Genomic DNA, 72089 nt, shown 5'->3' with positions numbered 1-72089 from the left:
TTGAACATTTGCAGTGGCATACCGAGTTCCAATACGCAGGGCACCTCTTGGCCGGATTTTTGAAATTGGTCAAGGGGGCCATTCAAGACGCCATTTTGTTCTATAAATCTATTTTGCATCATGTGTTTCGATAGGATCATCATAGAAAAAAGGAGAGTAGTTTACAATAACAACCATAAAATTCTCTTTCTAATGATACCAAATACGGCCCATAAAGAGACATAAAGAGAGAGAGAGAAAAAACAATTTAACTCCGGTCATAATACAGATCATGTACGTTTTCCGCCCATGCATTACACGCATTGTCTATTGGGCATATCGGGTTCATGCTTTTGACCCCCATAACGATCTTTATTGCAATGACGAACATGCACCAAATCCCCTTGGTTTTTGCACGCAGTGCTTGCGAGCCCTTTCTACGTTCTTTCCCCTACCCCAATTTCTTTCAAATTTCGTAGGCATAGTCACTACCATCCCATCAACGTCACTGTTGAGGCCTTTCTTTCGCCCTACCTATATCAGAGAAGCTACATATTTCGTACAAATTGCTCTGGATATAGTCCGAGAGAAGCTCTTTCGTTTGACACGTAGAAACATGGCGTCATTGCACGCACATCGTTGTGACACGATTGCATTTCTAGTTGCATTGACGACCTTCGTCATTGCCTTGTTTTCGTTCACATTATTAATATTCTTACTTCTTTGCAATGACGAACCTTCGTCATTGCCTTGTTTTCGTTCACATTCTGCCCCATTAATATTCTCCTTAGTATATTCCTTATCGTCCGGAAATCACATTCGTTTTGCACGTAGTGCTTGTTATTCCCAGTTAGGTGCCTTCATCATATCCATTTCCTTCCAAATTTCGTAGGCATCATCTCTAGCATCTCATCAAGGTCACCTACTTTTTCGATTTTCGAAATCACTCATGCATGACCGTCCAGGCGCCATTTTGTCCGTTTCTGGTCCATTTTAAGGCCTTTATATCTTCCTTCCTATCTCCAATATCCTAGATCCTACAAACTTCTAACAAATTTCTCTAGATAGTCTGAGAGATGTTCTTTCATCTGCGACACATAACCTGCCCTTCAAAATGCCATCTTCATACTCGAAATTCAAATCTAAAACCGACTCCGTCAAAAATCTCTCAAGTTCTTGAAAAATGGACCCCTAAATAATCTAAAACTGCCATAACTTTCTCATATAAATTCCGTTTTGTATTTAAATCTCACAGTATCTTTATCTTATAATTGCACATAGCCATGCCAAATTTCACGCTTCAATGGCTTTGCACAACATAAATAGCGCCCTCTAAAGTTCTGGGAATTGGCTTTCTCTCTGTGGCCGTATCTCCATAATGGCTTGGCAAACCCGTACCCTTTTTTGGATTTAGATACTTGAAGATATGCCCTTTCCAGCCATATACAAAATTATATACCCTATCACTGACCAAATTTGAGAAAATTGCCCTCCAAATTCGCCATTTTCAAGAAAATTGAGAAATAACTTCAACTTGCTCCAAAATGGCGATCGTTATACTTACATCAATGAAACTTTGCAGACATATGTATCCATATACGTGACAACTGTTTAACAAGTTTGGTAAAATTCGAATATGTCAGCGCAAAGTTATCGCCAAAAATGATGAATTTACTATGGATTACGTAATAGCGCGTCCAATGCGCGCAATACATTGCGCGCAGTTAACAATGGTGTCAAAGTGACCGCAATGAAGTGCCCTTTCGGATGATACCAAGTATTATATATGTTCACACAGAAAATTGTGAGTAAATCGCATTTGAACAAAGATCACTACACGAATTCCGCCGAGGTCCCGCCCGAACCTAACACGTTTCGGCTATGACGTCATTTTTTCAGACTGCTTTTCGCCCCTTAAAAGTCCTTTTTTTTCCTTGAAATTTTGCAGTGACATGCCGAGTTCCAATACGCAGGGCACCACTTGGCCGGATTTTTGAAATTGGTCAAGGGGGCCATTTAAGACGCCATTTTGTCCTATACATCTATTTTACATCACGTGTTTCGATAGGATTATCATAGAAAAAAAGAGAGTGGTTTACAATAACAACCATGAAATTCTCTTTCTAATGATACCAAATACGGCCCATAAAGAGACGTAAAGAGAGAGAGAAAAAACAATTTAACTCCGGCCATAATACAGATCCTGCACGTTTTCCGCCCATTCATTACACGCATTGTCTATGGGGCATATCGGGTTCACGCTTTTGGCCCCCAGAACGAACTTGATTGCAATGTCAAACATGCACCAAATCCCATTGGTTTGTGCACGCAGTGCTGGCAAGCCCTTTCTAGGTTCTTTCCCCTATCCCAATTTCTTTCAAACTTCGTAGGCATAGTACCATCCCATCAAGGTCACTGTTGATGCCTTTCTTTCGCCCTACCTATCTCCAATATCACAGAAGCTACAGACTTCGTGCTAGTCCGAGAGAAGCTCTTTCGTTTGACACGTAGAAACACGGCGTCATTGCACGCACATCGTTCTGACACGATTGCATTTCTAGTCTTCCTCTTTGCAATGACGAACCTTCGTCATTGCCTTGTTTTCGTTCACATTCTGCCCCATTAATATTCTCCTTAGTATATTCCTTATCGTCCGGAAATCACATTCGTTTTGCACGTAGTGCTTGTTATTCCCAGTTAGGTGCCTTCATCATATCCATTTCCTTCCAAATTTCGTAGGCATCATCTCTAGCATCTCATCAAGGTCACCTACTTTTTCGATTTTCGAAATCACTCATGCATGACCGTCCTGGCGCCATTTTGTCCGTTTCTGGTCCATTTTAAGGCCTTTATATCTTCCTTCCTATCTCCAATATCCTAGATCCTACAAACTTCTAACAAATTCCTCTAGATAGTCTGAGAGATGTTCTTTCATCTGCGACACATAACCTGCCCTTCAAAATGCCATCTTCATACTCGAAATTCAAATCTAAAACCGACTCCGTCAAAAATCTCTCAAGTTCTTGAAAAATGGACCCCTAAATAATCTAAAACTGCCATAACTTTCTCATATAAATTCCGTTTTGTATTTAAATCTCACAGTATCTTTATCTCATAATTGCACATAGCCATGCCAAATTTCACGCTCCAATGGCTTTGCACAACATAAATAGCGCCCTCTAAAGTTCTGGGAATTGGCTTTCTCTCTGTGGCCGTATCTCCATAATGGCTTGGCAAACCCGTACCCTTTTTTGGGATTAGATACTTGAAGATATGCCCTTTCCAGCCATATACAAAATTATATACCCTATCACTGACCAAATTTGAGAAAATTGCCCTCCAAATTCGCCATTTTCAAGAAAATTGAGAAATAACTTCAACTTGCTCTAAAATGGCGATCATTATACCTACATCAATGAAACTTTGCAGACATATGTATCCATATACGTGACAACTGTTTACCATTTTGGTAAAATTCGAATATGTCAGCGCAAAGTAATCGCCAAAAATGATGAATTTGCTATGCATTACGTAATAGCGCCTATAATGCGTGCAGTACATTGCGCGCAGATGACAATGGTGTGAAATTGACCGCAATGAAGTGCCCTTTCGAATGATACCAAGTACTATGGTATATGTTCACACAGAAAATTTTGAGTAAATCACATTTGAATAAGGGTCACTATACGGTTTCCGCCGAGTTTCCGCCCAATATTATAACACGTATCGGCTAAGACGTCATTTCCCAGACTTTTTTTCGCCCCCTAAACATCCTTTTTTTCCCTTGAATTTTGCAGGGACATGCCGAGTTCCAATACGCAGGGCACCTCCTGGCCGGATTTTTGGAATTGGTCAAGGGGGCCATTAAAGACGCCATTTTGTACTATAAATCTATTTTACATCACGTGTTTCGATAGGATTATCATAGAAAAAAAGAGAGTGGTTTACAATAACAACCATGAAATTTTCTTTCTAATGATACCAAATACGGCCTATAAAGAGACATAAAGAGAGAGAGAAAAAACAATTTAACTCCGGTCGTAATACAGATCATGTACGTTTTCCGCCCATGCATTACACGGATTGTCTATGGGGCATATCGGGTTCACGCTGTTGGCCCCCAGAACGATCTATATTGCAATGAGGAACATGCACCAAATCCCAATGGTTTTTGCACGCAGTGCTTGCGAGCCCTTTCTACGTTCTTTCCCCTATCCCAATTTCTTTCAAACTTCGTAGGCATAGTCACTACCATCCCATCAAGGTCACTGTTGAGGCCTTTCTTTCGCCCTACCTATCTCCAATATCACAGAAGCTATAGACTTCGTACAAATTGCTCTGGATAGTCGGAGAGAAGCTCATTCGTTTGACAAGTAGAAACACGGCGTCATTGCACGCACATCGTTGTGACACGATTGCATTTCTAGTCTTCTTCTTCTTCTTGTCGTCCGGAATCCCATTCATTTTGCACGTAGTGCTTGTTATTCCTATCCAAGTCCTTTTCTCTTGCTCGATTTCTTTCAAACTTCGTAGGCGTAATTTCTGATATCCAATCTAGGTCACCCACTTTTTCGTTTTCTGAAATCATGCGTAATCGTCCAGGCGCCATTTTGTCCGTTTCTGGTCCATTTTAAGGCCTTTCTGTCTTCCTTCCTATCTCCACTATCCTAGATCCTACACACTTCTAACAAATTCCTCTAAATAGTCTAAGAGATGTTCTTTCATCTGCGACCTATAACTTGCCCTTCAAAATGCCATCTTCGTACTCAAAATTCAAATCTGAAACCGACTCCGTCAAAAATCTTTCAAATTCTTGAAAAATTGACCCCTAAATAATCTAAAACTGCCATAACTTTCTCATATAAATTCCGTTTTGTATTTAAATCTCACAGTATCTTTATCTCATAATTGCACATAGCCATGCCAAATTTCATGCTCCAATTAATGGCTCTGCAAAACATAAATAGCGCCCTCTAAAGTTCTGGGAATTGGCTTTCTTTCTGTGGCCGTATCTCCATTATGGCTTGGCAGACCTGTACCCTTTTTTGGATTTAAATACTTAAGGATATGCCCTTTCCAGCCATATACAAAATTATATACCCTATCACTGACCAAATTTGAGAAAATTGCCCTCCTAATTCGCCATTTTCAAGAAAATTCTGAAATAACTTCAACTTGCTCTAAAATGGCGATCTTTAGACCTACATCGATAAAACTTGACAGACACATGTATCCATATACGTGACAACTGTCTGCCAAGTTTGGTAAAATTCGATTATGTCAGCGCAAAGTCATCGCCAAAAATGATGTATTTACTATGCATTACATGATAGCGTGTTTTAATGCGTGCAATACATTGTGCGCAGATGACAATGGTGTCAAACTGACCGCCATGAAGTGCCCTTTCGAATGATTATCATAGAAAAAAAAGCGTGGTTCGGGGTGGGGAAAGGTGTGAGGCATCCGCCCCCTCTCTTTCGACCATATCCTTTAACTTTATTTTCAATTCTGAATACATAATAAAATCGGTATACATTAAAACATGCATGAAGAAATATAAACTTAGTTTAAACAGAACTGGTTCAGTTCTGATTACATAATAAAATCAGTAAACATTAAAACATTATATGGAAAAATATTAACCTATAAACTTCTAATAAACAGAACTGGCCAGGGCTCCAAGATAAGCGAGTGGGTTCCTAGTGATGCAAAAGTAGAACAAAGAGAAGAGAAGATGATAGGTAGAGACTGAAGAGTGATCGGGAGAGGGAAGGAGATATATAGAGAGAGGGGGTTGAAGTAAAGAGGAGTTACAGATGATTGCACATATCGTTGCTTACAAAGAGCACATAAGCATTTACGATTAACAACATATTGGGCCGAGAGCAGCAATCTTTTCACTGCTGCTTTGGAAGCAAAAGCTGAGTCAATATTCGTTTGATCTAAGAGTAGAGAATTCCTTATGTCCGGTCCGGGCCGCGACTATTTTTAACCTAACCTAGCCATCCTAGCGCTGCATTTGATTGGTTCAAAAGAAACCTATACTTCATGCGCTAGTCATAAATATTCATAGTACGCACGAACATAGAATCTGATGCGATAATTTATCAAATAATGAGATTTCATACACCAATTACAAGTTCAAAGCTTAAAATAAATAGCATCGCGAGAAAGTCGGGAGGCTTACCGTAAACAAATGACTACCTTGGTCGAAACATGTCCATAGTCATTTCGACATACTGCTTGGTCCAGGATCTGGCCGATTTAATTTTGATCTTCACCACACCGTACCAACGCATATATTCAAATTTTCAAAAGTAGCGTAGGTTGGCTAGGTTAGGTTTAAAAAAAGTCGCTTCCGGGCCGCCAATTTCTTTTTCCTACGAACGAGTTGAAATCGGCACATGCGCACATGGTCCTACGAACTAGCTTTACCTGCGCACGCGCACATGGTAACCGTTAGGGTTATAACCAACGAACTCAAACCGAGTTGTTTTCAAAGTTTTTATTTTTAATTTAAAAAAAAATTACGTGGAAATTGAATTATATACAGGATTCGTGTGTTGGGACACTGGTGTGTAAGTGATAGTGTGCTCCTTGTGAAATTACAGGGACACCCTTTTGACATCTCAATCATAGTGATTTATGCACCAACGGCCATATTGCTCCGTTTAGTCTCATTTCACAACGCCCCCTATCGTCAGAGCATCGTCAGAGTCAGCAGCCTAACATGTTAGCCTATGGACGTTTTTTTTTTTAAATTGTTAAAAATTCATTTTTTGTTTAAACGAAAAGCACATCCACCCCGACGTACGTTATCACTAGCTCTTTCATTGGAGCCCTCATGTCTCATTGACTTTTGAAAGTTCACCCACCGTAATTTTTCAAAATAGGTTGCAAGCTCGTCATTGCCTATAATACACATGTGAAACAAGTCTAACTTTGGACTCAGTTTTCCAAGCGATTTGAAGATTATAGGTCGAGCACACGAAACATAAAAAGCATGAATTATCATAGATCACTTCTGCCTATTTCATTTTGTCCATTTCATCCAACCCCCACCGTAATTTTTCAATTTAGTAAAAGCAAACATTTTGCCGAGGTAAGCAAAAACATGAATATCATGAACGGTCAGACAATACATCCTTTTAGTACGTAACGTATAGTGAATGGGAATGGGCGATGATCCGTGTAGGAGGTAGAGGTCAGTAGTTTGTGCTGGCAATGTTCACGCGAGCGAAAATGAGACAATCGGAGCAATATGAGATAGTGCTGACGAAGTTATTGACACCTTTTATGATTCCTTAGATAAAGCTAAATCTCAGTGCAAATCGAATGACATTGTCATTGTCATGGGAGACCTGAACGCTAGAGTCGGTCATGGTACAGAGGGCAAAGCAGTAGGTCCGCATGGAATTGGTGAACGAAATGAACGAGGGGACAGATGGGTTCAGTGGTGTGAGGGGGAGAACATGGTCATCACTAATACTTGGTTCAAAGAACACCCTAGACGAGTATACACTTGGAAGAGTCCTGGCGACACCGTCAGAAACCAGATAGACTATATTGCCATAAATAGTAGATTTAAAAGAGCAGTGAAACAATCAAAAACGTATCCAGGGGCTGACTGCGGGAGTGATCATGTGCCGGTGATATGTACACTTCAGTGCAAATTAAAGAAACTCAAGAGACCAAAAGTTGTGAAAATATTGGATTTTAAACAGTTGAATAAACCGGACATACGTCAAGAATTTACTGTACAAGTAAAGAATAGGTTTGAGTTGCTCATAGATGAAGGTGAAGAAAACACGTGGGAGACGATGTCAGAAATATTCTGGTAGAAACAGCGGAAGAGATTGTGCCGAAAAAAGAGAGAAAAAGAAGGAACAAATGGCTGACAGAGGAGATTCTTTTAATGATGAAAGATAGACAGAAAATTGGAAATAGACAATGCAAGAAATATAGGGACTTAGATAAACAAATTAAGCAAAAGTGTAATGAGGCAAAAGAGAGCTGGCTAAACGAACAATGTGTAGAAATTGAAAATCAATTCGATAAGAATAGTAATGTTTATCAAATAATAAATTAAATTTCAGGTAAAAAGTCTGGTTGTTCAAACCCTGGCTGTATCAAAGTTAAAGATGGGTCAATTCAAGTTTTGTAGATGAAGTCAAAGGGGAGAAAATTCTTAAATCTGAAGTCCGTTGGGCAATGTCAAAGATGAAGAAGAGCAAAGCAGCTGGACCAGATGGTGTAGTCACTGAAATGTTTGAAGCATTAGAGGAATATGGTGTTGATAGATTAACCGAAATTAGTAACAAAATATATGATGACGGAACAATCCCAGATGAATTGGGCAGATCCATTTTCATTACTCTCCCAAAGAAACCGGGGGCCGTGGATTGTGAGCAATATAGGACAATCAGCCTTATTTGCCATATCACTAAGATTATTTTGAGGATTTTGCTTTTGAGAGCAAGAAGTAGAATAACTCCAACTCCCGGGGGATGGGGGATATATCCCCCCAATATTTCGGGCGCCGCGTTAAAAAGCAACGAGCTAAATGTTAAGCGCGAAGCGCAAAAGTAGTAATCTGCAATGCACATCAGACAATCCTGGACAGTGTAAACATAGATGAACTCTGTTACGAATTCGTGATGAGATCGGAGACAAGGAGAAAGCTTCCGCGATTCGCGCGGGAGCGGAGAAACTGAATTCATACAAGGATTTAGAGTCGAGAATGATACAACGAATCGTTTTCTTTCTTTAATAATCTAATGAAACGTCAGAGCTTCCGCGCTACGCGCGGGAGCGGGGAAATTGTATTCACACAAGGATTTAGAGTCGAGAACGGTAAAACGAATCGTCTTATTTCTCTAATAATTTAATGAAACGTCAAAGCTTCCGCGCTTCGCGCGGGAGGGGGGGGGGGGGAAACTAAATTCAGACAAGGATTAAGAGTCGAGAACGGTCCAACGAATCGTCTTCATTCTCTAATAATTTAATGACACGTCAAAGCTTCCGCGCTTCGCAGGGGAGGGGGGGGGGGAAACTCCGCCTCCCTGCACCCAACCCCCTGGGAACGCGCTTCGCGTGCTCACTACCACCCCCTAAAATGAAATCCTGGCTACGCGCTTGGGGAGGGGGTGTAACCTGCCACACGCTTCTACCTCTTGGTTGCTTTGATCCATTGCCCAAAATATTTTGGCACCTATCATCCCCCCCCCCAACCACGGATACAAATCGACACCCTTGATCGCCAAAGTAAATCGATATGGCACTTAGAGAGAGAGACAGGATTCGTATAATAAATATTCTTAAATATTAAGTAACTCCAGATATTCACTATGACATTGCAAAAAACAGAGCGCAAAAAAGGGATAAAATGAAAGAGATATCGTCGTTTGAAAATGTGCCTTCTCGGAGAGCTGTACGGTACTGGGTCGAACCGATCCGAGTACGCCGTATTAATGAAATAGACGTGTTTTGCACGCCTGCCGTTAGGCTGTATAACAATCATGCAAACCCACTTCATCAACTCATTGGTAAGGGCAGTGTAATACAACGCGGGAGTTAAGGGTTCGAAGCTGAGCATTTATTTAGTCCTATTTTTGCCACTATAAATAGTGAGGCAAAGCAATAAATAATCAAAGTCCAATTGTCTGTGACCTCTTTCCAAGTTGCTAATGACGTAAAACATATCAGCCAATCAGAAGACCGGAAATAAACTAGTTCGTAGGAAAATGAATTTCGCAACCAGGCCACTATATATATTAATATTGATTAAGTTGCCGTAGCGGTTTTGGGATTGGATAGGTGAAATTCATTTGACTGTCTTGTTGGATAAGAATATACGTCTTCGTTTTTCTTTAAAAGGGCAGTTAGAGCAGGAAACAATTGGCCGAGGTAACCCTTATGGAACAATCACAGTGTTGCCACACTATGTTCACATAGTCAACTATGTGTAAACTGTGTGGAAATTATGTGTTCACGTTGTTGTCACAGTGTGGAGTTTCAGTCCATGTGGTTTATCAATGTATCAAAGTTTATCAAAGTGAAATGTAAAATGTTTTTAGATACAATTCAGTCTCAGTTGGATATACATGTTCCTACTAAGGAGATTCGTTTGCATTGTAGAGATAAGCCTTGGATAAATGCTGAAGTTAAAGATGTTATCCGCCAAAGACAGCAAGCTTTTAATAACAAATCAAAAAGTTTGTGGCATCATCTAAAAAACAAGGTTAAACGGTTGATAAAACGACAGAAGATTTCATATTATAACACCAGAGTTCGCAACTTAAAAAGTGACAGCCCAGCAGCTTGGTATAAGCAGATTCGGATTTTAACAAATACTGAAAAGAAACATACTCCAATTGTAGTACCAAATATTGACCCGAATGACCCCGACAAATTCAAATATATTGCTAATTATATAAACGAGCATTTTTTAGCGGTGGCATCCGATCTTCCAGGTCTTAGTAGGAATGATTTACCAGCTTACTTACCAGCTCAGGAAACATGTCCGATTGTACGACCTTATGAAGTTTTTAAACAATTGAGTTCGTTAAACCAACAAAAGTCTGTTATAAGTGGAGACTTACCAGTGCGAATTCTTAGAGAGTTTGCACTGGAATTTTGTACACCTCTTACTGATATCTTAAACACTTCTTTCCAGTTGTCAGTAGTACCATATCAGTGGAAACGATGTGAGATTACGCCAATTCCTAAATGTAAGCCTGTAATACCTCAGAATTTAAGACCTATAGCACTAACTAGTTATTTTGCGAAAATAGCTGAGTCTTATATATGTAAATGGTTACTCGAAGACATTTCAATTCAAATTGATATTAGTCAATACGGAAACCGCCAAGGTCTGTCAACTAATCATTACTTAATTCGTTTGCTTCACCAGATTTATAAAAATGCAGAAAATTCTCGGTCCATATCTTCACTTATATTCACAGACTTTTCAAAAGCTTTTGATCGTATAGACCATAATATACTTGCCAATAAGTTAATCCACCTTCATGTTCGGCCTTGTATTATTTCATGGATCTTAGATTTTATTGAACACCGTCAACAACGTGTGAAATATCTTGGTCATTTTTCAGACTGGTCAACGTCTCATGCCGGTATAGCACAGGGTACAAAATTAGGACCAATTATTTTCCTAATAATGATAAATGATGCTTGTTTTAACTCAGAAGTACCATACTTCAAGTATGTAGACGATCTGACATTAGTTGAAAGTCGTACATTATCACAACCATCTAAATTACCAAATACTTTATCTGATTTTTATCAATGGTCTCTTCATAATAACATGACTCTTAATCCATCGAAATGTCATTGTATGTTTATCTCTTTTTCTAAGAATATAGCTGATCAGAGACCTTTGTTTATTGGGGATGAGTGCTTAAACAGTGTACAAAAAGCAAAAATTTTAGGAATAACTGTGCAGTCCGATTTAAAATGGGACAGTCATATCTCAAACCTAATATGCCGTGCTAATAAAAAACTTTTCATGCTTCGTATTCTCAAAACATACAGATTGCCATTCTGTGATCTAGTAACAATTTACAAGGGATATATTCGCCCAATATTGGATTATGGAGTACCTGTTTTTAACGGAAACCTCACCCAAAGTCATATCTTAAGTTTGGAACGAATCCAGAAAAGAGCATGTAGGACCATATTAGGTGATCAATATATTGATTATGACAAAGCTCTTGAAGTGTGTTCTTTGCAGACCCTGTCAGATAGACGCAAACAATTACGCACTAATTTTGCTTCATCTCTTGTCAACAACCCACTTTGTAAACATTGGTTACCTGTTAACAATAATGTAGATTATTCACTGCGAAGAAGGACCAAGTATCGTCAATTTCATTGTAAAACGAACCGCTATAGAAATAGCTCAATTCCATACCTAATAGACCTGTTGAATGCATGAATGAATCTTAATTGTCTACCTGTTGAATGGTCCGGTGTCTCATTGTCTGCATACATTTTTACATTTTTACATTTTTACATTTTACATTCCGCATTTTAAATTTAAAATTCTATGCTTCCATAATTACTTGTAACATCTTTTTAAAATGTACATTGAATAGTGATAAGGTTTTGTAACAATCATGACATGGCAATTCAGATCAGATGGTGTTCAAGTTTTTAATTCATTTGCTTATTTCTCCCCAATTTACGAAAGTCGGGAAGGAGCTTACTTGTTTTGTTGTTTATTTTTTTGAAATACCCGACACTCCTTGACACAAGAGAGGTCCAAGGATGAGCGAGCAGACCGTTAGCTAGTGGAGTGTAAATGTGAGTGTTTATGAGAGTGTCCAAGGTACAGGAGTGAGAATAGGAGCGTGTATAGGAATGAGAGCGTGTATTGAAGAGCAAAGGGCCTGCTTGCTCATCCTTTGACCTACTCTTGTGTCACCTCACAAAATATATTTTAAACGTGAATTAATTTGCCTGTTATTGCCTTAGTCATATTAGTTATGAACTTTGTTATGAATTTTGTTATATACTGTATATTATACTTTGTGACAATGTCAACCACATTTGTATGTATTATAATTCATTGCCAATGTAAATTGTTCATAATTCAGCCATCTGGCTGCGAAGTGCAATTAATAAAACCTTTTCAATCAATCAATCAATATCCACATAAACTGACATACTTGACACAGAGTACCGCATATTACCACAGTGGTACATGTATTGAACTATGTGTTAACTCTGTGGTCACAGTATTGTCACAGTGTGGGGTTCAGATCATGTGGTTTACCACATAGCCGTACATATTTAACACAGAGTGACAAACATGTATCACAGTGTGGTATTTACTGAACTATGTGTAAACTGTGTGTTCACAGTATTGTCACAGTATGTGGTCTAAATCATGTGGTTTACCACATAGTCAACATAGTCGTACATATTTAACACAGAGTGATACATATGTACCACAGTGTGGTATGTACTGAACTATGTATAAACTCTGTGTTCACAGTATTGTCACAGTGTGGTGTTCAAATCATGTGTTTTACCACATAGTCGTACATATTTAACACAGAGTGAAACATATTTACCACAGTGTGGTATGTACTGAACTATGTGTAAATTCTCTGTTGTCACAGTGTGGTGTTCAAATCATGTGATATACCACATAGGCGTACATATTTAACACATAGGGACACATATTTACCACAGTGTGGTATGTACTGAACTATGTGTAAACTCTTTGATCACATTATTTGCACAGTGTGGGTTTCAAATCATGTTGTTTACCATATAGTCGTACATATTTAATACAGAGTGACATATTATTTACCACAGTGTGGTATGTAGTGAACTATGTGTAAACTCTGTGATCACAGTATAGTCACAGTGTTGGTTTCAAATCATGTGGTTTACCACATAGTCGTACATATTTAACACAGATTGACACATATTTACCACAGTGTGGGGTTTGATTTACCACATAATCGGTCATATTTCACACACAATGACACATATTTGCAACAGTGTGGTATGTATTTAACTACGTGCAAAATGTGCGATCACATGTGGTCTTCCCCCTTTATATATTGTTTTTCTTCTCTCTATTTTACTTTCTCTTGTCTTATAGATAGTTGAAGTGTTTATAATGTGCTTATAATATGTTATATTTCTTTTTTGTGTTGTTTTTCATTCTTTAATGGGCGATTCAACTTCACAGGTTTTCGCAACCTTCATGGAAAGCCCCGCATATAACCTTTGTAAACAATGTTAAAAATTTACTGTTACTTTGTATATTTTGATTTTTATATTGCGAAATAAAATTGAATTGAATTGAATTGAATTGAATTGTCTTCCACATAGTCGTACATATTTAACACAGTGTGCCACATATTTACCACAATGTGGTATGAATCACTATGTGTTAATTTGCATAATGAATATGGGGTGCGTGCAGATCTATGTTTTTTATACAATTTATCTTAATTTAAAGCATATTTCTTAATTTACTGATGATTTAGTTATATGCAATTCATTTCAAAAGTACTACAAAATATAAATTACCAATTGTTAGGACATTTTACTACTTTGTATAAATTACATTTAATTAAACATGAATTAGGGAAATATTAACTATGAACTAAAATATATTCAATAAATTACAAGTATATAGAAAGTTGTGGGACACATAAACAATCCTACTTATTACCAATGCCTTTACATTGGAAATTGTAGATGAACCAATGATGCTGTGTTATTTTTTGCCACTTGCCAAATTAATTAGTACAATTGCTTCTTATAGCGTAAAGTACTAATTAATTTTATCATCTGGTGTTGATGCCACAGTTTACCAGACTATGTGGGGCGTACCACAGTGTGGTAACGCTGTGGTATACTATGTGGTTGATACCACAGTGTGAGCCACATGTGATTTTGGGACATGTGGTAACGCTGTGGTGTACTATGTGGTTGATACCACAGTGTGGGCCACATGTGATTTTTGGACATGTGGTAACGCTGTGGTGTTCTATGTGGTGCAGTCGATACCACAGCGTTACCACACTGTGGTACGCACCACATAGTACACCACAGTGTTACCACGTGTCCCAAATCACATGTGGCCCACACTGTGGTAACACACTGTGTTTGACTATATGGTACACAGTGTGGTTCACTATGTGGTAACACTGTGATTGTTCTATAAGGGAAAGAAGAAACATAAAAAGTGAAGTTTGTAAAAAGTAAGTGTCCTGAATTTTTATGGTATTCAATTTAAAAGAACACATGGGCGCCGTGATCTCTGTAGCGAGATCCAATACAAATAGGCCTACCTATCGCCTTTTTTATATCTAAAAAAATGTAGTCGTTCAAACATTTGGAATTCAGATTCATGTCTCCACATATACTATAAGCCCATCCTCCCAGGGGGAAGGGGTGGGGGATTCAGATTCCTGCACGAGGCACTGAATGCGCATAAAGAAAAGCGCAATGCAATGGACATTAATAAATCAGATATCTAATATGTTACCTTTTGTGAAAATCAACCAATGAACCAGCATTCTGATAGATCTATAATTGATTGTAAATTGACATGATACTGCTGTGAGGATCATTTTTCGTGAGTAGTTGTAATGGGAGTATATTGGCCATTTCATTTGGGTGAAACGAGAGTAACCATTGCAACACATCCATTTTTCCCTCTTAAGAAGTGTACGGTAAGAGAAACTGTTATGTTATTTTGGTTTGTGATAATTATTGTTTTTATCAAATGTGTTTATTAACTCTTTTTAGTTTGAAGTTTCGTAAATCATGCGTGATATATAAGTTTTTATTAACTTTTGTAATAATTTCATCCCTCTTGTTTAGAATGAAAGTATACAAATTGTTAGTTTGAGTAAATAATCTGACAAACTTTAATCCTGTATTTTGCATTACGACAAGTTTACTTTTATTCCACGTTGTCATGCTGTTTATTAGCTTATTTGTTTTGTTTGTGTGGATTGTTTGCTTTTTTGTGATTTTGTAAATGCAAGAAAGGCATTCAAATAATCATTATTTATTTCCGGGGCGAAAAAAGAGTGATACAGTCCACAGAAAACGAAATTTCTAAATTGAAAAGGGTAAAACTGCTGTCACGACGATTCATTCAAAAATTAATTTGGAGTGATCGAGAGAGAGCAGAGAGAGAGAGAGATAGAGAGAGAGAGAGAGGTGGGGAGAGAGAGCTATGGATATAAAGGGAGAGTGAGAGAGAAGGGAAAGAGATGTAGATGGATATAAACAGGGAGAGAAAGAAAGAGAGAGACGGAGGAGAGAGAGAGAGAGAGAGAGAAAGAGCGGGTTACTCCATTACTTTAGCTTAAGACAACTCTTGTTTTTTTAAAATAAATTAAACATACTTTTATTAACATTTTTCGCTGTTCGCCATCATTTTCTGCCCTTTGTCATTATTTCCGCTGCTCACCATCATTGCTATATTCAAGATGCAACCCGATATTAGAAGAGACCCACTTTCAGCAATCAATTATTGAAGAGCCAATAAAATATTTGGATCGTTGAACAATGAATCTGAACGTAACGATATACAACAGTAGGAGCACTCTATTGTACGATAAATGAACTGCAAGCAAGCTCGATATTCCTGATTTGTCATGAAAGCAAATAGAAACTTTGAAGAGATCCCGACAATAACATTTTAAAATCAATTTGAAGGTTTTCTGTTTCTGCAGGATCAGAGAAAACGAAAAAGGTAGAATATAGTAGGGGGTCGGGTAGGTGAACAGTGACACAATTAATATCAAATATTAAATCACTTTGACGTAAATTCACATGTTTAAATGATCTTTTCAGGTTAAAAATGTCAGTTGTTACGCATGTTTGTAAAATGTATAAATGTATGAAATGTCGAATCACGATTTAAATACTGAATAATTAATTGTGATAAAAGCGATATGTGCACCGTTGTAACCATGTGATTGAGCTGTATGGGTAGCCCTTAACCCTAATAAGGCCGGGGGGGGCATTATGCCCCCCCCCTCCACGATTTTTCTGATTGTTCGGGAACGCATATGGATGCCGCCCCGCCGCTCGCTGACTTTTTTCTTTCGAGTCTTGCGCATCTTTTAATTACAAAAATTTTGAAAATCGGACCTACAGTTACAAGATCACGTGACCTTTTGTCTTTGCATGTCAGCCCGAAAATCGCAAATTGTTGTGATTTGTGTACAAAACATATAGAAATGTCATTTTTCCTAAAAATAGATCAAACATTGGTTATTGGGTCTTGTTTAAAGTTTAGGTGGTTGTTTTGGGGGTCAAAATAGTTGAATTGTACTAAGAAATGAAATAAAACAACAAAAACAATAAAATACATAAGTTAAAAAAACAATGAAAAGCATAAGAAATTATCAAAAAAAGAGATAACATAAGGAATAAGCTGGCTCTTCCACATTCTTTTGTCGTATTATTATTCCAAATGGTCTAATGATTATATATGTAGTGATAAAGAATGCTTAAATATGAATAATATATGATTTATGGGTAAAAATGTGATTTTATGACCTTATTGGCATAAATTACCATAAATATGCAAATGAGTGAATTAAAAAAAAAATTGAAACTACCATATTATTATTCAATACACTTCACTTGACATGCGTGCAAATTTTCGCGGAGATCGGCCAATTCGCGGCCGAGATCTTAAGGGGGGCCATAATGCCCCCCCCCCCGGCCGTACTAAGACCTCAAATAGCCCGGCCTTTTTAGGGTTAAATCGAACTCAACTCTAAATTGGACTTAACCATGATGGAGAGCCATTTGTAGGCTTATAATGAAATACATTCAAAAGCAATAATTCAAGTATTTTAGACTTTCTTAAATTCCACATCAAGAACATGAAATCTCCTTGATAATACAAAATATGAATAACTTGAAACAACATCTTATGCCTTTTAAAATAACTTTTACAAAATATTTTTAAAGGTGCTATAAAACGGCTTTCTATAATTGGTAAGTCCAATTTAACGTTCAGTTCAACTTAGGATCTTTGTAAAAAAAAAAAACAGGTATCATGATGGTGGAGGTGGTGGGTGGGGGAGGGGGTGTTCAGCACCAGACTTAATTGGTGGATGACAAGTGACTATCGATTTTTATACCATGTGATAGAACATGTGGAACGGGGTCGTATTATCTTCTTTTCGCGTTGCCTTCCCTTCTTTGTATCTATACCTTTCCACTGTTTTAGTGTCCATACGATGATATTGAGATTCGTCTTGTGTACATGCATTGCGAAAAAGGAAAAATACATTGATAATCAAAACAAACGGAAAACGTTGAAAATTAAAAGTAGTTAATTAAAATAAAAAATTATTGATATTTCGTAATTATTATTATCATCATTATTATTAACGCACACACACACACGAACACACACACACACGTCAACACAAACATAAATTAGTTTATATTAATTGTATTACTATATTTGGAGGGTGAGGTGCTCCCATGCCCCCTTGTAATTACGTCACTATCATTTAGTTCTCCTTTTTGTGAGCCCCAAATAAGTGATTAGAATTTAAGATATAGACACAAATCATGTAAACGGATGCGTAATCCCTCAAAGAATAATGCAAAGTTGGATGTTAATCAGGGAAAACGAGATTAATTGAATGTTGATAGGGGGAAATGAGGTTAAATTTTAAATATTCTTATTTTCTAGTTCTCTAATTTAATATTTTATAACTTACTTATATTCTAATTGTCAAAGTTTCTAATTTCATAGTTTTCTAACTTATACGTTTCTTGATATCTATTCTTATTATACCAGGTTACAAAGTTTCTTATTATCGTCCTTATTTTCCAATTGTCTAAGTCTCTAATTTTCAAATTTTGTTAAGACTCTACTTTTCTAAGGTTCTAACTTCTAAGGTTCTAAGTTTCTAACGTTCTAATTTTCTAGGTTTCTAAGTTTCTACGGGGTCTAACTTTCTGTGGTTCTACGTTTCTAGGTTTGTTAAGGCTCTACTTTTCTAAGGCTCTAAGGTTCCAATTTCTAAGGTTCCAAGGTTCTTATTTTCTTAGTATTTCTAAGTTTCTAAGGTTATAAATTCTAAGTTTCTAATATTCTAATCCACAGAACTTTCTCTTTTCTTTTTTTTACCTTCTCATTTATTTTTAATACAGCATATTAGACAAACAATTAAAAAGTCCCAATGGAATGCCAGCATGGCGATAAGTCACGTAACAATAATGAGAACAATAATGATAACAATTTTGTTTACTCAGGGAAGCCCCATCAGCAGCAGCTGTTTCTGCAATTATTATCACCCAGCAATTGCCAGTTACCCGTTAACAACTGGGTGGAGAGTGATTACTGTCTTGTCGTAAAACGTTAGTGCCGGGCTAACATTCGAACCCTCAATCCTTGGATTGAGTGAATGAACCACTGCACCAAAACAATAATCGATAATGCATTCAGCAGCAGAAGGGATGGTATTAATGAGTTTTCTCATCATCTTCTCTCCTGCATTTGGAGGTGAGTTCAAAACTTTAGTCGTGAAAGATCTTCAATTTAATCACTGATGCAAATACTTGATAGGTGATCATGAAAGTTATGTGATCATTTATATATGCAGTGGCAGTACATTATATGACTCTCAGGTTAAAGTATACTTTTCAAAAGAGCAAAATATATGACTGAATTATTAGAGACCATTCTAAAATGAGCAGGGTGGGACTTCTCTACGTTTAAAGGATCTGGGGATATCTGGGGGATATTATTTGAACCATGTCTATCAACGAATTGATTTATTGTAGATAAAGACTTAGGGAATATAAATTCTATTGACAATGCACAATTTGATAGACAATAACAAATTGCATTGCATCTTTGCAGGGTTTATACCCAATTGAAAATCTCAGTACACTATCTATATGTTATCATTTCATAAAAGATTCAAGAACGTAAGTTGAATCTAACCTTGGTTTACAAAATGAAGGTTTCATATGCATTTTTTTAATTAAGAAAATGAAACTGTTTTTCCTGGTAGTTATTTCCTTCAACAATTCAGCTCGGGGCTGCAGCTTTTAAGAGCAAAACATGTTTCTGATGTGAATCCCGCTATTCTGAGTCAGGCTTCCTCTGCAATGGACGGGGGTAAAGATCAAAACAATAACAACACCAAAAATCGGTAATTAGTTTCTAGCGATGATCCCCATCTTTCCCAAGGCTGACAGGGGAAGGGTGGTGTCTTAACCTTTTTTCTTTTTTCTTTGAGGGGGTGGTGGGATGGGTAATTTTTTGCTTCTCTGGGTCCACCTGTTCCCGAAATGCCTACGTGATAATCCTTGATGAATTTAATTACCTGTTTTTATATACATTTTATTTAATTATTGTTACCTTTATGCCCCATTCAAGATGTGCTGCTAATGACCGCGGAAGTGGACAAGGGCATTTATCAAGCTGAGCCGAGTCTGACCAGAGACTATGATGTAACATTTACCGCCACTTCGATCCCATTCGACAAATATCCGTTTGCCATAGCATTCGATTATCGGTCCGGATTCCTGTACTGGACCGATCGCGATGCTGAGACGGTTAGCCGAGCCAAGTTGGATGGGTCAGAATATAGCGTACTCATTAGCCAAGATACAGTTCGTAAGTCATCCAATTTTTGCTTCTTAATAAATATGTTTGTGAACCATAAGAAAATCGTATCAGGATAAGTACCCCCTGGACGATCACCCCCGGAAAATTACCCCCGGAAAACTTTCCCCCAATGACAATTACCCCCCCCCCCCCCACCCCCCGTTCATTAAAAAGGGAAGTTCACCCTTATAATAAGTTGTTTTTATTAAATTTAAAGCAGTCTTTCGGAGGGTATTTGTCCTCAGGGGTGGGGTGATTATTTAAAGGGGTAATTGTCCTCGAGGGTAATTTTCCGGGGTAATTGTCCTTTGGGAGGGGGGCAATTGTCCCGATAATAATTAGCCGGGGGGTGAATGTCCAGGGTGTAAATCTCCTAGAACCGTATTGAACCGTCATAGAGTTCTTTTTGTTTAGCTATCGCGTACTTTACATGATTAGAAGTTTCCCCCTGTGAATAATGTAGATTCGGAAACGAATTTATCCTTGAAGTATACGGTCATAATTATATTTACACTTTTGTAAATTCCCCAAAACACAAAAAACGACGGACACACCCAACCCCACCCACCAACTCACAATAATGATGGTTATATAATACCAAAATTCTAACACTAAAACATATCTGCATGATATCTCAAAGATACAGGCCTGCCTGAGCGAATTCTGTAAAGGGCTTAGGTGTTCTACCCCTCAAATAAATCAAACAATAAGGTTTACCCTTTCGACTTTAGCTAAAACTACCAATGCCTTTACGTCTCCGTAATTTTGTACCCAGTAATTTCTTAATAAAAATCCTTCGTATTTTATACTGAATTACAATCCGTTCTTCACTTTACGTGTAGATCTTATAACCGTTCTTTAATATATATTATTATAAGAGCTGCATTCAATAATTAGTTGTAAAGCCTCCTTGCAGTGGCTGTTTTATACTATATATTGTCTTTACATTTTATCATTTATTATGTCAATTGACAGGGAATTTCACACTTCAATGTAATTTCTATCTCGGTACATAATGTGATGATGGAAATGAATAATAAATAAATGATGTTTAAATGTTTACTCCAATTCATTTCAGGAACCCGGGGCATCGCCATCGACACCGTCAATGACCGCGTATTGTGGTGCGACATGGGCAAACATCAGATCGAGTTCGTCAACTTCGACGGAACGCACCGAGGAGTCCTAGTCGACACCAATATTGTTCATCCAAAAGACGTCGTTGTGTCGAAGAAAAATGGGTAAATAGGCATAGATATATTGATTCCTAGTTTCCCGGCTGTTTTTCGAAAATGAAGAGGACACCCTAAAACTAACATGTTAAATCAACATTTACGTGAATTAAAAGAGCCATGAAGCAACCACTTTTTCAAATGCCAGATTAACACTTTAAACATGCTGCATTCAACCTATATACATGTAGTGTTGAATCCAGAATTTTAACAGTAAAAAGTTTAAACCATTAACCATTTTGAAATAGTGGTCACTCCTCTGCCATTTTTAATAGTGATTTGACACTTAAGTTTTTTATAGTGGATGGAGGTTTTTGCTTTTTGATACTGTTCTCTACATAGAAATATTATATTATCTTAAATTTCATTTGTACATCTACTACCAGGCTCAGCATTTCATCCTGTATTATTTTATCCCTTACCAGCCTTTTTATTTTTCCTTTTTGCTTATTTTTTTTCCTTCTCTTTGAACAGTGATACTTGCCTCATGCGATATACAAAAATGTGCCACTCTAATTGGTCGCTATTTTGAAAAATATTTGTTCTAATAAAACATGGGGTATGATTTTGTATTGGATTTTTGTTTTAACCCTGGCCCTACTTTTAGATATTTGCCTGGAACATGGGATATTATTTTCTTAAATATAACACCTCACCCATATTCTCGCTCAAATGCAAATCCCAGATACAAAAATAATTGAATTATTATTTTTTTCTCATCCAAAATCCTCGCCGATGAATGGAAGTCCATTTTATGCCAAGTTAATGACCTTTAATGGGTATAATTATGGTTTGGCAACTTCAGCCGCACCCCCATCCCCACCCCCCCCCCCCCCCCGTCCAAACTAAGTCAGAGGACCCCCCCCCCCCTCCTCCTTACTCCTTAGATTAATCATATCCTTGCTTCACCTAGATTTGTAATTTGGTGTGACAGCGACTTGGAGAAGATTGAACGATCTTATATAAACGGGACAGGTCGTATCGTCATTGTAGCAAGCGACGTCGGATATTTTAGGAGTTTAGTGCTCGACTACATGGGTAAATAATTTCAGTTTCTGCCTATAAGATACTTTAAAAAAGTGATGAGTTAATGATTAATGACCATTTATGTAATGTACATCCATTATGAATATTAAAGAGTATTTTGCTCCATGTTCGGCGAGGATCCATAGCGTATTGATTTAGATTCTGACACTGAACGACGTCGACTATGAGTGTAGCCATTTCGAGGAACTGCGCATGCGCCACCTGTTTCTAGCTTGTCGTCTGTGAATTGACACAACGGGAGCCGGGCTAATTTTTGTCCTTTCTTGAAGTGATCACAATTTCACAACGACTACGAGCTGGACACATATTCCAAAGCCGGCCAGCAGACTACAGTATTTGGTGAGACTAGAATTCAAAATGATATATGTGACTTCAATGAAAACAACAAATTAATACCTCTGAATGTGATCATCACAGTACTTCAACCTATTTAAGTTCACTTTCTTGACGAAATCAAATGGAGTGAAGCTTGGCAAATACTGGTTAACGCCATCTTCGCCTTCTTTTGGACAATTGCACGTAAACGAATGGACTTGATGAACTTGATGAACGGTAGTCAGCAACTTAATCTCTCCATGGTCAGCATTCGCGAAACAGACCGAAGTTCTCCTCACGCTTTGGTTTTGCGTATGTTGCACGCACGTTATTGCTGCGGTCGCGTCGTCCGTAGTCGTATCATACCCGATTGGCGCCGAGTCAGGCTACGAGAAAGACACGCAGTCTCTTCAGGCTACTCTCACCCCCTTCATGGAGCTGACGTTCGAACAGCTGTGCAGACGTACCGATATCTAAAATTCGATATCGATATGACGTAACAAAGAAAATTTATCGCGCGTACAAACGGATATCACTGCGCATGCGTTTAAACATTGGCACCGCGTCGTGTGACTTCTACTTCTACTTCTATGGTGATACTCATCAACGCCTGTTCAGCATCTAGATGAGGGTAAAGCATAGAGTTGTTATATACAGCTCTATGCGGTACAGTTCCTGAAAAGGGAACTAAATTGTTTCAAGAGCCACCTTGAACTGCTTCACAGAAGGCAGTTCAACGATGATTTGAGGTAGCTCGTCCCAGTCCTTAAGTGTCCTGGGGAAATAATAATCTAAAGCGCTAACAAGAGGAGGCCCAACATGGATTCAACGACGAGCATAACAATGACGTCACTCGTAGTCGAGGTCGTTCGGTGTCAGAAGCTAAAGCTCGCTATCGTCACACGATAACGCGGCGTATACGTAGTCAAAGTTCAATTCAGGGAACTCCTAATCGCTGCGCGCAGTTTCCATTCATTTACACGTGAACAAAAATGCGGCGGGTATTTTGCTGGGGTAAACCGCCTCATGTCTTCATGATCCTTTAGTGTAGCTTGTCGTTGATATCAAGTTTTATTGAATCGGGTTAACTTCTCGTCCACAGAGGAGCGAGTATACTGGAGCAGCAAGGGGACCAACCGGATCGAATCGGTAAACCTCAACGGTTCCGACCGCCGCGTCCACGTGACCGGGGTGGTGGGTGAAATTAAATTTAACCCGTATGCAATAGCCTTACGAGGGGTTGAGAATGACCTCTATTTCACGGACTCTTTACATGAGATGCTGTACTGGTTGGACAAGACAGATGACGACTCAGTGGCTAAGAAAGTTGTGTCATCTCCCACACAGCTGCCTAAAGCACCGACATGGCTTCTTTTTATTCAAGGTAGATAGTGACAGATCCAAGGGGCAAAGGGGGCGTGTGCCCCACCACTCCCTCTCAAAATGTTGTAGTTGGTTTATTTGTTTGTTTTGGGCTGTAAATTATAGAACTTGTGCCCAATCCCCCTCCTCCCCCCCCCCCCCCCCCCCCACCCGATCCTGGATCCGACACTGGTAGATAGGGGTCAATTATTGATAGCAAAGATAGAAAAAATCCAATTATGTGCAAAAAGATGGTCTATATATATATATATATATGCAAACATGCGTTTCATTTACGAGGGGGATCGGGGGGGGGGGGGGTAACTTAATAAAGTTCGTGTAATGACCGGATAGAATATCGGCAGAGCGATGGTCTTCTTTTTTAATAAAAGTCATCGACAGGCTTTTCTATAGATTTATTGAATTGATTCAGTTAATGGCAACAAAAGAACATGCAGCTGGAAAGCTGAGATTGATAAATTTACAAAGTTGATTTACAATTCAATAAACGATCAAAATATGAATGACTATAACGTACAACCATGAATCACTAATGAAACAAAATAAAACTCTCTAATATTACATCAAAATCTAAATATGTTACAAATATTGAAAACATTAAAAACTTCTGTGTCATCAAAGGTAACAAAGGGAAAGAGACGGAACTAGAAAGAGGAAGAGAGGGGTAGAGAAGGACAAAGTACAAACGTACAAAATGAAAATGGAAACTGGAAAGAGTTCCTAGATAGAACTTAAAATTGACAAAAAATACAAATTTTCAACCTTTTAAACACACTGTAACCCCCCCCCCCCCAAAAAAAGAAGATAATGCCTAGTTGGCCTATACTAGGCATTGTCTTTATTTCGTTGGTCTATATTATGGAGGTCACTTGGGAGGGGGAGGGGGGGGGGGGGGCTCTCCAATTCTTTAATAATAAACTAATACTCGAATAACATTAGGTCAGGGCACCTATTATTGGTAAACTTGGTAACGGGATCAATCTGTTTTTCACATGCTTTGACTTTCTTCTCTTCTTTCCTGTGACTTTCTTTTCCACTCCCTTTTTACGACATCATTGGGCAAGTGTCCCCTGTCGCTACGCCATGAAATAGGCACAGCTAGTTACAGTGTACCTTTGTTTTTATAATATGTTTACATACTTCGTCAAACACAGATCCTATCATTACAACTCAATCCGCGACCACTGGACCATCGACCACGATGAACTCACCATCACGGCCGGTCATGAACTCCAAGCTGTTTGCAGCCCCTGGTGCGCCCAACACAAACGCCTGTATGTGGGACCATGTGATTGACACCGCGCGCGCAACTACTAGGACACAGTGCGCGATGATGTGCTCACTCAACAGTGACTGTCTCTCATTCAACTTTGACCACGGTAGTGACCTCTGCGAATTGAATGATCGAAGGCAAGAACAGGTATCCCTGAGTGTGTTTGATGTGCCCGACAGCAGCTGCCGCTACTTTGAACTGAAAAAATAATCAGATTGAACACTGATATTGAACCCATTTTGATTGCTGAAAATAAAAGTCTTTTGACTGAATCAGATTTTAAGAACCCATTTGTTGAAAATTGTTGTTGAATTTTATTAATTCTATTTTTCTCCATCCATCCATTTATGGTATTGTTTTATTCAAAAGACATATAGAAATGCAATCCAGCCTAACACTTTCATGAAGGAAAGTGGAAGCTATAATTATGAATTTAAAACGTATCTGCATATTCAACAGAATTCAATTACATCTCAGCTGCGTTCGGACAGCTCTTCAGGTGCCATGCCCGGGCCATATTTAAGCGTTTTGTGATTGATAATCTAGTAATTACTTCGGACTGGGAGCTTTTCAAACATTGAATTTTGATAAAAATGTCCAATCAAAGTTTCATCATTGCAATAATGAAAATATTTAGGTTTTTTATCTTCGTGCCTTGAGCATCCCTTGGGGTGGATATAGTGTGCATTGTAAATGTTGTTATTGTTATTATTATTAGAAGTATAGGTTTCTTTTGATCCAATTAAATGCAGCGGTAGGATGGCTAGGTTAGGTTTTAAAAAGAAGCATGCATGACTATGTGATTCTCAATATTTACATGTATGTTTACTGAAAACTTTGCATGTATCTATCATATTAAGAATTACGATGGAAGCTTTAGGACGCAGTTTTTTAAATAAATAAATATTTTGTAATTCTTTTGTCGAAAGGTCGAATATATTTACAAACAGTTTTCATGAAGTGACAATGAAACAAGGGCGAAGTTTTTACTTTTACATGTAGGCCTATGTGTATTTTTTGTTTTGTTTTAAAGTTTTACTTATTCAATATTTAACATAGTCATATATAATACAACCTGTATGTTCTTAACTTATTTATTATCTGTTTATACTTCAATTTGTTTCTTCTATATAATATCCAACAGATTTTGATGTTCATAACTTATTTTTTTATCTGTTTAACTTTAAGGCCTAGGCAATATAGTTGTAGTTACTTAAGTGTTTTAACTCATTTTCTATATATTGTTGTGTTATGGATGCAAATTTGTCAGTGTTATATTACTTTTTTGTATATGTCATGATTTTGTTGCTTTTTATTAACACGGCCCTGATTGAAACCAGTCTTCGAACTGTTTCGGGCTTTAACCGCGTATAAATAAAATAAACTAAACTAGTAAACTAAGTAAAATAAAAGATAATCCCCAAATTATGATGACTAATAAACAGCTATTAGATGAATATAGAATAAATATCGCTTGTTATCATTTGTTTTCTCATAAATAACAATAATAATAGTAAAGGAGTTTTTCCAATGAGCCATCGATAAAAATTGCTCTCAACTGCACTGTCTGTTGTGTATCAAAATACGGGTTTGATCATTTTATGAATAGCCTTCGTGAAGGCTACAATTCTCGAGACTGCCGGACAAGGCCGACCGGTCTCATGGACCTTGTGACAGCTTTCCAGAGGGTTCAATAGACACACGTTCCACCAGACCGACTGCTCATGAGATCGACATTATTTTTTATATACCTCACTTAAGAAATCCAGCCATCTGATTGGTCGAAATTGCATTCATAAACTTCAACTACTTCTGTAAAATTCCCCGTAACCATGGTTAAAACAGTTCTATAATCCCAGTAACCATGGTTATTGGGAAAATAGTTCAGTCTCCATGGTTACCCCATAAATTTACATGTTAAAAAATGGTCTGAGCGATCGAGGATACCGTACGTGGTTGGTCGGTAATTTCAATACAATTGAATCTCGATCGATCTTACCGACAATTTTTTCTTGCATTGTTGACATGAAGACGAAAATAAACTTCCAAAAACAAAAAAACAACATCTGCCGATAGATCTTGATCTAAATTCGTGCCAATATGCATTGTAAAAGTAAAAGGAGGGCCTGTTTAATGGAGCAGCCGCGAAGCATCCACCTGCATCCACCACGCGAAGCCGTTTTCAATCCATTTTAATGTATATATAAGAAAAAACTGCTATGGATGGTAACAGAGCGCGATAGCCGAGCGGTTTAAGGCGGTGATTTTAGTTACATCACCTTTTTGTACGCAAGAGATCGAATCCCATCTTCGACAAAAGTTTTTTTATTTTTTATTTTTTAGTTGTTTTTTTTCGGCATATAAAAGTATTAATGACTGCTTTAATATTCGAGAAATAGTTGTTTTTATACGCTCTCGGGAAGGTTACAATTGGGCTATTGCCCTCGGCACGCCTCGGGTAATAGCACAATTCTAACCTTCCCTTGAGCGTATAAAAACAACTATTTCTCTCAAAGCAGTCATTAATACTATACTATTTCCCCTGATGTGATTCTTTGTTTGGTCGGTCTCGTGGACTGTCGGTCTTTAGGGGCCATCCGTCTCGTTGACATTTTGTAGTCATCTTCTTTTCTATTATTCTTATGTATTTCTTACTTATAACTTCAAACTCAAAGTTTTTTAAAAACTTTTCTAGTTTATAGGAGGATTTTACCGCCCTGCAAGCTCACTGGACAGGTGGTTATCTCATCAACTCAGCTCTCAATTAACATAAGAAAAAGAGGATCATGGGGGACCAATGGTTAGGCATTGTTTTCTATATAGAGGGAGCAAGTAGCTACAAATAGAACAGTGTGGCTTTAATAATCTTGAGGATAGCACTTGATGAATAGGTGAATTTACCCGTTCAAAAAAAAACAATTCTCCGCAGTTTATTGGTGTAGCGCCCCCAATGGACAGAACATATCATTGCAAGATAGCGGGGTAATACTAGGGACTTTTAGATTCGCACGAAGACAATGGGGATTGCTACGGTCGACGTCCTTTTAATGCACTGCCTTGAATGGACGTCACACGTATCAGTCCATGCAAATCTAAAAGTCCCTAATAACAGCAAGGGAGACGACAGAAAATAAGGAAAGAATGAGGGGAGAGAGAGCGAAAGGCAGAAGGGATGAGAGAGCGAGAAAGCAAAGTGGAGATAGAGAGAGAGAGAGAGAGATAAAAACAAATTAAAAAATTGTTGTGGTAATTTTGTTGAATCATCCGTCCATACGGACAAAACTAATACAGGTCTTCATCTTTTTCTTTCTTTATTTTCAACTTCGTTCTTAAAGTTTATCATTTATCGTTACCTTTCTTTTTTTCAAGACAATAATTAAGGGTCGTATTCATCTGTGCATATTTTCTCGTGATGAGATTTTTAGGTTTCATGGAGGTTAAAAAAGAAAACAGTCACTGCCCCCTTTGCACACTCACCATGCATGCTTACAGAATGATGTTGATATTTAAAGGTCAGAACGGACTCGAGTGAGTATGCTATATAGAAACAAAAATTTAAAGCAAATATATATCTATGGTTATATGTTATCATAGTCTATTTTAAGTCTCAAGACAATTAAACTCGTTATGGAGTCAGTCACTCTTAAGTTAGCCTTTAGTCAAGGCACTCGTAATGTTATTTCCATAAACGCGCCTCAAAACATAGACTGATCGCGTGACGACTTGTGATCCGTGGACCACTGAAGCGGCTCGGTCCTAGCTAGTCTGCAAGCACAAACTCTGGTCAGTCGTAAAAGTGAGTCTGCACTTTAAGACTACCATAGGCCATGTACTGTAGCTGCTCCTGACACTACCCTATAACCAGTAGGTAGCTGGGCTAGGCTTTTCTCAAGGCACAATGATTTTTTGATAAAGAGTCAAATTAGGGTCTGTGCTTGCAGACTAGCTCGGTCCAGCGATCACTGCTGTAAAGCCACACTGCGTTAGTCTATTTTCAGACCCAGCTCGGCAGACAAGCAGCGCACGAGGCCTTGTCCAAAGGCTACTCTCAAGTATTGTTCGCTAGATTTTCCTCTGTGTTAAATTTACACATCCTGTAAAGCCTGTAATGACGCTATGACTATGAGGTCATTAACGCTGAGGCAAGAATGCCTTGCGAAGTGCACATGGTGTCTATAGTCTGCGAGAAAATTAATTTGCCATTCACACCTCCCTATCAATGCATTCATTTTTTACTGTAATCATGGAAGTCTGACAAAACATTATTCTTTCAGGTCTATAATGTATATGCCCAGTAGAAAGCGACGAAGAGCGTTAATTTCTAACTACTAGATTAATCACCTGATACATGTAGTTTGTCAAGTTAATACCATGTTCTCAGCTAGGCCTGTTATGTGAACTTGAGCATTAAACAAAATCCATCCTTCGTTTCGTCGATAGTTCATTCCATGTCTTATAATATGTCATCTTAATTTCTATTTAACACTACTAGTTTACCAATCAAATACATCATAATGCGTCGAATCTGTGAGTGCCGAATATTATAATGCCCCGCGCGCTCGGCGTGATTAGTTACCCATAGTCTGAGGAACATCTTATAGCAGGTAAGGTCTGTGAAAACACGACCTCACCGGATTCCCATACGCCAGGCGGTATTCGTAACTTCACATTGCACATTTGACGTCACAATACAAGAAGTCGTCGCCACTCAGGTTCAAAGCTTGAATGAAGCAACATGGATTCATTTTTTGGCAATGTCGTTGGTGTTCTTCTGACTCTGTTATGGGCAAGGTGTGAAGGAATATGGCTGCTGGGTGATGAATTGGTTGGATCACCCATTGACGACCCTTGTTGTGGAACGAGCGGATTCGGGGGAGTCGCTGGCACAAGTAAGTATGAAATTTATTATTTGGTAAATAGACCAGTTTTATAGAGACAGTGGCTTAGCCCCCAATCGAAGAGGAGGGAATAGTAGTAAGAGAGACAGAGAGAGAGAGAGACAGGGAGAGCGAGAGAGGGGAGAAACTTTCAAATATGCTAGGACCCTTCCCACACCATGCCTTCATTCAATGTCTTTTTTGTACATTTGTTTTCAATGAACATTGACCAGTGACCCCCCCCCCCCCACCCCCTCCCTCCCTCCTCCCTCAATGAAGCAATCGTCAGCTCAATGGCTGGGCACACGTCCGTGATACCAACATTCAAGTTTCAAAATGTATGCCAGTGGAGCTAGCATAATACAGTCACTGACAGTAGTGAAATGGTAACTTTCAATTATGACGTTAACAATAACTAAACGAAATGTAAAAATTCAAATTCCACCTCGTTGACCATTGCCCCATAACTGGTGACTTTTTTTTTTTTTTTTACATTATCGTATTTTTTCTTTACAATGCTTAACACTCGTCTATATCCATATTGTATGTGTAAATGAAAAGTTAAAGGGGAAGTCCACCCTGAAATTAAGTTAGTTTTAATAGGAGTAGAAAAATGAGAGAAACAAGTCAGTGAAAGTTTGAGCAAATTCCGATTAAACATAAGGAAGTTAGGATTTTTGAAGTTGTGATCAATCAAACACAAATTGGCAACTCTATGACGTATCAAGCTAGCTCAACTTCCATTTGCTCAGTACTAAAAAAAATCTAAAATTTTCATTTTCCCTCAAGAAAAATTTCAACCATACATGCACCCTAAATATAATAATTGCAAATATGTTTCTATACTCCCCCTGCAAGGAACCAATATATATTCCGTCATCAATAACGAAGAAAACATGATTTTATGGAATATTATGCAAAAGCAAATGAAGGAGAGCTCGTATAATAAGTCACATAGTTGCTAATTTGTATTTGATTGATCACAACTTCAATAATTCATAACTTTCTTATTTTCATTCAGAATTTGCTCAAACTTTCACTCACCTGATTTTCTTATTATTCTGCCTCTATCGAAACAAACTTATTTTGGGGGTGGACTTTCCCTTTAAGCAGCCGATGATGTGGTCGAACATAATATTTATTTTCATCCTCTCTTTGTCTCATTATATGAAGCGCCCTTGCCCCTTCCCAAGACCTGCTTCGACATCCGGGAATTTGGCGGCGGGCACGACGCGGTCTACACCATCTTTGTTTCTGATATCAACAAATGTGGAAGAAAAGACGTTTTCTGCGAGCAGCAGCAAGATGGCGGGGGGTGGACAGTAAGCATACATAGCTATACATAATATGTGGGCGTATCTATGGGGCCACCCGCTAGTGAGAAAAAGAAGGAAAAATGGGAAGGGGGAGGGTTAAGTAAGAAAGAGAATATCAAGCCCTGTTTACATCCTACCCCCCCCCCCCCTCCCCTTCAAGTGACTCTAGGAGGCCGGTGAGATTCCAGAATTATATTCTTGTGAAAGAAAAATCATGTCTGGAATATCTTTCCCTTTTTTTTTTCCTTTTTACAATCTTAGATCAGGCCTGCCTGACTTTAAATTTATTTGCAGGGACCTCAATGATGTTTTTTGGTGTTTTTCCCTTCAGTTAAAATTGTTGGTCATTTACAAAAATAATAATTGATTAATGGAATGTCGAATCTTCACAATTTGTTTTGATTGTCTATGTTTTTTTCGTGCCATACAATTCGGATTATAAGGACACTTAAAGGTACACTGTCCTACTTGTAGCTACTTGCTCCCTCTATAGTGAAAACTTCCCAAATCGGTGCCTGTTGGTCCCCCATGATCCTCTTTTTCTTATGTTAAATGAGAGCTGAGTTAATGAGATAGCCACCTGTCACAGTGACCTCGATAGCTCGCTGTGTGGTCTAATCCATTCTGGCTGAAGTAGTAAAGCCTACGTTTAAAGAAAATGTGAGAACTCTGTATATTAACTTAGTTGGCAGTGATTTTTCCGCTTGTGTAGCCCCGTCCCCCCCCCCCCCCTCCGCCCCGCAGGTGAATCATGGATCCACCACTTCCATGTCCTGCATGTCTAGCTGAACTCCCTTCTTTCCTAGACCCCTCTTTCCATCATCATCATCATCATCATCATCTTCATCATCGTCATCATTTTTATTATTATTATTATTACTACTATTATTATTGTAGCATGTATTATTATTATCATTTTACTAGTAGTAATGTTATTATTATCATTACCATTATTATTATTATCATTATTAATATGATCATTTTCTTCAGGTTATCCAGAGGCGCTGGGGAGGGCGTGAGAACTTCAACCGCCCCTGGGCTGATTACGTACGAGGTTTCGGCAATCTACAGGGCGAGTTCTTTTTAGGATTGGACTGGATTTACCGAATCTCCATGCAGAGAAGACACGAGCTGAGAATCGAACTGAGGGACTCCCAGTGGACAGAGATCTTTACCAAGTAAGAGGCATTGAGCATTCCCCTTTTGTTTAAGAATTTGATAAATAACTTGGAAAATAAAAGTGAGAAATCTTTAAATAACTATTATGTGATCGAAAATGTTAGGTATACTATAGACACATAGTTTTGGATTCTGCCTCGTATTAATGAGATTTATCACATTTGGCTACGGGCGAGAACAAGAGGAACATGTCCTCACCAATCAATGGTAAATGGGGGAGGGGGAGAACAGAGGAGATGTAAATGGGAATTGGAACATGAAGGGGGGAAAAGCCAGCCCCCTCCCCCTCCCCCCCCCCCCTCATACCTTCCCTTATCAATGATTTTATTTATTTTGTAGTTTATTCACGGAGTATGTGCCCCTGTTTTGTCATGATGCCATTGTCCCTCAACGTCTAGATGCACGCCGGTTAATCGGGGGGGGGGGGGGGGGGGGGGGGCTCCCGCCAGCGTCGTTTTTCCTGTAAGCCAGCCATCCTAGAATGCATATTAATATTTGAATATATGAATATTTGCGTTGTTATACGGTGAGGTAGAGATCAAATTCAAAATTAAATCGGCCAGATTCTGGACTAAATTAACCAGTATGTCGCAATGATTATGGACAAGTTACGAACTGGGTAGTCATTCGTTTACGGTAAGTCTCCCGATTTTGTCGCAATGTCACTTATTTAAAGTAAACTTAGCTTTGCATTTGTAATTTTTGTATGAAATCTCATATTTGATAAATTATCGCACCAGATTCTGTGTGCGTGCGTATCATGAATATTGATGATTATATTCCACATATAAGAATCTTGCTCTACGATTGGTCAAAAGTAAATCACGTGATGAAAAATAGTTCGCTCATTATTGATGGGAGAAGCAAAAAGTTCGTTACACTATTCGCTACTTCGCTACTATCTACACAGTGCAACGCACTTTCACTAAAGATAGAGGTACTATCTACACAGGACAACGCACTTTCACTGAAGATTATCCAAATGCGCACTAAAACAGGCGTAATTAAGCGCACATTACCAATAAGCGCAATTAAGCAAACACATGCGCGCACCGTACCCTAAAGGGGTTTGGTTAAACTTTTAACTTTTTTGGTGAGAATTTGGGCCTGGTGTCTTTCATGTAGATGCATACACGTCCTTTTCTTTTTGTAGTTAAATTGTTTTAGATGTGGAATATAAAGCAAATAATCACCTTTTGGTTTCAGGCGATGGCAAACTATCACTTCCTCGTCGATCAGAATGTATACGTAAACGTATGACCATTCGGTACAATTGTCTGAAAATCAAGACTATTACTTTTGGGCTCTATAGCCCTAAAGTCGATTTGACAACTAATAGTCGTTATTTTCCCACTTGAAGATATTTTCAAGCCCCACCTTTTTTAGGGAAGTTCTAAATTAGTATTATCTTTCAAATGCAGTTGGAATTTAACTTTTTCATTTTTTTGGCCTGCAAATGGGACATAGTACCTTTAATTTCTTTATAATTCAGGATCACAATCACCAATAATATTTGTTGATCCTTTCATAATACCAGGGATAATACACGACATTGTATTGATTATATTACTTTCTTTTACCATCATCTCGTTATTGTATTTTTAGATATTGGACTTTCGCGCTGAATGATGAGACGGGGAATTACACAATGAAAATTAGCGAAATGGATCCGAATTCTAATGGAGGTAATATTTTTTTCTTTCCCGGTTACAACGTTTAATTATTATTAATGAGTTGAACTTAAGCTTAATTAAAGAGAGAGTAAGAGAGGGGAGAGGGAGAGAGAGAGAGAGAGAGAGTAGTGTTGGAAACTTGAAACAGAATGTTCATTTAAAAAAGAAATTCTTTGATACATTAGAGTTATTTTAAGCCTAAGTGATCGCTTATGCTTCACGTATTCTTTATGATTTCATGGGAAAGATTTATTTATCGTCCCGACTCATCAAAATGTATTGACAACTGACGAATTAAAAACAAATCTACAGTACTAAGCATTTCTATTTTCTAATCGTCATTAACAGGTGATGGTCTTAGTCAACACAACAACATCCCCTTCTCGACCTTTGACCGCGATAACGACGGGATGCCCACTACCAACTGCGCCCGCCAAAATGGCGGCGGCTGGTGGTACCATAGCAACGACTGTTTCACGTCTAACCTCAACATGGACTACCGGTTCGTGGGTATCGGTGCGAAGAGGCGAACCGCGGGTGTGGCCTGGAACCGCGGCGTACGCCGAGCGTTTTTTCCCTATGTGGAGATGAAAATTCGACCGATGATCTAGGGAGACATCCGGTTAGGTAGAGCGGATAAAGGGACCGCTATGAGTGTCGAAGTGACCAGAGCTATCGTATGGCGAAAAAATAGGAAAATTGTGAAAACATAAGGGAGAGGGGGAAAAGGATACTACGACCCCGCGTCACATCCTCATTGTATTTTATCCAACTAGTAAGAACAGTCCCCGCAAGATACCGGAGCGCCCTCAACGTCAGGACCTTCACCATGGCGTACGTCACTGCCTTGATGAGACATTGGTTGAGTTGATGGTCCAAGAGAACCATGTGGGGTTGTGGAACGGAGAAATGGCGGATCAGTTGACTTTAATACAGGAGATCGTTGCGCACCCTTGATGTTGGGCGTCTTTCAACCTTCAAAAATATCCAAAGGGTCCTCAGATTTCTCAATTGCCTGAGTTTTCGACAAGACAGTGTCGGACACCTCCTCCACCCACTCCCTCATATTACGACGCCCCTTTCGAAATTGTTACTTGCATGCTAACTTCAAAGAGTTAAAGGAACTTCTATACGATCTTAAAAATAATGAATTACCATTCTCAGGTTAATTAGGAATAATCACATTTAATCCTAAGATTGACATCATATTACAAGAAGAATAAAATGTAATCCTGTTTGTAGGGGATGCCTGTTTAGTGAGCTTTTCCCCATGTGCTATAATATGGATAGGGGTGCCAACTCCTTTCTATGTTGGATATGCCGTTGCAACATTAGCAAAAGAATCATCAAGTGAAGTGAATCAATCAATTACATTGCATGTTAATGTACCTCATGCCTAATTATACGCTTTGCATAGAAAGCGCAATACTTTTATCCCAAAATACATACATGTATCGAAAATAATATCGGTAGTGATATTCGTTTGTCTCGCAATTTGGTCAATAAGGATTCGTGCGCCGCTGCAACATCTCGTCAGGTGATAAAAACTAGTGTAAGCAAGCGTGTTTTATACTCTACGGGAGGACCGGCGCAGCGGTCAAAAATTCGATCGATAATTGGAACAGTAACGCACAAGGCCTATTGGCTGACGCACACGGTGCTCGACCAATCAGCAGGCCGCTATGTTATATAGTTTATAGAAAGATCACGAGTAAATCAGTCTTAAAAATAAACCTTGTGTAGAGTTATTCATCAAATATGTCGTCATGCATTATCTCATGATTGTGTGCATGTTTATGCATGTATTTTTTTGCAAACCCGTATTGAAATGATGATTGTCATTATCCGTCATGCAAACATTAACCTAAATTATGCTCATTGTCCCATTTTTCATACAATACCAGAAGATAAACAATGTTTAATTCTTAACACTATAACAACGGAAACACAAAATTGTATGTTAAAGGTATTACAAAGTTTTGGGAAAATTTGAAAATTGGGTGAATAGTGATTCTTTACAATTTTGATATATTTGGATGCCCCTGTGGACATATTATAAGCACTAGAAAATTTAGCTTCTAAAACCCCTCTGCTTTTGAGAAAAATTGCAATATAAAAATGTACCGGTGCTCCCGGTAAATATTGATAAATTTCAAATAGCGCCTACGGCCGTACAATGGTAGCTGCGACCATGACAATTTCAGAATATATAGTTGTGATATATAATTTCCAGACGGGAATATCTAATCGGTCGATTTTAGTCAGGATAGATTGTTTTATAGCTTAATTGATTTTTTTTACGTTGAGAGGGAGCTAAAAACATTAAGAGTTTATTATTTACAATTTCATAACTAGACTTGATTTCAACAGCGACAACGATCACTTAATATTGAAGAATCGCAAATGCTTCCAATATGTTCATTTCAACCAAATTTATGACCCCATACCAAAACTTTGTAATACCTTTAACAATAAAGAAGAATTAAATAATTCTTCCCTTTATTCGGATAATTTATTATATCGTCCCTATAAATATTCTTATATTCTCTTCTTCCTGTCCTTAATGCTTAATTCTGTCAAAGTATACATTTTATTATGAATATATTCAATCTACAAGTATGATTTGCAAATGGTTTTTATAACGTCCAGGGTAAACTTTCTTGGGATGTGATTATAATAAATACAGGAAGTGTATTGGCCTACGATATTTATAATAAATATTATAAAACTACAAGAGAATACATCATCTGCTTTGAAAATTCATCCGTCAAGATACTCAGATATGATTTAATCACTTACAATTGTTATAATATTCTGCCTAAATTCGTTGGCTGTGTGAGTTATTTTTATTTTTAATATTTTATTTTTTTTATATTTTTAATTTTAGTAATACCAGGGCCTCGTTTTATAAACGGTTGCGATTAATCGCAGCATTGCAACTATATGCATACGAGATAGGAGACTGCAAACTTGCGATTGATTGAAGGACTTGCGATTGATTTGGAACCATCGCAACTCTTTAAGAGACGGGGCCCAGAGCTCAACGCTACCTTTAAATCGTGGTATCCACTAATAATAGCTTTTGGGTACCAGTATATTGACACTAGATATGAGTCAGCATGTGGTGAGAGAATGGTGAATTAACACAGATATTAGGACTAAACATAGAGCCGATCGAGGAAGAAAGGCATTTAGTAACTTATATCTCTGTTCGTTTAAATGAATTGTCATGCTCAAGAAAACGACGTGTGTGTTTGAACTCATGATAATGTAGGGGGTAAATTGAGCTTGGTATTTACGTACAAATATCAATAGTCGATTCTCTTTATTGTTTTGTTTTGTTTGTTTGTTTATTTGTTGTTATTATTGATTGTTATTTTATCTTATTATCATTGTTATGATCATTATTCATCTATTTTTTAGGGGAGGGGGAGGGAGGGGGTTAGTGTCCCAATTTGAACTCTATCTGGCAATGACTGTGACGTAGTGTTTGTGGACACGTTTCAAGTTTTAGCCCACAATGGCATTTTAAATTCTGATAACTTGTTTGTGTTGACTTACTTTTCAGTAGATGACAACCTTACAATGTAATTCCTGTTTTGGAGGGGGAGGGGTCCCGGGTCTTATCAAATCTTCTCTTTGGAATTTCGCCCCTCCCCCTCCATCATTTCAAAATCCTAGATCTGCCCTTGTGCCCCTGAGTAAAATGAAGTTTTTCCTGATCACACCGACTAAATAAATCTACGCAATGGGAGTGAGATGATTGAGATACACCACAGTAAAAAAAAGGAAGAAAGAAAAGGAAAACCCGTGCAGCTAGTGCTCTTACGAGTAAACCATGAGGGGATATTCGCGTCATTATGTCGTTATCACTTTCTCTACATGATCTATGTGTTTCGTTACCGGTGGGCTTATGGAGAATGCAATACGCAATTATCTTGTCAATATTGTGCGTTTACAAACAGCGACCCGACGGCATTTTCCGTACTCAATTAAAGACTTCCAGCCAATCGAATTAGATAGGCCTATATCTATGTCATTCATGCCTACAGCAAAGAACTATTTTATATTTCTTTTGATAATTTCTTTCAGAACATTCTTGATAATGGTATGCTACTGATAATATTAATGATGATGATGATGATGATGATTATGATAATAATGATAATAATAATGATGATATAGATATTATTAAAAATGAAAACAATAATAATGATAATGATAATAATGATGATAATGATGATAATTATAATGTAAATAATAACACAACAACAACCATGTGTTGAATAATAGATTATTTTTGTTAAAGTTTTTTTATTCGGTTAAAACATCTCATATATAATAGAATATTGAATAATAATATTTCGGATAGACGGGGGGGGGGATATTTCCCATTAAACATTGTATGATTGTTAAGATTGTTGACAGAAAATGGTTAAAAGTGTATACACTTCAATTTCATATGTTTTTTACTATACCATCTAGGGTCAACAAATGACCAGACGTCTGAGAACACAATTAGTTTATTGATAATACCTAATTAATTAGGAAAAGGTTGATTATACCTTGTTTTAAAGTCGAGAGTGAGAATGGGTGCGTGGGAAACGTAAAGTAAAGAAGAAGAGAGGGGTAAGAAATCAATATAGGTGAAATAGGAAAGGGTGAGAGAAAGAGAGAAGGGGAGGTGGAATGGAAAGGGTGAGAGAAAGAGAGAAGGGGAGGTGGAATGGAAAGGGTGAGAGAAAGAGAGAAGGGGAGGTGGAATGGAAAGGGTGAGAGAAAAATAGAAGGGGAGGTGGAATGGAAAGGGTGAGAGAAAGAGAGAAGGGGAGGTGGAATGGAAAGGGTGAGAAAAAGAGAGAAAGGGGGGGTGATGGAAAGGGTGAGAGAAAGAGAGAAGGGGAGGTGGAATGGAAAGGGTGAGATAAAGAGAGAAGGGGAGGTGGAATGGAAAGGGTGAGAGAAAGAGAGAAGGGGAGGTGGAATGGAAAGGGTGAGAGAAAAAGAGAAGGGAGGTGGAATGGAAAGGGAAGTAGAAGATAGGGAATAGGTAGTTATTGAGTAAGTGTGAGAATAGGAGGGAGAGAGGGGGAGGGATAGAGGGGATGGCTAAATGCGGGAGGGAGAGAAAGAGTGTGTGAGAGAGAGAGAGGTGGAGCAATTGTCTCCGTCTTGAAGTAAAATGAAATGAAATGAGGGGAAGGGAGAGGCGGACCATACAGAACGAGAAAGAGAGCGAGAGGGAGGGAAAGAAACAGGAATGAAGAAAGAGAAAATCGCGCATGCACGGTATAAAGAAAGAATTTTCTCTACCCCCCCCCTCTTTTTTTCCTCCCCTTCCCCTCCACCGAGATTTTTTCAGCAGTTTACCCCACGTCTACAGACAAAATAAAGATCATAGGTGCTACAGCATAATCCATCAAACAATAATACTTTGGATTCATTTCACAATCATTCTAAAAGTATCTTGCAATCTTTCGTCAATGTAATACTTTGTATTGCCTGATAGCTTTATCCAATTAAAGCTAGGCTTAAGAAACCTGTCATCCCAATTAGTTTAATTGCTCCACGCCCCACTATTTGAAAGATATTTTTCTATTCTTCATTTTGTCTGTAAGATTATCCCTACTAATCCTCCACGTATGAATATTACAGATATCGGTTAATCTTTTATTTTCTTCCACTGTTTTGTTTTATTCATTTTATTTTTTAAATAATTTTATATTTGATTACTACGAAATGTTGTCCTCTCTCCGACTCTCTCTCTCTCTCTCTCTATCTCTCTCTCTCTCTCTCTCTCTTTCTGTCTGTCTCTCTCTCTCTCACTCTCTCTGTCTTTCTTACTCCCCCCTCTCTCTCTCTCTCTCTTTATCTTTCTGTCTCTCTCCCTCACTCTCGCCCTCCTTCTCCCTTTCGCTCTTTGTCTTTTTTCCTCACTCCCCCTTTCTCCCTCCCTATCTCTCTCTCTCTCTCTCTCTCTCTCTCGATCTCTCCTCCTCTTACATATCTTTTTCTGTCTACCTATTTATCCCTCTCTCTGGATATCTCCCTCTTACTACATGTATGTTTATGTCCTGTCTTCTTCCTTTTTTGCGTCGGTACCTCTACGCTATCTTTGCTTCTATCTTTTTGCAGAAGAAAAGAATTGATAATAACATTAAAATAAAGATGTTCTAATCATTGGTAGATTGGGTTGATAAAACAAACTTTCTTTATTTCAAGTGCCCTTCGAGTTGTACTCCATGTTTGTCTAATAAATCGGTTGGTTCATAAACTCGGCTAGGTAATTTAGAATATCCCCTTTCGCTGAGTCATGGGTTCAAGTACGCACCAAGATCAGTCACCAAAGATAGCTCGAATTCGGTTGATTTAATCAAAGAGAATATGAATTTTAATTTCGCAAGTAACATGCTTTTCGTCTAAGATGGTGCTAAGGATTTCGTTCACAACAATTATAACTTGTGTGTGTGTGATCGAAGCTTTATAGGAACAGAAACGGTTATGGGGAGTGTGGTGAAATTCAACATTTTTGTAGTATCAGTACTTGCTTGTCTCAGTAAAGCAGCGGCGCAATGGGGTGGACCCGGTGGACGAGGCACGGGGCCGTACTGGCGGGGTGCAACCACTGGTGTTGGTCCCAGGCCACCGCCGAGACGAACGGATCTGTGTTGCAAGCAAAGCGTCAGCTACGGAGGCAGTTCAGGTAATTAAGCAGTTTCATTGCTTCAATTAATGTCTTCTTTTTTCGTTGATTACGTTTATACGCAATATCTTATTGGACAGAACACGTTTGGAGAGTTTGGTTTGTGTATAAATACTAATATCAATCTGTTCGAAATTGGTTTTTAAACGTTGACCCTTCTTGGATTTTACTGGAGTTAATTTATTGTGTATAGTAATACATTTGTCAAGTCCATCGCAAATCATTATATCATAATAAAATTTATTTAGAATAGTAATACTTGATCTATTTCCGTGTACCTTAACACTTAATAAGTCAATTATGTCGATCAGTCGATTTGTGTTAGCCTTGTATCACAATCAATCAGTCACAATTAATATCAAAAGTCATACTTATCATTTCTTTCCGTGTCATAATTCCCCCTAGCCTTTTTTTTACATACAAAAGTTCTAACATTAATAAGATCTCATGCAGCTATATATTTCATCTTATCCTCGTCAATCCTAAATGAGATCCGAGATGAAACTCACGTGACTTCTACTGTAATTTGTGATGTAGTTCCCATGGCAACAGGTATTTTTGCTCATGGTCCATATTACCAGGGCCCCATTCTTATAAAGAGTTGCGATTGATCCGAATCTACAGCAAGTCCTGTAATCAATTACACATTAGCAGTCTCCTAATTATTTCTCTGTAGGGCCATGTATTATGGTTCAAGGCATGCCCACACAGAGGATTTTTTAATTTCAAATTTCAAATTTCAAATTTATTCATGTTTCCAACAAATCATTACAAATCAATTATCAGCATTTAAAACAAATGTAAGAAATACATGTTGGAAACAGAGGGGTTCACTTAAAAGCAATGCTTGTACAAGTGTGAACACCTCAAAAGATACTTACGAATAATGAGTAATTAAATTAACTAATCTGTAAATACAAAAGGAACTACAAAATAGGGGAAAGAAAAATGGGGGATGCCAACAGAGACGAGAAAGGGACAAAACAATGTTAGGGGTCGGGGCAAAATGCAATGAATTATTAATATTTTTCTGCTTCTTCTTCTTTTTTTGTATTTGTGGGGGCGGCGACGTACCCTAGCCCCCGCTGCGTACAGTTATGATTCAGTGGCTAAGCAATGGCCTCGTTACTGGGAGCCCCCAGGATCAAAACCGTGTCGATCAGCTATACAAGTGCCCTTTTATGAGGCACTAATCCTCATTACTGTCAGTTATGACTTGAGGACGTAGGTCCCCTAGGTGATTAGCATACACGTGCTTTAGCAGTCACGCAAAATGAACACTCACAAATTATTATTCAATACAATCTGAAAATGTATACTAATATCTAGATCTATTAGGAATGAATCATCGTCAAAAATCATTCCATAAATCGGGGTAAAAATAATTATTCCACCATTATGACCAACAGTGTATATAGTTGCGACTGATATCAATCGCAAATAAAGTTGCGATTAAACGCAACTGTTTTAAGACGGGGCCCTGCAGAGTTGAAGTTCACCCAAAGAAAGAATAGTTGGAGAGGGAACATTTCCTTTTCTTCTTTTTTTCCTGATCGACGATGAGCCTATAAGTTAATGAGAGGAGGCAGGCGTAGTTGTGCGGGGTGGCACGGGGGCACATACCCCCTTCCTATTGCATAGCTCGTAAAGGAGACAGGGAGAAAAGATATGGAAAAGGGAGAGGGAAAAGACGTGAAAAAGACACACCCCTTCACACATCTTCTCCCATCTTTCTCCTATATAACTACCAGCCTTGCAGATTTTTATCATGCTCATTTTAAGGTCGTTGTCCCCATTAAACCAGCCCCCCCCCCTTTATGCCTCAACCCACGCTATACACCAATGATAGGTGTTTAAGAGGTGAAGTTCACTCAAACATCAGGGGGAAAGAGAAATGAAAACACCTGTGAATCCATCTCTGTCGTGATAGTTGGGAGGGGGACATGTTTTCACCACTCTCTCAGGATATCAGACAAACCACAGGTTTCCTGTCATTTCAATTATCTTCGTCACCCTTGGCAACCCATGATGAGACAGTGTGAAAGATGAAATTATAGTTTTCAATAAGTCACTCCCAGAAGGACCTATGCGCGGTATTTCTAAATGCCCGCGTTTCGAACATATTGAAAACACGGATTCTGGACTTTATGGAATTTCATTAAAAATTGAAATTTCAGAGATAGATATTATGAACTTACAAGCAAATCATCCATCTCTCCAGTGCGAAAATATAATCTGCATTATTACAAAGATGCCTAAAAGTATCAGACCGTATTCATGTCTCTGGTCACTGGATTCATTGTGTACACACGCCTTGTGCACCATCTCCAGTGCCCCTCTCTAGCTAGCGACGTTAGTGGTTGTACACACAGAGAAATAAAAGGTGTTCTTGGGGAGTAAAACGAAATTGGAAAAATAGGGCGCCGCTTTTACACCTTTTAGGGAGTAAAACACGGAAATACGCAAGGGTGTATATTTGAGGGATGTAATTTTACACCCTATTTTAGTCAGACGAGCTCTGATTGGTCAGTGCATATGCGCATGCGCTACAGCAATGGCGCATCGTGTCAATATAGGTACTGCCAAATGAATTTTTTAAAAGCATAATTCACATATTTTAGTCATGTTAGGGGAATTATCATGGTTCATTTGGGCATATTATTTGTGTGAAAGTTATCCGATCAAGAATAAGGGGTTGTACCGAGGGTTGTATTTGATAATTTAATTCAGAACTGTTGTTTTATTAACTAGTACATAATTGTCTTCTTATACGTGTAAGTAAAGGGAAGAAATTCGGTAAGGCTGGATTGTGTGTTTAGGTAATTCCATTACATTTGAACCGATAACTCCAGCCATAAGTTAGTTCTTACAGTCTGCACTTATGTTGAGTTCACACTAATTGTTGTTTAGATGAGCATTAAAGCCTTTCAACATATAACTCGACATTCTGGTCTGATTTCTTTAGAGCAGTGGAACGTAGACAAAAGGGTGAGAATCAGTGACTGTTAGGTGATTACGAAGCATGGATGATTGATTGCTCGAGGGATGATCAATAGACCTGTTCACGGTTAGCACATTACTGCAATGACCCCGAATATCCACAGATCTTCAAAACATGAAGAGGTCCCACTTTGTACATTGTGAAATAATCACTCCTACAGCGATGGAGGTGCTACATAAATAGCCTTTGTTTCCCCTTTTCAAAGAATATTTCCACCTATATATCATGGAGTGCACTGAATGTGCATGAATGAATAATGATTACATAACTTTCATGACCACGTATCCAGTATTTCGTCTCCGTGTATTTCAAAATTTGTTCTGCAATGACCTTTATCTGCTCATGCTCTGACTGCAACCGTGAACTTGCTTATTGGTTGATGTTGTGCATAAAAAGGGTGTAGATTTACTCCCCACAGGGTGTGGAATCGATCATAAAGGGTATAAATTTCAACCCCACGGGTGTAAATTTGAACCCATTTTTCATGAAAATGGAACCAAAAGGTGTTAAATGAGCACCATTGGGTGCAAATTTCACCTTCTTATGAAAAAAGGTAATTTACTCTCTACATTGGGGAGTAAATTTACTCCCTGAGGGGTGTCACTTATGCGACAAGCAGTTACTCTCTATAGGGGGGGGGGGTGGTATAATGACAGAGGTCAGTGGCGTATCCCTAAAATTCAGTTTGAGAAGAGGAGGGACATATTCCGTCTCTGACCTACGCATGTATACTAGACGCGATATATAATCAGTTAGTTAAAGGTTTAGGGAGGGGCGGGAGATAGAGAGGGGATAGAGAGTTAAAAAGAGAGCGAAAAAGGGGATAGGGGGAGATAAGGAGGGGAGGGAGAAAGAGAGGAGGGAGGAGAAGGGGACGTGAAAGATAAATAGGGAGGGAGAGAAAGAGGGAGAGAGAAAGATAGAAAGAGGGAGCGGGTGAATAGAGAGAGAGAGAGAGAGAGGGGAGAAAAAGAGGAGAGACAGAGTGTGAGGAGAAAGAGAGAGAGAGAGAGAGCGAGAGAGGGGATCAGGGATGAATACAGTAAGCAGAAAGGCTATTGGAAGAGAAAAACAAAGGATAATAAAACAATGTATTTTCATTAGATCACATTTATACAGAATTATTGAACCTTATTAAAAATTACCTCGCCCTATTAACAAAGTAATTTTGTTTCTTTCATTTTCTTACTAATTGCAGTTCCGGTGCCATTGGCCAAGAACTGTAAAGACATCTTAGATTTCGGTGGAGGTCGAGACGGTGTATATACCATCTATGTATCTGACCTGGAGAGCTGTAGCAAGAGAGAGGTTTACTGTGATCAACAGAGGGACGGCGGAGGATGGACGGTAAGGATTGCGTATTTTATAGCAAGGGCGTATCCAGAATGGTTGGAAGAGAAGGGGCGAGGGTTCCCCTAGAAAACATGAATTCGGGAATCCTGCCAGCCCTCTCCCGTATCCTAAAGTCACTTAGTTTTTTTAATCTCTGCATTTGTTCATTCTTCATATTTTTTATATATTTATTATTTTATTTATTAATTAATTTATTTAGTTATTTATTTACTAATATATTAATTATTAGTATTTTTGGAGGGGGGGGGGTGTAGGGGAAAATAAATTTCCGCGGGGTGAAATAATTTTTCAGGGGACATGATATTGCTACTCCTCTTTCTCTCTTCCCATTCTCCTACCCTTTACCGAGGGGGAGTGGGGCGTGGTGACCACAAGGGCTCGTCTATGGAATATTAAAAATATCACTATGAATTCTTGGTAAGGAGTAACTAGTGTATTATTGTGAAAAATTAGATACTCTTTTAGTTCAAACTGTAAGTCGGTCGTACAAGTCACAGAAAGTAGGCCGTTTTAGCATTTTAGTGGCATGCTCCGTCTTCCACCGATCTCTTTGGGTTTTGTGACAAGTTTGTTTTGTTTGTTTGATTGATTTTATTTCTGTTTTCAAAAGATACAAATTCAAATTCAAAGTACACAAATTCGAACAATAACAAATACAATGAATAAAATGTTGTCGGGAAAATTATTCCAAATGTCCGGGCCGGAATGTCTAACAAGATTTGTGTGTTATTGATAATTTGGGATTTGTAAGATGGAAGTTTCCAGATATGCGAGTAGGATATGAATGAACAGAACTATTAAACCTAAATCAAAGGATGGTGGAAGTTGATTATTAATGTACTTAAACATAATAACTGCTACTTGAGTAGTGTTCAGATCAAAAATTGACATACTGTTTTCACACTGGCAATATTTTGCTTAACCCCGTACTATAGGTGGGGTGAAGGGGGGTCTTAGCCCCACCTATAGTACGGGGTTAAGCCTATTCCACTTTCTGTTCAGACTGGTTTTTACCAAAGTGGGCTTAAGTTGGCTAACCCCACCTATAGTACGGGGTTAACTAACCCTGCAAAATAGCAGGGCTAACTCCGCAATTGCGGTGCTAACTCCTGCTAACCCCGCAATTGCGGTGCTAAGCAAATGAATGAGAACAGAAAGGAAAAATAGTCCGGTACTATACGCAATGGAGCGTATCGCAGCTGGCCAGATGCGAAGTATGTCCAATCATAACATACACGATATCCGGGGTTAACGAAATGCAGTGAGAACAGCGGGAATTTTCTTATTCCGGAATAGGCGCTAGTACGGGACTAAAAACAGCGAGTGTGAAAAGCCAGTGTGAAAAGCAAATAGTCCGGTACTATACGCAATGGAGCGTATCGCAGCTGGCCAGATGCGAAGTATGTCCAATCATAACATACACGATATCCGGGGTTAACGAAATGCAGTGAGAACAGCGGGAATTTTCTTATTCCGGAATAGGCGCTAGTACGGGACTAAAAACAGCGAGTGTGAAAAGCCAAAAAAATAGTCCGGGGTTAAGGATAGTACGGGGCTAAGCAAAGTACGGGGTTAAGCAAAACCAGTGTGAAAAGTGTTTTATTAAAGGATCAGTGTGAGCTAAGAAATGCGAACCTGTACAAATACTTATGGCTTTCTTTTGCAGTTTAAAAGTAGAATTAATTTGTTTTGAACCACAATGTGCCCATACACTATTACAATATGTTATATACGGGAGAACTAGCGAATTATATAGTAGGAATACAGGGTGTAGAAGAAACTTTAGCTTGGAGATTATTCCAATATTTTTGGAAATGCACATTGTAACAAGGTGTAAATGATCATTAGAAGTCAAAGTTTCATCTATATAAAACTCCCCAAAACTTGAACTTAGTTTTCTTCTCTAGTAGCATATCATCGATTTTAATATATATCGGTGTTTCTGTATTATGAGAATGATGTTTGAAATATTTGTCAATCACTTCATTAATTACTTGATTGATGTTTAATTAATTAAATTCAATCAATTCATCATTCAATCAAGCATATCGAATCTATTTCTATATTATGGTACTGCAGGTAATCCAACGGCGTTTCAACGGCAACCTCAACTTCTACCGCGGTTGGCAGGAGTACGCGAAAGGCTTCGGGTTTCTGGACGGGGAGTTCTGGCTGGGGTTGGAATGGATACACCTACTCACACACCAGGGACCAACCGAGGTTCGAATCGACCTACAGGACTTTCAATACGAAGAGGCACACACGGTTTACCGCTTTATATCAGTGTCCGACGCGGCTAAAAATTACACGCTGACCGTACGGCGTTACGACACGTCGTCAACCGCAGGTAAAGCCGGTCAATTGGTATTAGGATAGGTACAGGGAATTGGAGACCCTTAAGCACATTTACATAATTTACATAAACATGAAAAATGTTACACATAAAGAAAGTTTTGTATTCTCTTCAGTAACTTCTTCTCTTTATTTAGTAACAAAATTGTGGGCATGATGTAACTGGTTAATAAGATAACAATTATTAATGACGTCTGCACCAAAAGTCGCTCATTACCTGCCTGTGCAGGTAATAAGAGGCAATTACAAATCAAGACATTTTAAATACAATTTGAATGAAAATGGGATTGTTATGGTTAGTTCAAACACTTTTTGAAAGAGATAAATGCAGCCAATGAACTTACTGGTCGATCATTATATACCAATAAAATGTATAATAATAATAATAATAATTATAAATTTTGGACCTGGTGTCCCCCATTGCCTGCACACATTTCTGATCAGACACCATTCACAATGTGCTGTGCAACACCCATTCACAACATACAACGGCCATAACTTTTCTGTGATGGTTGGCACACTTCAAAAACTTCATTGTAAAACTACTTTTTAAGAGCCACTTCTAAATATCTGCATACACCACAAAATTCAGTGAAAATTGTGTTTTTATATCAGAGCAAAATTTTACGATCAAAATTGGTTACCCTGGTCAATTTTGCCAATTTTCTCGGAGAAAGAGCACATTGTAGTCTTCGAAGTGAATTGCATATATGCAGTAGTGTTGTTAAAGGGCACAAATGGCGCTATAGCAATATTGGAGCCAACACGGAAAAACAGTGATGGTTTCAAGCTCGATGGTCTCCAATTCCCTGTGGTCTCCAATTCCCTGCACCTACCCTATGTGAAAGGGTATCGTTTGGACGAACGATTACTAAATCCTTTCTCATTGTTTTGTAAAAGAAATTGAATGCTAGACTGCCAAAGGTAAAATGATTTGCCAATTTTATTCATAGTACTTAACAAATGATGAGACACCATGCATGTATAAATATCTAGGTATATAAAAGTATATGATTTCACTTTCATCAGGGGTTCGAAATTTGTGAGAGATTTCACAAATTCCCCGGCCCCCCCTCCGGGAACGGAGGGACCGCAAGCGTGTTCCCAGAATCTCCGGTTGGTAACAAAGAAAAAGATCTGCCCATATTGACTTTACACACCGGACTTTTGCTGAAGGGGGGGGGGGGGGTGCTGAAAAGGCTCGTATAACAAAGATATAACCTGTTTCCCCTTTTCAAAGAATACTTCCACCTGTGTATCATGGAGTGCACTGATTGTGTATGAATGAATAATGAGTACATAACTTTCATTAGCGCGTATCCAGTATTTTGACTCCGTGTGTTACACTATTTGGTCCGCAATTACCTTCATCTGCTCATGCTCAGACTGCAACCGTGAACTGGCTTATTGAGCTCAGCTTTCACACGTACGATCGAAACCATGGTCTTTCTACCTGAGAATCGAGAGCCTTCACTAATACATCACAGTGCTCTCCTTCTTACAATCACTGCCATCATGATCTTGCCGCTACGACCTCAGTTAATTATTTTCCACTCCCGTTTCACATTTTACTTCTCAGGCGACGCTCTCAGTCCTCACAACGGCGCCCAGTTCTCGACCTTCGACGCCGACAACGACCGATGGAGCGGTAACTGCGCGTCCGAGTACTCCGGTGCCTGGTGGTACACGAGCTGCCACACCGCTAACCTCAACGGTGTCTACCTGGGAGGACCGACGAGCGACTATGCCAAGGGCGTGGTCTGGAACTCCTGGAAGGGGTATAGCTACTCCCTCAAGTTTGTCGAGATCAAGATAAGACCGCTGCCACCTCCGTTTTGATGTTGTAATAGAAATCAGTGAGATGGACGCTTTAGGGGGATAATGGATGTCCCCCGTTAAGGAGACAAGTTACGCATTAGTGTACACACGTGAACTTTGAACTACGCTGGTCGGTGTGGAGATGCATCTATGAGAATGACTTTTGTGACTATTTTATGTAAAAGAATCGTATAAAATATGGAATGTAACAGCCCCACCGCACTATTTTGTCCAGGAGGGAGTAGACCTCCCTGCATGGTCACTGACAGGTGGTTATCTCATCAAATAAGCTCTCAATTAACATAAGAAAAAAAGAGGATCATGGGGGACCAATGGTCAACGATTAGGCATTGTTTACTATATAGAGGGCGCCAGTAACTATACGTAGTGCAGTGGGGCTTTAAACTGGAAATAATCTGCGACAAACAGAAATATATCCGTATTCCACGAATTCATTTCTACCCGACCCTGTGTCTAAAATGACGTTCAACAAAAGAAAAACTTAGATCTCAGGCAAACTTCCTTTCATCCGATTGTGTAAAAAAGTGGAAACCCTGCTTCGGGTTTATAGTTTAACAGAATATACGGGCCATTTTTGTGTTTTGCCTTTTTCCCGATTTTTAAAAAAAAATGACTGTTCAGGCAGGGAATAGTCCAGAATCTGCCCGGTCCTTTATATTCCCTACACACACTTGATTCAAGCAGTCGAAGATGGCGTTATCAACAAACTCATAATTATGCTCACCAGCTCAGCCTGAGGCGCGGGCGGGCGGGCGTCCTAATTTAATGCTCACGCCACCATCGACTGGTAGCAAGTAAGTAGGGAGAGGAAGCGTTGGTGTAGTGGAGATCAAAATTAAATAGGCCAGATTCTGGACTAGGCAGGGAACTGCTATCAGAAATTCCCTGGTTTAGAATAAATTTGTTTGGCAGAGGAATTACTGTGAGAGTGAAAGAAAAATAATGTGACTGAAAATGTTGCGAGTTTGAGGTTTTCAACTTGGCAACAATGATATGCTAGACTTCCGTCAGTATGGTCTGGATGGCGGGAAGAAAGATTCACCTTTCCCCTGTAGAATTGTCTTCCTTTTTCTTTGAGATGAATGTAATGGAGGGATTGTTTTTCGGTCGCAAGATAACATGGACGTATTTTTGGATATAGCGGCTAAATATAAGGATTTATTGGCAGGATACCAGCAGGTAGAAAGTTTTAAGGCTTAACAGACAACCAAAAATATGATGATGAATATAATGAGTATTCAACAGAGAGAGTAAGACTTTTATGTGAAGAAACGTACATGATGTGCTTCTCAAGCACGGTTCTCTGAGGATGTGTCTGTGTGGGATGGGGGTGCTTAACAACCCTCCCCCATTTTTCTAGCAATTGGTGTTCTTTAAAAAAAGAAGTGTATAATCAATCAGTTTATAGTAACACATAGACATGAGATTATATGTAATCCATATAAGCCTCCCCACAAAAAAGAAGAAATAGAGAGACAACTCGATTTTGAATTTGTATCATAATTTTTGTAATTTTGCATCTGAACAACCCACGGTATCATCATAACTCTGCAGCGATTGAACGAAAATATAGATTCGTGCTTGTTGCTTTAAAAAGAGAAATGAATAAGATAATGATAACGCAAAATACTTTAATGGGAGAAGTAGAAGTTGACAAATTGAACTTGTTGTCAAGTGGTAAAGTCTAGATTGCCTAGTGGCCAAAGGAATAGATTGTCGATATCAAGTTATAGATTTCTATCCATGGGTTTAAAATTTGTAAATAGCAAATAAAAGATTTTTTCAAAATTGTATAATAAAAACCCAGAATCAGTTGATTTAAAGTCGTCTTGTAGCCTCCCTTACTTGAGCAGAATATGTTTAGTTTCCTTCTGTCTTCATAATGTCCCATATATTACAGCAGTGTGTGAGAAGTTTTGTGAAATCGTGATTTATGGTTGAATGCGTAATTTACTTATTGGTATGATGATGAATGTTTGACTTTGCTATTTTACTTTATTACATTTCTTCATACACCAAAAAACATAAACATGGTAGTTAAGATTAAAGGGAAACTTTAAAGTCAATGCGATTTCTATCAACCCCCCACCCCCCCCCCAAAAAAAAAATGGGTTAAAATAATCTCAATCTTGACCGCTTCCAACGTTGCATAGCGCCACCTATTACTTGGCAAGAACGCAATTGCCTTTATCTCATTCCTCTTCACACACTGTCTTGTTAGGCCAAATTATTTAAAAAAAACAAGTTAAGCGTCCTGTTTTTTTGAAAAATAGGAAGGAGGAGACATGAATATTTGTTTTAATGGCCTTAGTATATTTTGTTTAAACACCCTTTTTCTTCTAATTTGTTGTAACTTTATAACTGTGTACCTCTTTGTATCATTGCCTTTCCTTTTCATCATTTCCGTATAATCTTTCATTTATTCCTCTTTTCGGTCACTCCAAAAACCTTATAATAGTAGGACTGGCTCGAAATTTTCTCAAACACTTTATTTAATTTTGGGGGTTTTCGTTAAGCATTTATGGCCACGATTCTGTTTACGTTATTTTCGTTAATCCGTGAATCTTATATTGTAGTGATCATCTTTCTTTCATTCTCCTCACATGTTTTTATTCTTCTTCTCCCCCTCCCCCCCCCCCCTCCCCCCCCCCTCTCTCTCTCTCTCTCTTTGCATCTCCTCTCTCTCTCTTTTCTATATCATCTCTCTCGGCCTTCACCTTCTTCGCCCCTCTCTCCCTCTGACTCCTCTCTCTTACCCGTCTCTCTCTCTCTCTCTCTCTCTCTATCTCTCTTTTCTTGTTTCTCCCATCCCCCTCTCTCTCTTTGTCTCTCTCCTCCTCCCCTCTCTCAATCTATCTTTCTCTTTCTCTCTCTCACTCCATCACCAACTCCCTTTTCCAGCTCACATTTCGATTACGCAATGTCTTTGTAGTGATTAAACTCGTGTAAGCACCATTAAAAAGTACCTTAAAACTGATTATTAAAAGATAGCAACTTGAAAGATGTAGGCAAAAATATTTTTCAATCCATATCAAGTGAATTAGGCTTTTTGATTCCCGATAGACACGGCACAGGGCATTGTAAAATCGAAATAAATGAGTAACGATGTCAATGTAATGATGGACGCGGTTTTCGCTTTATTAAACGGTTCATAAAAAAAGATCATCGTATGAAGGCATTCCAGAAAATTATCGACCGTCAACAAAACTATGCATGATATTTTCACAGCATATTGTTAGGTTTATGATGGTGTCCTTTGATATTCCGATACACCATGAAATCCCGAGATTTACTTTTCTTGACACACCCTGTACAGCTCCATCTGGTCTGGGGCTTGAGATGGAAATAGATCTTCAGATCGGAAATTCCCGGGAAGGTTAACACATCACTTACATCTTGAAGAAATTTAGATTACTTCCCGCAAAAACCAAAACGGTAGACTCCGGGGGATAATAGACTTTGCATGTAATTGTGGACATGGCTTTGGGTATAAATAATCTCGATTGTTGAGTTGTATAATCCAAGGAGTTTCGTATCGATTTAGTAATTGTTTTCATATCATTTCATCTCTTCAATAGATACATTTGAAATGTTATCTTCACGATATAATGATCTTTGTTTCTTCCATGGAGATGATGATGGAATACTTGGGCTTATTAAAGAAGGTGGTTGCTGTCATAAACCGAAGAAACAAAAGAAGTTAGAGAAGAAGAGGATGAATAAGAAGAAGAAGAATGAGTAGAAGAGAAGGAGGAAGAAAAAGAAGAAGAAGGGGAAAGGGAGGAGGAAGAATAAAGAAGAAGAAGAAGCAGAAGAAGAAGAAGTAGAAAAAGAAGAGGAAGAAAAAGAAGAAGAAGACAAAGAAAATTTAAATGGACTTTGACAAAAGCATTTTATTTTGCAAGGTTGTAATTGCCATTATGACATTGTACATACATCCATGGGTATCTAATTCACTTTCGGTAATTTTTTAAATATGTAAAAACACAATGCAACTGGTTTATATTCGTAAATAAAAGGAACTAAAGAAAAAAGAGGCCCTCAACATTCCATTTGGCAAAGGTTTTTATTCTCAAAATAATCGTTTCGGTTGTGTTTTGTCTAGCCAGGAAAAGGTGATAAAAATTAAATGAATCTAGAATGACGTCATGAATAATCAATTGCAGGGGATGAAAAACGGTGGATGGAATATTACTATGACCCCCGCAATAATCCCCCTCTCCCCCCCCCCCAATTCTCTTTCTCTCTCTCTCTCTCTCTCTCTCTCTCTCTCTCTCTCTCTCCAGATACATGTGCCAAAGCAACAAATCATAGGATTACAGTCAGTTTGGAAATACATGTAGTTTCTTTTATCCGTTTTTATCTTTTATTTCTGATACAATTCCGAATTGTCCGTGTGTTCTTTGCGTTTAATGTTTATTCTTGTGCTTACGTTCTTCTTCTTTCTAAACGACGAATTATACATGCATAACGGAGGAAAGCGATCGCCATTCATTCACGCGAAATTAGTAAGGGCGTCGCCAGATAGGGGCAGGGGTCGGCGCGGCGGTGTGCCATGCCATTCAATATTCAGTCGTCAAATTACACTTGTTCATGGCATATTCGCAAATTTTCAATCCCTGTCGGAAATTAAAATATTTAATGACCTTATTCTCATTTCAATGGAAGAATCTTTTCTGAATCCCGCTTGAAGAAGAAGAAAAGATTATCAGAGGACTTGTAAAGACCCTTTTCTACCATACCCCTCCTCCCCCCCCCCCCCCAAAAAAAAAATTAAATTGTTTTTCAAAATTTAGCTACACTGCTGGATGACAGTCGTATTTGAGAAAGTCAGAATATTCCACCTATCATCACTGGTTGTATCTGTGTCAGAATCAACGTTAATGCCTGTATGAGATCATCCATAAACCAGGATGATTATTATTAACAAACAGTGCTATCAAGCCAGATTAACGGGACGCTTTTCTTGAAGAGAATCGGAAATGATTCAGACATATTTCAAGACATCCCATTGAATCGGTTAGTGTGGGAGACATCATGCAAAGGACAAGCATTTTTACGGAAGAGGGAGTGTTATTTGGCAAAATATAAAATATTGTGGGAGTCGGATTTGATGAAAATACTCATAATGAACATTGAAGAAGTATCATTACATTAATAATGATAATAATGATTAAAACAATAACGATAATAATAATAATAATAATGATTATGATACGGCCTAAAAAAAAGATGCCCTTTGCGACAGACCCAAATTTTTGAAATCTACGGTCGGCTTTTTTAAAAAGTTTTTTTTTTTTAATGTTTCATGAATTTAAAAAAAATATGTATTAAAGCTTTCAAAACTAAGAAAATATTAGCCCAAAGAGGGAGCAAAAAAAAAAGAAGAAGAAGAACATCCGACCGACCAACCCATATGTTTTGGCACCTAAAGGGCGATTCAAGATTTGTGTTGTGTGTAGACCTTAACCAAAATACAATAACGAGAACGATAACAAACAGACCCGCCCTTAAGATGGCATGAATATAGCGGTCCTGTGTACTATCCTCACTCGATGCCTACATCCTCGAATAATTGTTTTGCCACTGTCCGTCTCGACCCAGGTGTATAACATGGGTCTAACTTGTGCTGGGGCAATATTGTAGGGCCCGATGGAAAAGCAGTAATTATAATATGCTGATGTCAGTTACTACCATGGGTATATAAGACCAAGTTATCATTATTATTGCGTAATTACTATTCGGAACCAAATCGAGTGCCAAAAGCTCCCAAACTATCCACACAAAAAACCATAACAACAACAACAACGCAACATAGACCAAGAACATTAACAACAATAAAAAATGACAACAGCAACAACAATAATAACAACAACCAAGACAATACGATGACTTGACAATCACGATATCGCAATATCCTTGGAACATTGAATTGGAAAGAAATGTGTGGGATGACGTCATTCGGGCATTAATCTACTTCATATTTTCTAGAGTGAAAAATCACTTCTTCACAATAATTGAGTCCAATCACGATCATTATTTTGAGAGGAGATTGACTATGAGTTGATTCAGTTATAACTGTTCTTGACGTGCTTGGTGATTTCGTTCAGTTCACAGGGTAGCGCCATCAGTAATAAAGCTTTGGCCGTCCAGTAGGCACGAGTTGGCATCTATGCCCCGATATCGATGAAGAGTATTTAGATCAAAAACTATTCATAAAATGGAAATTACTAAGTGAGGAGGCACTCCCTGGTGGGGGAGGGCAAGGGGGTACAGAGCACCCAATTTTTCAAGTACCCCAAAAGTTCCTATGTTTCTTTCTGATAATGGCCCCCTTTTCACTTCTCATAAGTGCCTCTATTCAAATCTGTCCCTTTTCATCTGTAAAGAGTGCCCCTGTTTTAAGTGTGAGAAGTGCCCCTTTTCACCTCTGATTGTATGCTTCTATTAAAACCAACTTAATATCAGGGTCGACTTCCCCTTTAAGTAACAATATTTAAAGGTCATTTCATTCTTTCATGAAGTAGCTGAAGTAGTATCTTGAATACAATTAAGGGGTTCATATCCATGTATAACAGAATTGTTTCGCTTTGAGATTACCCTATGAAGGGTCTTTTTTTCCAGAAAGTGCTCTTTTTTGCTGGTGCACCCCCACTTTGAAATACGCTCCGCCGCCCCTGGCGAAAGAAGGTGACCCCAAGAGGGAGAGAGAAAGAGAGAGAGAGAGAGAGAGAGATGACAGCAACAAGCAGAGTTTGACAAGTATTTGATGAATACTTGTCGAAATAATCGAATTGACCTAGTTTTGGGGTGCATCTCTGGAACGAGTCAGTTTTCATCCGTTTAACGTCATACACTCGCTCAAAACTTCTTAGACTTTGTGAACAGACGTTTTTTGTGTAAGGGGATGTGATTAATAGCTGATGTATCCGACCACACGTTTTTGTATAAAAAAAAAATGTTTCCCAGTTTAAGCATTTCCTTTGAATGTCATGTACAGTTTTTAAAAGTCCATACCCACTCCCAAAGTCTCATCAAGTTTATCTGATTTGATTGCACTAAATTTGATTTGATTTGATTTGATTTATTTATTTCTGTTTGATTTTCTTTTTCTTTTTGCATTTTTACAAATATATAACAAACAAATATTGCAAATTTAAATGATATCAGGATAGGGCCTACTCATACAGTGTGTGCGGGCAAGCACTAAATCCAATGACCGGGGTAATAGTATATTTGTAAAGCGCTTAGAGACATTTGTATTAAGCGCTATATACAAAATAAATATTATTATTATTATTATATAATTTGGAGCTGGTATATGTTTTTATAATCCTAAAGTGTAGTGAACAACTGAGAGGGGACAACAAACCATATTCCTTTGTCGTCATCTATGTTTTTCCCAACGTTTTCTTAATACTTGTCAGATCTTTGCTGATTAAATATAAGTAGACACGTGTTGATATCTTCTCTTTGTCGAAACACTCTAATTCCTTAACATTATATCCTTTGCAACTTTCCGTCACGATGGCTTCAGCTTATCTTCCCCTCAACTCACCCAGTTTCTTCACTTTTATCTTGCAACTTGTAGGATCTTCCAACTTGTTTTCTCAGTTGCCATTGATATTAATCGCAACTATGCACATAAGAGCTAGGAGACTGCAAACCTGCGATTGATATGGAAGAAGCACAACTTTTTTTCCTTTGCTACCAATTCTTTACGTTGTCATCCGTTTCAAAACTATTTTTAAAGCATACATGATTTCTTATTTGGTCTTATCGTTTCCGAGGGAAACAGGAAAAATGCAATGCTTGGTTCATTCCCATTACTTGAAGAAGAAAAAAGTAAACAGCGTTAACGTTGCTAAACGCCTGTCATTTGAGGCTAACTCTAGAACCTGATCGCATCCCATATCCTTTCAGAAACAGGAGTAAGAGGAAAAACTTGGCAACTTTCAACAGCTCATAGCTCTATTCACTCTTGGCCTCTCTCTGCTCGGGCCGAGTTAAGAACCTCAACCCCTCGTACTGGATTTTGGATTTAACACATCAAGTGATCACTCGCGAAAGCTGTATTTCATATTTTTCTCAAAAAAAACTTGGTGAGCACTAACGTGTTGTACTCATCGGTCGATAACACGACTGCAATAGAGGACTCTTGTTTTTTTAGCCAGCCATGGAGCTCAAGATTGTCATCCTTTCCTTGTGTTTGGTGCTAGTTCGGGGCCAATGGAGGCAGCGGCCCCAGCAGCCCCAACTACCCCAGCGCCCCCAGGGACCTCAGCGACCCCAGCAACCCATCCCTGGATACCCGAGGGGCCCGATGGGTCCGGCAAGACCGGTAGACCCCTTCGCCCCGTTCGCACCGTTCGCCCCACCGGTCCAACCCGTTCAACCGAGGACAACCTGTTGCGATAGAAACCTATACGGAGGACACACGGGCACCAGTAAGTAGTCAATAGGGACTTTTAGATTTGCACAACGACAACGTGGATTGCTACGATCGACGTCCTTTTAATGCACTGCCTTGAATGGACGTCAAACGTATCAGTCCTCGCAAATCTAAAAGTCCCTTATGTCTTTATCTCACGTTGCAATTTTGCAGTGTGAGATAAATAGTGATCCAATAAGTTTTTTTTTCTGATTTGTTTGTGCGTTTGTCCATCTTGTATGTCCTGTTTTTGTTTCTGTTCTTAGTTGGCCGTCTCAATCTAACGAGTACCTCTTCCCCCTCTTCTATCCCCCTTGTTTTCCATCGGGTATGGTGGCTCAGTGGTTAGAGCGTCCGCCTCATGAACGGGAGGTCGTGGGTTCGAACCCCGGCCGAGTCATACCAAAGACTTATAACAATGGGACATTCTGCCTTCTAGCTAGGCGCTCAACATATTAGATTAGAGAAGGGTAGTAATAACATATTATGTTATGCAGGGCCCGCTGGAAGAGCAGTTTCATAACTGAAGTGGCTAACCTGGGTAAATAAAACGGTATTATTATTATTATTATAATCGTCATCTCAAGGATAGGCTACCACTTTCTGTCTGGTTTGCGTGTAATGGATCTTCAGCAGCAATCAAAATTACCATTAATATCTCTCTTTTTTTCTTTAATTCCCCTAAACGTTTTTTATTATTATCTTTTACTTGTTTTAATTTTTTTAAACGATATCATTTACAACCATGGCAAACAGGCTCTAGAGTTTCAGTTTCAGTTTCAGTTTCAGTTTATTTTCATATTTCACATGTTGTATAATTATCATGTTACATTTTGTACTCATTTTAGGATGCGTTTATACAAACAAAAAGAATAATACATAAGACTAAGTTATATAAAGGAAGAAATATGATGGAGCCTCAAGAGAGGAAGCAGTGCTTGTAGGTCATAGGCTCCGGAGGTTATAACAATGATATAGTCTTGTGTATATGAAATAACGTAATTTGATTAAATTGAAACTTATTATGAAGAAAAAATAAACAATATTTAGGTACTTAGCAATATTTGTATTACATTTTCACTACCCGTACCTGTTTGCCATGGTTCTTATGTTTGCGAGTATGTTGCAATGAAGAATACAGAATGCTTATTGACGTCAGAGAATGTGTAGATACACTTCTATCCGATAATAGTTTTGCCCCTATTTCCCCGTTACATTCATCCATTCAGTTGTATTATTAGTCATGGGTATAATAATATCAGACAAGAGAATGACAACGGACAAAGGAGGTGATGAAGCAAGTTTTACCCCCACGTTGACTCACGAGCCGGGATGGAGTGGAGGGGGAGGGGGTGGAGGGGTGAAGCTCCATGGGATTTTCTGGGGGGAACCCATCATCTCATATTCTGCAGCTAGGTATAGCCTAATTGAAATAACAAACTCTTTGAAATAACCATGACGTGATTTCCTACATTAAAACGTTACAAATGAAAAATGGATATGCAGCCTAATGGGGATGTCGGGGTCTGAGAGAAAAAAAAAGTTCTATGTAATTTGCTAGCCCTTATGTTTGCTTGCTGTAAATGTTATATTCGGGTAAGACAACAGCCCCGGCCAGCGAAACTGTGCCCCTTACATCCCCTGTAGTATCCCCAAAATGATTATCATGTGACTTTGTGTTTTATTAGAACTTGAATGTTTCCGATTATTGTGTGTATAAACCTCCCTAATCTTGGACATGGGTCGACGCCCTTGGCAACAAAGTCATCATAGTACAGCTCCTCCTGAAAGAAGGTTTCCATTTTCTAGTTAAAAGGGCACCAGACATCTGGAATCTATATATGGCTACGCATTTAAGGGTGCTCCCTTTACCCTTCCCTTAACACCGGACAGCTCCTGCTATCGGATGATCGCTACCCTGGATCGATATCCCCAGAGAGGGGTTGAAGGGCGGGGTTAAAAAATGTCTGGGGGCAAGCAAAGTTCCTCTCACTAGAGAGCTCGCCTTTTTTTCTGAGATTCCATGCAATGCCAAAAAAGGTAGGAAGTGCTGTTACGAAACCAAAATATTGGTGTGTGTATATTTTCAGATATTTCAAGGGCAAGCGTGAAGATGAAATCAGTCAGATTGTGGATCTAATCTGATGATTCAAAGATACAGTAAATTATGAATATATATTAGATAGCTTAGACAGATACCGAGATGTGATTCGTCACGTGATATCAATTGCGAGGATCCAAATTGTTACATTTTCCTGGTTGGTTATATTTTCCTGGTTGGTTATATTTTACCGGCTAGTGACATTTTTTTTTCATGAATTTTCTACATTTTCTTTTTTTCCCCAAAAATGTTTTTTCGGGTAATTTTTTTTTGGGGGTATTTTTTTTTTCTCCAAAAAAAGCTTTTTTGGGTAAGAATTTTTCTTTTTTTCCAAAAAAAAATTTTATAATTTTTTTTTGTGTAAGGTTTTCTTGAACTATATCTCGACAGATTATTTTTCCGTAATTTTGATTGTCCCCGAGAAAATAATTAAAAATTTCGGGCAACCCCCCCCCCCCCCACACACACACACAAAAAAAAAAACCCTAGGCTATCTAATATAACAGTTATTGACTGGCAGGGTGTATATAACATTCTTTGGACCTGAAGGGAGTTATATTTCCCCTCGGGAAAATATAACCACTTGGGAAATATAACTCCATTCAGCGGTCCAAATAATGTTATATTACACCCCCTGCCAGTCAATAACTGTATAATATGGTGAAAACTGACAAGTCAACCCAAATAGGTTATGAGTGGCTACGAATCCTACGATGTTTCTTTAGTAAACTTTAAAATCTTTTAAACTACTCTTCTAACTGAAATGAATGTATTGCTCCGTGAATGTGATCGCAAAGGCTATCAGACTTCATCTCAACATGCACAAGGACAATCCTATAGAAATAATGTTTGTTATACGTCATCGTAATGTTCGTAAAATCGTTGTCTATGAATTAATGGTTACCTTATAAAAGGGGTACGAATAATCTACGTATCACCGTTATTGCAAAAATAAATAATTGAAATGATTCCTTAATAAATAAAGTAAAAATCTTTATCTTTTAATAGTTGTCAGGTTTGCTTATATAAATGCTAAGTGCATTTATAAACAATGCAATTATACATTCACGTCTGTGCCAGTGTTAAGCAGACGGTAATATGTTTTTCCCGCCCTTTTCCTGCACCCAGTCAAAATGTAGCGTAGTTTTTAAATGTCAACGAGCTCGAAACATGCTTGAAGGATTTTCGTGTATCATCTCGTCTGCGAATTAAAGTGTCTGCGGTCGTTTTAGGCTAATGCCACAGGATTATGTGAGTCATTCCGAAATTACAAGCGAATTATATAAAACATGAAATGTGTTTGGGCTCTTAATGATTGTATTATTGGACTTGAGGTGAGGAAGGTGGAGGGTCACCAGAGAGAATTGTCGGTGTCTAGGTGTATTGGCGTTCCTCTCCGTCATTGCACCAACACCCCTAGGTTTTGTTCTTTAATCATGTGAATACTATTTGTTGATTCATTTTAGTTTTTTCAAAATACATTTTATTTCGCACAAGAGCATGTAATCAACGTGATAAGTCCGTTCTCGTCCACTTACAAGTTATTGCCATTATATCATTATTTAATTATTCTTCTTAAAATTGATTTTTTTTTTTTTTTTTTTTTTTTTTTTTTTTTAAATTTAATTTCTCAGAGTTTCAAACATCAACTCTTAACTTTGTAATAGTTGTATCTTTTCTATTTTTATCATAAGTGACTTGTGTGCCTCGGGTAGATCCGGTCCAGTCAAAATAATTATTGAATTCTTTCGTAAAAATATAAACCCCCCCCCCCCCCCTCAGAATAAGTTACTTATACAAGGCATGAGAGTTGCTTTCTTATATACTTACGATCAGAAATAAATAAGACTTTATCGATGATTACAATACCTTGAACGATCGTTACATCACATCTAGAAACAGATTGGTTTCAATACCAACCACAATTATATTAATAAATGATCATGCAAGAAGTTAACAAAAAAGATATCGAACAAAACTCACTAGGGAGATTCGATCGCCCCCAGCCGGAAGTCATAATTTAGAGGGGTCAGATGTCATCCAGGGCTTTTGGGATAGATAAGGAAGATGTCCGTCATCGCTAGACACGGCTTGTCTGAAAATAGAAATAAAAAAGATGATCTCTGCCAAGAAGATATTCTCATCCCGTTCGCAACCCATACTTCTTTTGAAAGAATCATTCTATTTACTTTCATTGTCTGAATACAAAAATATTCCACATAAATGTTCTCTCATTTACTTGTGTTAAGAACCATCTCTTTTTGTTTTGAACATACATTTGAACATACTAGATTTGGAGTGTACGGGACTGCAGCCTTTATGATTTTTTAACTACTAATATGCCAGCAAAATCCACCTTACATTATTAATTGGGCAGCGAAAAGCATGCGGTATGTTGACGGAGAGTGGCCGGTGGAGGAGGGGGAGGCGGCAATCGTCTCATGCCCGAATACCACATGTCCAATTGTGAGTGAAATCTGACACTTTTCAGGGGAAAATGTAATTTTGTATTAATAAAATGTTAGGCAAGATGTCAAAATTACAGGTGGACTACCGTACTACTACTGTAATAGGATGTAAACAATAATTCGTGCTCGGTCGCCTCGCCTACTCTCCACAATTTTAAAAGTAGAAGTTTGTATTTGAGCAAAGGGCGTAAGCCCACTAGCAAAATTATCATCCAGTATACGACTGTATAATCATGAATGCAAACGGAATTATGAATATAAATGGGATATCTGATGTATACCTTTAAGGACAGAAAGAGAAGACTCCGTATGAGTAAGCGCGGAAGAAAGACGTGCTTACTAGCAGATCGGATACAAAAATAAAGCGATAAGAAATTGTTGCATTTATAGAACAGCTGAAAGATGGCAGAGAAACTGAGAGAGAGAAAACCGCGGATGTTTTGCGATTGAAGATAGCGTGTGCTTGCCATAAAGCTGAATAGCATTTGTGTGGATTTGGTTGTTAGAAGGCTGGAAGTCGAGGAGCTTTTGAGTAAATGTTGTTGTTTTTCCATGAATCATATCGAAAATGTAATGTCATCTTAAAACATGATACTATTATGTAAATTATGATTTATTTAGGAATGGTGCTAGTACGCATCGATACGATTCGAGCAGTAAGCAATGCAGAAATGCCCTGGATTCATTATTCCAGCAAATGGGCCTTGTATGACGAGCATAAAAACATCTCAAAGAGTTAAATTACATTATTGTGAATGGTTAATTCATCGGTTTATGATGTATTAAGCACCTGCCTCAATGGTTCAACTACTACCGAATTGTATGTGACCCCCCCCCCCCCCCCCCCGCCCCGTCGCCCCTTATTCTTGTGATGAAGAGAAGAAACTTTGATCTTTGATAATTTGGAAAAAATAACATAAAACAAAAGATCAGGGAAGTAAGATAGTTTTTGAATCTTCAACCATATTTCGTCATAAAGATATGAGATTTGTATGTCAAATACAAATTTTAAAAATTCATAAGTATTTCAATCATGTTTATGAATTCCTAACGGAAAAGGTGTAATTTCATTCGAGTAAAGAGTCGTTTTTCTTGTAATTGATCGCAAAAACGGTTCTGAGTCTGTTATAATGATCACGTCAAAGATTTTTGCAGTGACTAACGTAAATTTTTCAGAACTTTTCGATGAATCCCCCCCCCCCCCCCCTTCCCCTTTCCTGTATGAGCTCGTTGTAGACAGACCGTTCGTCAGCTAAATCTGAATTTTAATGCGGCTACAGTTGAAAACTCCGGAATCAGCAAAAATCAAAACCATGTTTGGATTATCAAAATTTCCTTCGAGAGGCACAAGGGAGGAAGAAACTTAACAAAACTTAATTCTATATCGACATGATCAAAATTTTGCACGCACAAGTGTTGGCCTTCTCCCTTAGTCACATTAACAACAGAAGACTATTGGAAAGCGCGTATCCAATTGTATCACATGTTTGTTTTGTGATTTCACTAGACCATTTCGTAGTTAGCACATGGGTCAAATGGCTCCAAATATCCACAGATCTTTTACTCATAGTGAAATCCCACTTTGTGTATTTTAGAATAATCAATGTCAAAGTCATGTATGTGTTCTTTTGCCCTCTTGTATCATAGAATGTACCGTAGGTGCACACAATGTCATGAATAATGATTACATAACGTGAGCACGTATTCATCACGGTGGGTTTTACAATTTTATCACAAATGACTTTTATCTGCCCATGCGCAGATAGTATTTACGAAATGGCTCATTGCGTCATTACTTGAGCCAATCAAACCCATGAAGGTAATCTGCCCATGCGCAGATAGTATTTAAGAAGTGGCTTATTGCGTCATTGCATGAAGGTAATCAGTGCAAGCGTCAGAAATGCAACGCGATTTTTGCAGCGTCCATGTTGCATTCACTTTGATCACGTGCTCACTTTCACACTAGGGCGCTTTAGTAACGAGACGGAAGGCAAAGAGGACGGGAGAATTCACTCAACCGAGATCAAATAATGTATGCAGTTCCATTGAAATACTATTATTCTTATCAGGTGAATGAAATAATTTGTATTGAGGCACTTCACAAAGACTTATGCATTACATTTGGTTACATTACGAAAATGGTCTATTGTACGGCGAAACAACTCTTACGTCGCGTTTATAGTGCGGTATGGTATGTAATCCCGTAGGACTTTTTTGCCAAAGTTGATTTTTTTTGTTACTGTTTTGGCTTCAAAAGAGTCCCAATTGGCCAAAAATGATGGGGTTTAAATTTTCAGACCCCTCCTTCATTTCCTGGGGGTCCATTGGGCGCCAAAATGGCTTATAAAGCGCAATAGGGAAATTTGGTGTCTTCGGGAAAATTTGAACCCCATCAATTTCTGATAGTTTGGACCCCAACGAATCCAAAAATGCAACAAAAAAAAATCAACTTTGACACAAAAATCCTACGGGAGCTGTTTCAGTGACATACCGTACCACACTTTTAGGGAACGAACGCAATTATGGCTGAGAACGGTAGTGAAAATCAACAAGACGGAGAAAATTCAGGTTCGCACATGTGCAGATTGATTAATTTGCTCGGTTACCCTCGTCTTTGTCTTCCGTCGTGTTTGTAAAAGCACTCTATATACAGGTCACAAATGAAGACGGGAGCATAGTACAGGACGATCTCGGTTGAGTGATTTCTCCCGTCGTCTTTGCCTAAAGCGCCCTACCGGCACATCAAAGACGGCACTAATCGCTGACGTAGCAATATAGGTCAGCAAAGTAACCCCTCGTGTGCAACAGGGAATAATTCCCATAAGCAACATTTCGATTTTGTTAATACATGCAGTGAAGGCAATCAGGTTATACGCCGGTAATTCAAAACACTATTGCTCTGTTCATTTTCATGATTATCCATTCACCTATTTTACGATAACACTCTCCCATCACGCGTTAGAGACGCAACAATCACTGACGCAGTCCTATGTAAGGAAAATGATTTCTCATTTTGAGTTGTTTTTTTTTTGGAACAATATTGCTGTCCCAAAGCCGTCAAACTGGACTGCACGAGTCATTAACGCAGTTTTAGATCAGGCAAAAGCTGCTTCTTCTACAAGTGGCATAACAGCAATAGGTCAAAAGATGACTGTCGGACTGAGATTTGAAAGTGTTTTATTATCTACCATTATAATATATCGCATCTGAAATTTCCTTATCAACTGACCATCGCAACAAAGTAGTTCCTAAGTATAAAAATAGACACCCGTCACTAGCTGTCTTGAATCAGACGTATCGGCGGAAATGTATGCGTTGATTTTTCTCTCCCAATCCGTCAACGTCGAGAAAAAGATATCCGATCTATACATGGCTATCAAGTGAGCCATGCCCTTTGCACGGAGGACAGGTGTATTTTTACTAAACAGGATACGGAAGGGAGAGTCTTGTTTTCCCGCGCTGACAGAGTCGTCTAGTCCTGAAGCAGACGACATGGTGACTGATCGGTAGCAGACCGATAATACCGTGACCGTGGGGAATTTATCGTTGATGAGTTGATATCATGATTCGCCAAGGTCACCATCCTTATTTTTTCTTGTATAATTATTCTCCTTATTTTAGTTCTTGTAACCAACGTTGTCAATGTCGTCGTCACCCTTTTCCCCCCTTCCGCCTCGTTTGAAATTAGCCTCAAGTTCGTAGCGCCAAGGAAAGATGAAACTTATTGGACTCCCAAAGCTATCTTGTTTTCGTTTTCATTTAGGACACACATCCGATGGAGTTTCGTAATATATTAGGATTTGACTGAGAAAGGAGAGTCTACTCCCCTACAGGCGTGTACGCAGGGGAGAGGGGGTTGAACCCCCTCCCCCTTTAACTTTCTTAATGTGTGTTTTTGGGAGGACCCCCCCCCCCCGTGTTTTGTTTGTTTGTTGTTGTTTTCTAAATAATATTTAAAACAAAAATTGTGGTAATGGGTGACCAAACCCCCCCCCCCCCCCCCCCCCCACCCGCTTATTCAGCGGCCGGCTGAGTCACTGCGAAATTTTCGGCGTGATTTTCAACTTTTAACCCCCCCCCCTCGAAAAAACCCTGCGTACGCGCCTGCTCCCCTATATCTACCTCACTCAACCCCTCCCCATCCCACTCTCTCTCTCTCTCTCTCTCTTCCCCTCCCTCTCTCACTCTCTCTTCCCCCTCCCTCTCTCACTCTCTCTGTCGATTAACATGAATAATACATTTATTGGTACAATTTGCAAATGTATTTCTGGGTTTAAGCGTTAATAAAAAAAAAATATAAAGTTCATTGCAGGGCCTTCAAGCTTTGGGACGTACCCCGGCTCCATCCTATGTTGGATACGACAATATAAATGTCTGGGCCTTGGACCCTGTTGATTAAATGTTAAGAGTCCTGGTTAATGTCGTTTTAAGTGAAGTACAACAATATAGTTGAAATAGTTGAAATATTTATTGGTTACTGAATCATCATAGGTTATAACAATAATGTGACAATGTCTTTACATGAGTATAAAACATAAGTTAAATTACATTTCCACATTCAGTAAATCATAGATACATACGCTCGAAGAGGTGATGATACAGAAGGGCTACAGCCTAAGCGTGACAGCTTGATACGCTTGCAGCCCAGAAACATTTAAAATCATAACGATTGTAAAGTAAAGTAAATTACAGAACATAATTGGGGGAAAATAACAAAAAATAAACAGTGACTTGCAACCAAAAAAAAAATGGGATAGAGGGTGCATGGGAGGGGGATTTTCCTGCTATATCAAGGAAATGCTGACAAACATATATGATATCATGTGTTAATTTAAGAGATTTGTCAATATTTGCTCAATAAAATTGATTTCACACTTTTCTTGAAAGTATATACTGACTTCAAGTTACGGATGTCAACGGACAGTGAGTTCCAAATATCCGGACCAGAATGTCTTATAGATTTCATAGCCATTGTTGTTTTAGGATTACATAAATGGTATTTATTTGATTGTCTGGTTGGGTATGTATGAATATTTCTATTCAAACAAAACATTGGTGGGAAGTGGGAAGGTAGGGAATCATTATGTAGACGGAACATGAACAGTGCTTTTTGTAAAAAGTTAATATCAGTTACTTTCAGAGTTTTTAACCTCGCGAATAGGGGATCAGTGTGATCGCGATATCCAGCATTGGTGCACACACGAATCGCTTTCTTTTGTAAAAGTAGCATTTTATCAGTATATACTTTTGAGTCTGCCCACAGTATATTGCAATAAGACATGTGAGGAAGAATCAAGGAATTGTATAGCATATATAGAATATTCAAAGGCACATAATGTTTTAACTTATACAGTAAACCAACAGTGCGTGACACTCTCTTTGAAACGTAATGTACATGATCACTCCATTTCAGATTTTCATTGATGATAGTTCCAAGAAATTTAGTATTTTGTTTTTTCTCCAAATATTCACCATCCAAGACTATTTCAGGTATAGGTTTATCAGTTGCATTTTTCCTGCTTTGAAAATGAATATAATTAGTTTTTTTCAGATTCAGAGACAATTTGTTGCTCCTAAACCACAAAGACAGCTTAGGTAGCTCGGTGTTCAGAATTCTCTGAAGTGATCGAAAATCGGAATTGGAGCAAAACACATTAGTATCATCAGCAAATATAATATATTGTAATGATGTAGTTGAGTTCGAGATATCATTAACATACAGTAGAAACAATAAAGGACCGAGTATCGATCCTTGTGGGACACCACATTTCATAGGCAATAATAATGAATCTACAGATTCGTAGCTTACATATTGCTTTCTACCTGACAAATAATCATTAAACCAGTCAAGAGCAACTCCTCTTACTCCGTAATAATGAAGTTTGCTTGATAGTACCTTGTGATCAAGAGTGTCAAATGCTTTGCTTAAGTCCATGAATACACCAATAACATGCTTTCGAGACGCCAAAGATGCCCTTTCCCTTTCCTTTCCTTCTTATTGGTACCAAATACCAAAGTACCAAATAGACATTCGCCAACAACACATTTCACCTTTCTTTTGTTACAGCCCCTCTCCCGATGCCTAAGCACTGCCTGGATATCCGTGAGTTCGGTGGAGTACGTAGTGGAGTCTATACCATCTATGTTTCATCGGTCAACGAGTGTGGGAAGAGGGATGTTTACTGCGACCAGACACGAGATGGTGGCGGATGGACGGTAAGAACTTGAGAGATCGTAGCGGGGTCTTAGGTTGGGTTCTGATAAAGGTTTTAAAAAATACATTGTGAGCTATTTCATTCTTATAACATCTATAAGTAACGAGCATGGTCAGCAAGTGTGAGAGGAAGAATGTTAACTGCGATCAAACACGAGACGTTGATAGGTGGACGGTAAGAACTTGAGAGATCGTAGCGGGGTCGTAATTTGCGTTCTGATAAAGGTTTTAAAAATAAATTGTTTGTGAGCTATTTCATTCTTATAACATCTATAAGTAACGAGCAAGGTCAGCAAGTGTGAGAGGAAGAATGTTTACTGCGATCAAACACGGTGATAGGTGGACGGTAAGAACTTGAGAGATCGTAGCGGGGTCGTATAGAGGGGATGTGATTTAACGGGTAAAAGAGAAGGTTGAGTTCTGTTAAATGTAAAGAATTTGTTTATTTGTGAGTTTTTCCTTTAAGCAGCTATGGAACGGGTATGGAAGGAAAGATGTTGGCTGTGATAACGTTTGAGACAGTGGCGGATGGCCGGTAAAAACCTGAGATGTTGCAGAGGGGCCGTATAAAAGAAATAATTAGTTGGTTTGAAGAGTGAAATTAATCGGGTTCTGGTAAAGGTATAACTTAAATCAAACTACTGTACTATTGCTATAAATGGTTTGGATCCAACAAACAAACAAATCCGTTATGCCCTCTCAGGTCATCCAGCGGCGTATCGACGGCCGACTCAACTTCCTCCGCGACTGGGAGGAGTACAAGAACGGTTTCGGTTTCCTCGAGGGGGAGTTCTGGCTCGGCAACGAATGGATTCGCAAGCTCGCCATGCAGGGACCGCACGAACTACGGGTCGATCTCGGTGACTTCCAGCAGCAGGAGAGATTCGCACGGTACAGGGTCTTCTCGATCAGCGACGAGAGGAGCAACTATACGCTGAGAGTGGAGCGCTACGATCCCCAGTCGAATTCAGGTGAGAGGCACCGGCGTAGCCAGACTTGTTGGTCAGGGAGGGGGTGGAGGTGCACAGACGATGGGAGGTTGGGGAGAGGAGGAGGGGGGGGGGGGGAGGGTTGACACATAAACCACGGAGTCGCATAGTTACACACGCTTGGCAAGGGATGTAGAGCAGGGGTCCGGTCTTGAACCCAAAGTTTCATGGTTGGCCAGTTTCTAAGCGGATGAACAGGGGAGGGGCACGACCTCCTTGTGTCCCCTGGCTAAGCCTTTGGTGAAACGGATTTCAGCGGTTGCTTTGACATAGTTTATACTCCCGGCGAAAAAAATTTACCAGATTTATTTCGTCACAGATACAGGGTTAGGGTTATTGAGGATTGGGTTTAGGTTTAAAGGTAAAGACCAGTTTTGGAAACGCCCCCTCTCAAAAAAATAATTGAAATGGAAGCTCTTATTACCAATCATGTTAAGGAATATGTTTTGACTAATACGCAACAAATTTTGCCGAGAAACCGCCTACTAATTGATATATTTTGTAAATTATTATATCTATTTGGACCTGATAGATATAACGCACGTGTCGCGCGCGTGTGCGTAGTCTCATATTCATCTTTCTGTGTACAGTGCTTGTAACTTTACCAAGAGTGGGCCAAATTTCTTATCATTTTGATGATTTCAGAACCTTGCAGTACACACTAATACTTATATGCTAGATGATCAACCTTTTCTGATCGATTCCACAACGTTTCTTTCACAATGCGATCGCATGAGCTGGTCTTTATCTTTAAGTTTAGGGTTAAGTAGGGTGATGGGGGCCAAGGTAGAAGATAGGAGTTCGGTAGTACATGAAATTTACTACGGAGTACTTGTAGCCGGAACATGTGACGTATACAACCATGCATCAGCACTTACAGTTGAGTAGCTTGGTTCGACCATCGATGAGGCATTAGTGTCTTGGGTGCAGGGTTGCAGGACATCGGTATTAAAATGGATCAATATCTGTATCTGTTCTGATCCTGGTCCTGATCCTCAAGAGGGATATAAAGATGACCAATAAGAACGTTATCGTTCGAGAGAGAGTGTTTGTTGCTTCTAGAACATTTTAGAATTGAGTCCAATCACATTGCAGTTGTGGGGAGGGACTATGATTATATTACCCCCTTGGATGGCTTCCCAGAGTCTGGCTTTGAAGGTTTCAACTGCGTCGCAGGCAAAGATGCTGGGGGGAAGTAAATTCCAGGCCCGTATGGTTCTTGGAAAGAAGGTGAGCCGATATATATCCGTCTTGCATCTCATGTTGGAGAAGGAGAGATTATGATGTCCCTTGAGTATCTTCTGGGGTTGTGTGATGTATTCCGGTCTGGGTATGGCTACTTGGTCTTTGATGGACTTGAAGAAGAGCGAGTGACGAGCCACAAAACGTCAACTCTGTAGCGGTTGCCATTTAAGATCACTCTTCAGGTCTGATACATGGACGTCTATTCCATGGCGAGAGAACAAAGGCGAGAGAACAAAGCCATCTCAAATTTCATCTCATCCTCTTTTCATATTGATTCCACCTCCCCTCCTTTCTTTCTTTCTTCCTCCTTCTCTTTCATTCTTTCCTTTTTCTGTTTCGTTATTCAATGGGAGACCCCCCCCCCCCCCCCCCCACTCCGAGAACGGGGGGATACCATGCGTGTTACCAAAATGCCGGTAAAGGGGTACTTTTCGTGCGACAAAGTCCGGCCCGAGAATTGTTTTAAAAAAGGGGATGTATTTGACTTTTCACCCGGAGATTTCTTTAAAAAGGGGTGTTTTTTCTTTTTTTTTTCTCTCATCTCTTTGGACTCCTGAGAAATTATTCCGAATTTAGGGGGGTACATTGAGCATTTTTCCGGATTTAGGGGGGTCTCCAAGGCAGGAAAAGCCCGCGAAAAGCCCGCGAAAAGCCCGCGAAAAGCCCGCGAAAAGCCCGCGAAAGGGGGTTTCGGAAATGTTGGCAGTCCTCAGATAGGGGGTGCTTTCAAAAAGAGGGAACAAGCATACGCGTACCCTAAATAACACTGAGTGGGGGGGGGCGGGATGGGAGAGCAATGACCATGCCCTATAATTACACCATTGACAGCAGCTATGTTAGGTGGTTTCAAGAATACCCTGAAATAAATTTACTTTAGATTAAAAACTATTCGCTTTATTCGTCTGTTCCTTATGCTAGGATGTTCGAAGAAATAAAATTGGAAGTCAAACCGTACCAATAAAACAAAGAA

General features: G+C 38.7%; 3 protein-coding genes across 3 annotated transcripts; all 3 read left to right on the top strand.

Annotated features, from left to right (window-relative positions):
• The first annotated feature begins 29949 nt into the window (after positions 1-29949).
• On the top strand, positions 29950-36180 carry LOC105444660 (ficolin-1-like). The gene is made up of 5 exons (XM_030990701.1): positions 29950-30267; positions 31429-31577; positions 32562-32749; positions 34356-34435; positions 34772-36180. The coding sequence occupies exons 1-5, from the start codon at positions 30114-30116 to the stop codon at positions 35032-35034; spliced, it is 834 nt and encodes a 277-aa protein (XP_030846561.1). The 5' UTR covers positions 29950-30113; the 3' UTR covers positions 35035-36180.
• A 4581-nt stretch (positions 36181-40761) lies between these two features.
• Positions 40762-49944, top strand: LOC578226 (microfibril-associated glycoprotein 4-like). The gene is made up of 4 exons (XM_778411.4): positions 40762-41126; positions 45326-45474; positions 47560-47827; positions 49412-49944. The coding sequence occupies exons 1-4, from the start codon at positions 40925-40927 to the stop codon at positions 49669-49671; spliced, it is 879 nt and encodes a 292-aa protein (XP_783504.4). The 5' UTR covers positions 40762-40924; the 3' UTR covers positions 49672-49944.
• A 7706-nt stretch (positions 49945-57650) lies between these two features.
• LOC115925859 (ficolin-2-like) lies at positions 57651-71073 on the top strand. The gene is made up of 4 exons (XM_030989874.1): positions 57651-58118; positions 68739-68887; positions 69589-69856; positions 70970-71073. The coding sequence occupies exons 1-4, from the start codon at positions 57848-57850 to the stop codon at positions 71071-71073; spliced, it is 792 nt and encodes a 263-aa protein (XP_030845734.1). The 5' UTR covers positions 57651-57847.
• The last annotated feature ends 1016 nt before the right edge of the window (positions 71074-72089 follow it).

Source organism: Strongylocentrotus purpuratus, unplaced genomic scaffold (genome assembly GCF_000002235.5).
Source record: "Strongylocentrotus purpuratus isolate Spur 01 unplaced genomic scaffold, Spur_5.0 spur5_scaffold_19, whole genome shotgun sequence".
In the NCBI taxonomy this organism is placed as follows: Eukaryota; Metazoa; Echinodermata; class Echinoidea; order Camarodonta; family Strongylocentrotidae; genus Strongylocentrotus; species Strongylocentrotus purpuratus.
The sequence above is the reverse complement of the archived record's forward strand: the minus strand, read 5'-3'. Positions and strand labels throughout refer to the sequence as shown.

Excerpts from the sequence above, each read along its gene's own strand:
- LOC578226 (XM_778411.4), top strand. The coding sequence starts at position 40,925 with ATGGGGAGTGTGGTGAAATTCAACATTTTTGTAGTATCAGTACTTGCT. Across the intron at positions 45,475-47,559 it reads GGGACGGCGGAGGATGGACG|GTAATCCAACGGCGTTTCAA; the intron begins GTAAGGATTGCG and ends ATGGTACTGCAG. Across the intron at positions 47,828-49,411 it reads CGACACGTCGTCAACCGCAG|GCGACGCTCTCAGTCCTCAC; the intron begins GTAAAGCCGGTC and ends TTTACTTCTCAG.
- LOC115925859 (XM_030989874.1), top strand. The coding sequence starts at position 57,848 with ATGGAGCTCAAGATTGTCATCCTTTCCTTGTGTTTGGTGCTAGTTCGG. Across the intron at positions 58,119-68,738 it reads CGGAGGACACACGGGCACCA|CCCCTCTCCCGATGCCTAAG; the intron begins GTAAGTAGTCAA and ends CTTTTGTTACAG. Across the intron at positions 68,888-69,588 it reads GAGATGGTGGCGGATGGACG|GTCATCCAGCGGCGTATCGA; the intron begins GTAAGAACTTGA and ends ATGCCCTCTCAG.
- LOC105444660 (XM_030990701.1), top strand. The coding sequence starts at position 30,114 with ATGGATTCATTTTTTGGCAATGTCGTTGGTGTTCTTCTGACTCTGTTA. Across the intron at positions 31,578-32,561 it reads AAGATGGCGGGGGGTGGACA|GTTATCCAGAGGCGCTGGGG; the intron begins GTAAGCATACAT and ends CATTTTCTTCAG. Across the intron at positions 32,750-34,355 it reads TGGACAGAGATCTTTACCAA|ATATTGGACTTTCGCGCTGA; the intron begins GTAAGAGGCATT and ends TTGTATTTTTAG.